Source organism: Saccoglossus kowalevskii, chromosome 4 (assembly GCF_978046115.1).
Source record: "Saccoglossus kowalevskii chromosome 4, keSacKowa6.1, whole genome shotgun sequence".
In the NCBI taxonomy this organism is placed as follows: Eukaryota; Metazoa; Hemichordata; class Enteropneusta; family Harrimaniidae; genus Saccoglossus; species Saccoglossus kowalevskii.
In genome coordinates, this window is record NC_140644.1 from 21283370 (window position 1) to 21345062 (window position 61693).

Genomic DNA, 61693 nt, shown 5'->3' on the forward strand with positions numbered 1-61693 from the left:
CATTGCTTTGGATCGTTGCAATAATTCAAAATTGATTTCCTTGCCACCGTCACCGAAACCGGTAAAGATGCGTTGTGAGTACGGGGGCATTGGTGCCACGGTCAGAGATATGACCATCTGACATACGTCGTAGCCAATATGCATTTGACTCTGCCATATCAGCCAATAACTTGTTGAAATAATTAGATAAACGTATCTGCTGTCAAAGCTCACGAAACTAAGCTCTCAGGACTACACCACAACTTGATGTACGTCGTCTGCATATTGGCAAACGACGCAGTGAATTTTGTGGCGCAAACTTGTACATGATCTGGTTTATATTTTATTTAATAAATATTTATTTCTGAATAATATTTGTTCAAAGATTGATTGATTGTTTATTACTTCTTTTTGCCTTTTTCGTGAATGAAATGCGCAAGTGAAATTTTAAATTAATAATTTTTAAACTCATAGTTGCTGTCGACATAGGAAGTAAAGTAAGCAAATAACACCGAATAAACGGCAAGGTAAAGACTATGTCTAATTATACGCGAGCGCCGGTTCGAGTCACGCACGCAGTACGTATTTACTATAATTAGACATAGTCTTTACCTTGCCGTTTATTCGGTGTTATTTGCTTACTTTACTTCCTATGTCGACAGCAACTATGAGTTTAAAAATTATTTCTCAGTACTTATTCACTGTTAAAATGCTGTACCATTACTTTCACCATCCTACTACAGCCAGATCTGAAGGCCTTTGCCGCATTCTGGCCATGCTGTGTGGCGCGTATCCCGTGGACGGGTTTCACGTTCTCTGCACGTAATAAGCTCGGTTATTAAGCATCCTTTTTTGGGGATGCCCGGTAGCCGAGGGGAAGACGTGTAGTGGCGTGTAGCTAGGCGATTAGGTGCCGTACGCGAGCGCCGGTTCGAGTCACGCACGCAATACGTATTTACTATAATTAGACATAGTCTTTACCTTGCCGTTTATTCGGTGTTATTTGCTTATTTTCTAACGTAACTGATTACGGAATATACTTAGGTTAATTATCATTACATTTCTGTTATTGGCGTTCGTTTTCTAACGTAACTGATTACGGAATATACTTAGGTTAATTATCATTACATTTCTGTTATTAGCGTTCGTTTTCTAACGTAACTGATTACGGAATATACTTAGGTTAATTATCATTACATTTCTGTTATTGGCGTTCGTTTTCTAACGTAACTGATTACGGAATATACTTAGGTTAATTATCATTACATTTCTGTTATTGGCGTTCGTTTTCTAACGTAACTGATTACGGAATATACTTAGGTTAATTATCATTACATTTCTGTTATTAGCGTTCGTTTTCTAACGTAACTGATTACGGAATATACTTAGGTTAATTACCATTACATTTCTGTTATTGGCGTTCGTTTTCTAACGTAACTGATTACGGAATATACTTAGGTTAATTATCATTACATTTCTGTTATTAGCGTTCGTTTTCTAACGTAACTGATTACGGAATATACTTAAGTTAATTATCATTAAATCTCCGTTATTAACTTTCATTTTCTAACGTAACTAATTACGGAATATACTTAGGTTAATTATCATTACATTTCTGTTATTAACGTTCGTTTTCTAACGTAACTGATTACGGAATATACTTCGGTTAATTATCATTACATTTCTGTTATTAACGTTCGTTTTCTAACGTAACTGATTACGGAATATACTTAGGTTAATTATCATTAAATCTCTGTTATTAACGTTCGTTTTCTAACGTAACTGATTACAGAATAATCTTAGGTTAATTATCATTAAATCTCCGTTATTAACGTTCATTTTCTAACGTAACTGATTACGGAATATACTTAGGTTAATTATCATTAAATCTCCGTTATTAACGTTCATTTTCTAACGTAACTGATTACGGAATATACTTAGGTTAATTATCATTACATTTCTGTTATTGGCGTTCGTTTTCTAACGTAATGTTCAAAGATAGACAGTAACGATAAAACATTGTTTAAATATGTCCAGCCACTTTAACCCTCATAACAGTTTACTTTTTGAACCAAAGCAACATTTAGCATATCTGTAACAAAGGTAAATTTGATTATCTTTTCCAAGCCGCAAATTGTTACATTTTAATAGTTTATACTGGTATCCTAATTCGATGAATACATGAAAGAAAAGGCCGACTATTTCCTGATTTGTCACCTTAGATTGTTCAAACATAAACAACCCAGGTGGAATAGACACAAGTAAAACATAAAAGACAAACAGAGAAGTATTGTAATTCATATATATTCATATTGTTGTGTTATTTCTGCATTTAGAAGTTTAGGATGGGAGAAAACATGTACCGAAATTGAATAACAGCGGATACCACATCCTTTCCCAGCATGCCTTGCAGATTATACATTTTCCCCGTTATTTGTACTGAAACAATCATTTTAATGTTTTTGTTTCACTACTGGGCGCTGAATTTAATCCCTACATAATACAGATATTTATGTTTACATAGGGTGTACAAGTAAGATATATCAGGGTTTGTTTCCTGCTGGATGCTGACTTGGAGGGGACTGAGTGATTAGAAAACAATGGCTATATTGTTTACCAGTACTGTCAATACTAATATAGGATATAATGTCCACACACGCCACCCACGTCGAAAGTAAAAAAATCTCACCATAGATCAATTGAAATGATTATCATTACATCTCCGTTATTAACGTTCATTTTCTAACGTAACTGATTACGGAATAATCTTAGGTTAATTATCATTAAATCTCTGTTATTAACGTTCGTTTTCTAACGTAACTGATTACAGAATAATCTTAGGTTAATTATCATTAAATCTCTGTTATTAACGTTCGTTTTCTAACGTAACTGATTACAGAATAATCTTAGGTTAATTATCATTAAATCTCCGTTATTAACGTTCGTTTTCTAAGGTAACTGATTACAGAATAATATTAGGTTAATTATCATTAAATCTCCGTTATTAACGTTCGTTTTCTAACGTAACTGATTACAGAATAATCTTTGGTTAATTATCATTAAATCTCTGCTATTAACGTTCGTTTTCTAACGTAACTGATTACAGAATAATCTTAGGTTAATTATCATTAAATCTCCGTTATTAACGTTCGTTTTCTAACGTAACTGATTACGGAATAATCTCAGGTTAATTATCATTAAATCTTCGTTATTAACGTTCGTTTTCTTAGATAACTGATTACGGAATAATCTCAGGTTAATTATCATTAAATCTTTGTTATTAACGTTCGTTTTCTAACGTAACTGATTACGGAATATACTTAGGTTAATTATCATTACATTTCTGTTATTAACGTTCGTTTTCTAACGTAACTGATTACGGAATATACTTAGGTTAATTATCATTACATTTCTGTTATTAACGTTCGTTTTTTAACGTAACTGATTACGGAATATACCTAGGTTAATTATCATTAAATCTCCGTTATTAACGTTCGTTTTCTAACGTAACTGATTACTGAATATACTTAGATTAATTATCATTACATTTGCGTTTTTAACGTTCGTTTTCTAACGTAACTGATTACGGATTGCTGTTTGATTGCTATTCTTGTGATATGAGGATTACATAATATAAAAATGAGTTTGTCACGTGCAACACTCCTATATATTGTTTGTTCTTGGTATGATGTGTACCGGCTTATTGCCGTTTCATTATGACCGCGCATCTTAAGTTTGTTAATGGACACTTATATTTGGTCACTCACGATTATAAATGAAATATAGTTGAAACTACCTCAATTAATTGAATTCGAAAATATTCCACAAAATCAAATATCGAACCTGAAACGGATCTCCGAATGCTAAATCGAGGCCATTTTTTTTCTTGGGAGGCAGCTATCCGGGGACAGTAGTCCTAGAACCGTACGGGTCATTTTTGTTTCGTCAACGGTGCGAAGTAGACCTAACCCGAGGTTCGTGGCAGTGTTTGCTAAGCAAACTACCGATTTTAGTTGTTTGAAATGTCAAATTTCATTGTGCTTTACTGTTCGTAAAAAAATGTCACAAAACTTTCATTCCTTATAAACATCAACAAACATTTCATGCGGTCCCAACGTTCATCACGCCAACTTTCCCTCAATTCAATGCATTATATTCCAGATTCGACCTCGAATACGGTTTAGTTTTGGATTTATTTTCCGCCAATTTCATTTGTCGTGATTCCCATAGTGTTATGTCAAAGTAGGTAATACAAATTTGCTTTTTATGATTACGACATCCAATTACTGGATTATTTTTGTTTAAATAGGTGGTTCATTATCTGTTAGAGTACTGGCAATATTTAATAATATAGTTGCAATGTGTTCATTGTAACAGACTATTTGACTTATTCAATACAAAACAAAGCAAGGCTATGTGTCTCACATTTATACACTTTATACAATTACTTAAGGCATGGATAAAAGGATGTGGTTCGGTGCTTCAAAATTACTCTAGGTCTCAGTGTATGTGTTTCAAAAGATTACTCATACACGGACTGTATTTAAATGTTTCCGCTGTCAGTTTTAGTTACAACATATAGATTCTCTCCTTAGAACGGAAGCATGTGCTTATGTCTTAAGCACAAGTAGTACGCGTCAATCTCTTGAAGGGGGACTAACCCTTATCGAAACTAACGGGAAGCGTGCGTCAACATGCGGTAATTAGGCGTCATTATGCAATTATCTCGTATGAGCGATCTTGATGTTTTGACAATTCGCGTTACATGCAGTAATTGAAACAATTGTTGACGTATTAAGGTGCCTGTGAAATACCCAACCACAGATTTTGCGTTTTGGATTTGTGTTCCACTGAAAAATACTGTTATTGATTTTTTGGTTGAAAATGATCATTCGTATCCGAGTAAATTTGAGATATTTCTAGTGTTGTAACCACACCCACCTATCTTGAAGCAGTCGACTGTTTCCGGCTTTCCGACTCTAGCCGAAGTAAAAGTGCGCCACCAAACGCCAAAATATGAGAGGAATTCATTTAACGATAATATCAACGATATATATTTTCGGTCGGCGTTTTATTTTGAAACGTTGTTTTTTTGGCGGAATAGTGTGAGAATTTACGCTTTTCCAAACGATCTATAGGTATAACATCAGTAGACGAAAGCCGTAATATCAATGAGAAAAAGTTTGGATGTACATTTTCCTTATACCGTCATATCGTAGATTCCTACGCGGAACAATTGAATAACGTTTTGTAGAGACCATATCGTTCGTGATATGTAAGAGGTAGCAATGACGTGACGCAAAATCCGATGCATCCGTCAAACAGGAATCACACAGCACTAACACGCAATTGCTTTTAATTACACTGTTTAAAGGTTTCTGAATTGTTTTGTGATTGGTGTTGACGTCTAACTTTTGTGATTTTTTCTTGCAATTTGATCTGCGTAATAAGTGGGGTGTCAATATTTTTAATGTGATGTCGTAATTATGATAATCGCGATATCTCTAATTGACATAGACGTAGAGATCGTGGAGAGTTTCATGGCAATTCAACCGACTTCATCGACCACAATACAAGTGACTGTGATTGTGCAGTATACAGCTGATCGCGGCGACCAGAAGGGATATATTTCGTATCTAACTCAACCCTGTACGGTAATATAATAACTTGATAATATGTGCTCCGTATGGTCCACTCAAATACACGAGTGGCAATTTACTCAAAAACGAGAATATTGAATAGGAAATGCGCCTATATACATTATCGGCAATGCACGCTGACCATTCCCCTTCATACGTCACAAGGGGTATTTCACTATGCAAATGAGAAGTTAATGCGGAGCCTCGTTTTAAAATACATAAAATAAAATTGGCGTAGGTTGGGCTTGAAACCCATTTTTTCACTTTTAACAAATTATTTTTACTTAATAATATACAAAATAATAATATTGATGTACCAATACAAGATTTTGGACAAGAAAATAGCAGCCATTTAACAGATACTTTATATACTTTAATGTGTGACGAGAATAAGTGTAATCAAGTCACACACTATGAATAATATGATAAAGAAATGTGGTTCAATACTTAACAGTTATTCTACGAAAACTAACTGAGTCAGCGTAAGTGTTTAACAAGATACACGAACTGTGTTGTTTCTGTTGTGTCTTTGATAAACCCTTCAACAAATCCACATTATTGTTAATTTAAATTCAGTAACAAGCAGCACTCCCTCTTGAATAACATTGGAACGGAAGATACACGAAGCCATGTCATATATATATATATATATATATATATATATATATATATATATATATATATATACCCACAGTACATATTCTGGCTGCGATGTTCAATATCATTCGGATAATCAGTTTTGGTTGATCCATGTATGTAGACAATGAATAATAAATTGGTTTATTCATTGAACCTATTATATTTACCTATATGATACATATGTTGTGAGTTGGAAATTGGTTGTATTTAATACATGGGCTCAGTGCCTATAGCTTATTTTTAACGTAAATCTTCTCATGCCATGTAATTCAAATGAATTTCCAAATGTTCTAGCCATGTTTTTTAAGGATTAGTATTTGAAAATAAAATAAATAAATTGTAGATATTCGGCGTATACATGATTAGGGTCTATGTATTGATTATGTGTAGTTGCATATTGCGTAATTACATGGCAGTCTGTGTGCATACACATATGAGGCGATCTTGTAAATGAACTTAATACAACTAAATAGACACATTTCATAACATCTGTGCAACAAAGAGGATTACACAACTTTAATGTGGACAATAATTATTTTCATACAGCAAAATCATATGCCTGTGACTTAGAATTCAGATATGTCACACTATTACAGGTAATCTAATTGTAATTACACATAATACTCTTCGAAAAGTTAAAGAATGTAAACTAAAGTTCATAGAATCGCAGTATATCAATCAACTGGAATCACAATTTTAAGAGAGTATGTGTTACGTACATTATCAATCGCTTTAATAGAATGATGTTTATTGGATTTTTAAGACGTTTTTTTCTTATGAACAGGAGCTACCTTTTCTAATTGACAACAAATGTGTTGTGTTTTGAGAACATAATTTCTATCAAAGTATTGAAATTCTAATGAGAACAATTGTGCTTCCTTTCTCAATAATTTCTTTCTTTATTGGTGATTATATGTTAATGATATACCCAACTGAACATTACCTGTCCTTTTTGCTTTATAGTTAGATTTGTGCCGCACAATTGACACTCAGGGTGAGCTTTCTATCACATTGGATGACAAGACATGATTTAGATTTTACATATGCAGACTTTAAACAAAAACATTGTAATCTCTCGTCCAACTATTAAACCAAAGGTTTTGTATAAAACAACGAGCTTTAACATTCAAGCAATATCTGGCAGCTACAATGAGCTTGTGGTTAAATACAATAACACTGTACACAGATTATCTAAGATGGCATCAATATTTCTGATGTGAACCTCAGCTTTCCGAGAAAAGGCATTTGATTATGAATTAGAACCATTTAAGGATGGTGCCACATGTGGACCAGAATGTGCTCACCCTTTTTTGAACCAGCTGACATCACTACATGTATTAGCCCATATATTTTTCTTTACTAGTTTGACTATGTAGTGTAGTTTTTTTTGTCAGTTAATGTTTGGATTGTTTTGTCAATCGATGCAATCGTTTGTTTTTGTTAACTATGAATCACTATTATACAGATGATCTTGGTTGGCATCAATGTTACTTGTCTGTGTAGAGCTTTATTTACTGAAACCTTTTGATTATATACGAGCAGGAATAGTGACAACCAATAATAACCCATCATAGAGAACTACTGCAAACCTGTATCAGCTAACAAGGAGGAATTCTGAAAAACTTGGGTCTAGGGCTTTCAGGGGGAAAAAAGTCCCCCGCCACAGATAACCTACCTGGGCCGAATAGTGCCAATTTGTCTGGTCCTAATAGGGATTAACAGTACACAAACTATAAATGGGATAGGGAAGAAATAGTACCACATTGAATTACCTATCAGCACTGCATAGTACCAACCTCTGATGACCTACCAGAATACTACCAACTTCAGATTCTATTGGAGAAGAATAGAGCACAATTTCTGATAACTCACCGTAAAAGACTAGTACTGAAGATTGATGACCTACCAGAGAGGAACAGTGCCACCATATGATGACCTACTAGGATGGAATAATGCCAGCCTCTTTTGACCTAACAGGTTGAAATAGTGCTAACATCTGATGACCTACCAGGATGCAATAGTGCTAACATCTGATGACCTACCAGGATGCAATAGTGATAACATCTGATGACCTATCAGGGTGCAATAGTGCTAGCATCTGATGACCTACCATGATGCAATAGTGCTAACATCTGATGACCTACCAGGATGCAATAGTGCTAACATCTGATGACCTACCAGGATGCAATAGTGATAACATCTGATGACCTACCAGGATGCAATAGTGCTAGCATCTGATGACCTACCAGGATGCAATAGTGCTAGCATCTGATGACCTACCAGGATGCAATAGTGCTAACATCTGATGACCTACCAGGATGCAATAGTGCTAGCATCTGATGACCTATCAGGGTGCAATAGTGCTAGCATCTGATGACCTACCAGGATGCAATAGTGCTAACATCTGATGACCTACCAGGATGCAATAGTGCTAACATCTGATGACCTATCAGGGTGCAATAGTGCTAGCATCTGATGACCTACCAGGATGCAATAGTGCTAACATCTGATGACCTACCAGGATGCAATAGTACTAACATCTGATGACCTATCAGGGTGCAATTGTGCTAGCATCTGATGACCTACCAGGATGCAATAGTGCTAACATCTGATGACCTACCAGGATGCAATAGTGCTAGCATCTGATGACCTATCAGGGTGCAATAGTGCTAGCATCTGATGACCTACCAGGATGCAATAGTGCTAACATCTGATGACCTATCAGGGTGCAATAGTGCTAACATCTGATGACCTACCAGGATGCAATAGTGCTAGCATCTGATGACCTATCAGGATGCAATAGTGCTAGCATCTGATGACCTATCAGGGTGCAATAGTGCTAGCATCTGATGACCTATCAGGGTGCAATAGTGCTAGCATCTGATGACCTATCAGGGTGGCATGAAATAGAGCTAACCTCTGATAGAACCATGGTGGAATATACGAACATATAACATGAAACATATATGAACATAAAAGTGAAATATGGTGTCCATTTGTCTGACCAAACAAAAGCAGGCAACATATGTAGACATATTACCTAGGAATGAAGTAATCTAAACAGGAACGTGCAGGGCTCTGCAGAATAACTGTGGAAAATGATCCTGAATGTAGAGGACCTTCTAACAGTTGCTAGTCTAATAGGAGATATTGATTTTACTAGTCTGCTCTTACTAGATCTTAATTTTATTCCCTTGTGCTATATTCGATTTTACTTCAGACTGATTGATGACAGCTATCACGTGTTCAAAAAAACTGTTTTTCCCGAAACATCAATTTCCATTGCTTTTTAGAATTCAATATATTGTTCACTCACTGATTATTTCCTTCACATTTGACTTTGACATTGTGCCATTGAAAAACTGAATTTAGATAAATATTGAATATAAATTATACAACGATTTAAAGGTCTAGTACATTTGGCGACATATATAAGAGATAAAGTTTAATTTAAGGTAGAGATGTAGTTTTGTGGACACTTGGCAGTGAAATTTTTTTGTTTTGCTTTTTATTATCCAAACAGTCTTGGCTATAGTCTGTTAGAATTTTGTAGAATTGTGAATAGTGGAACTCAAAAAACGATTTTAAAATATAGATAACAGGTGAAAAATTATCTCTTTTGAATGCTTAGCAAGATTTAGTGAGGCTGTACATAAATAATAAAAAAAAAACATGGCGAAAAAAAGAAATCTCCATAATATGCACTATATTTAACTTTTAACAAAACGTTAATACATTTAAATTTGGAACAGTTACAGCCATTTTAATTATGAGCAAACTTCTTACTGAGTGAATTGTTATGCAAATTAGCAATTATCTCAGCTTTTTTTAGTGCACATCCCAGAACTTTAAAAAAAATAGCTCCTAGACGCTTTGACCTTTTGTTTTGACATTTTCACAAATGATTGACAATGTGTTTATCTTCAAAACGCCGTCGGAGCATTGTTTTAGGTTGAACAGTGTTACAACAATCGTACAGACAACTAGCCTGGGTGTTAATTTATGCATAAACTTGAAGTAGTGAAATTTGAGCTGCTGCTCTGCACAATTGACAACTGGTAGACAGTTTTCACTTTCTTCATAGTAAACAGATGTACCCATAAACCAATTTTGACAGGAAACAGAAGCATGGTTTAGAACCTAATTTTTTTTATATCACTTTTGACCAAAAAGCACATTTTTGTGCATATTTCAAACTCCAGTGTCCATAAAAAAATACTAACAACATTTTAAAATTCATACAATAAGCTTTCCGAAAATATATAGTTTTGTGGTCAAGGGAGGTCATCTTAATTTCCTAATTAACTAATTAAAATACCTGTCAGGTAAACTACATCTCTACAAAAATGAATAATCTCATGTAAATAATGTTTATTATTTATCATGTTGTTTTCATGTCAGAGCAGGATGTTTATAGAGAAAGTAGGACACATTTCATACGTAGTAGTGATTGCGATTCAAGTGCTATTCTCCTCCCACAGCATATGCACTTAAAGAATAATCTTTTCTAGAGGCGATTACGCCTCAATATGTGCATATGAGCATTAGCGAATGTACATATGAAATGAACTAGTCAAAAACCGAGTTGTATACTAGATTCTGTGGTGGGTATTTTTAATATAGTATACTGTATCTTAAACATGATTGGATTACAATTTCTTTGGTTTTATGCTTCGGAGTTTTGTGATTAAGCGTCATCAATATAACATCAAATGGTCAGCCAAATTGTAATAAAATAACTAGGATTCAACACAGAACTTGCGAGAACTGTGTCTTTCACTGCTGGAAATTCAAAGACGCATATCAAAGCCAGTCAAACCTCATATAGATGTCACTATCATACACCTCAATTTAGTGAAGATCGATAATACCCAACAATAATTCACGGGGTTGTATTTCTGCCACAGCGCTGTTGAAACTAATTTTGTTTCTGAGCAATTGTTCAATACATTGCCGGTGTACACTGCAGGTAGAAGGAGACACTGGAGCGGATGTTTTGCAAGATATTTAGTTTGCTTTTATCAGACAAAAACCAACAGTTTGCTAAGATTATATTATTTCAAACGTCATCGCACAGAATTAGGTCTGTCGGCATTGCATATAGTTGGCGACATTAATTAGGGTTCGTAATGCACTATAGTCGGCAATGTATTTGTTGCTTACACAACATCACGTAATTCAACCCAATCGTTGATTGTATAACCTGCTTGCGGTTAATGGTGTTTACATTCTGTTCATATGAGTAGATTTAACAAGGTCATAGATCATGTCCTATGAGAGGAAACGATGTAGAAACGAAAGAAGTTAATTTCTTTAATAAACAAAATGAAAAAAAGTACAATTATTCAAATTGATTGCAAGAATCAACATGAATGCCGAGAAACAAATGTATGGTTTCACAAGCGCTTTTGAAGTATGATGTCAGTTGTTGTGAGCATCGGCGTGGCAAGCGTAAGAATACTCACAGCGTAGAACGCGCAGCGGCGATCCAGGATGGGACGTTTCAGTAGCGGCATCGCCGTACATACTTGCTTCATTTAAAGAATATTCCAAACATCAAAACAGAGTATCTTACTGAATATCCACTCGTAAAATTCGCATGGACGAAGTACCTCCAAAACCTTGAAAACAATTTTGTTATGCGCAGTAGTTTCAGTGACGTCACCCATGTGACATATCATGTATTATTCACTTGGCGGGCAATATACCATGTAGTATCCATTTTAATTCAATGCCATGTAACAAAGTCTCGGCCAATCACAGCATGGACAAAAACAGTGAGATGTGATCATTTTTTTACTGTTCAGTACTTCCCATGCAAATTACATGTCATTCAATGAGTAAAATGGAGAGCTGTAAAATTACAACGTGAGTACAGTTATATAAAAGTAAGGCAGTGAATAACGGACTAAGAATGTAACAATACAGGGTGAACCATAACCTCTAATCATCGACTGAACGCCAACGCCACCACCGGCAGTAATTAGTCGAATTACGGAGAATAAGTAACTATCATGAGAGCTTATTCACATCAATGAATATGAATTGTTGTGGTAGACAGTATTAATTACCTATAATGCCATATATAAAGATGTTGTACGACTAGGAAGTCATGATAACCATCACTGAGCGTCAATTCCTTTAAATTTACGCAGATGTTCTCTTCACGAATTCTTATTGCTACATATGTATTAGTAAATTTAACGTATTTGTTTAATACTAAAATGTCTGTCGAAATATATACACTTTGTTAGGAATATTAAACTTATTTAGTATTTTCATTCTTGAAAGATATATTTAAGTACTGTTAGAAATAAGTTTGAATAAACTGTGTAACCTGGTAAGACATTTATTTGTGACTTGCTAGGAGTATTATTACACAGGGATAAGAGGCATCGCACTTTATTCCTATAGCATCACATCACACGAGCAAAGACACGTACTCATAGCGTAATTACCCTGTGTCAGCATCGACCCACACAGGAGAAATTTATAGTGAAATGCGACATATAAGCGTATCCCATGGAAACTCTTGTAAGTGTACCGTTAACGATCTATATGTGCCGGCGATCGATTATAATTTTACTTCACTTATGATATACCGAACTTAAAACGACTTTTTATTGATTTTTCTATATGCACGATTCGCATTGTACCACTAATATGTGAGCAAACGTAATTTATAGCATTTGAAGAGAACGCAAAACATCACAATTATCTCAGAGATGCAAAATTAGATTGACGTGTTAACAGCAATTGCTTTAATATTCATAACCTGTGGCAAATTACAGTCCGTAGAAAAACTATGTAGATGTCAAACTGCATACAAGCTTCTCTTAAACAGTAAGGAAAGGAATTAGCGTGTACAATACAGTGTCATGTAAGTAAGATTGAGTTCTCTGTTTTTAAGTTTTAACATGTTGAACCTGATAACAATGACTGTAGAAATACAACTGCCAGCAGCAATGTCAAAGGAAGTCTGGTACTCGTCAAGTATCCACACTGTAAATACAAGTGTTTTAAAATATGACACAATGTTGTCCCGAATTAAAAATCACTTTAAATGTTTTATAATTAAACACATTAAGTGTTTTTTTCTTAAAATACAACAATTTTACTGTCTTGTGGTAAAACAATTACTGTGTTTATAAGCTTGTCCCTACTTTAAAAACATTCAAAGTGTTTATAATCTGCATAATTACGAACAGTGTATATGAACACACTTGCAGTTAGTGTTTTTATTGCAACATTTCAGGGATGTATTTGCACATAACACATTATGTAAAGTGTTTCCAATAAAAGCACGTATTGAAAAGTTTTTCCATCAGAAACTTGTATTAAAAAGTGCATTTTCAAAGATTATTCTATTAGACACATATTTTTAAAGTGTTTCCATCAGAAACACGCATTGAAAACTGCTTATTATCAGAAGACACACTCATTGAAAAGTGCGTTTACACAAAACACAATCTGACAATATTGACAAGTGCTTGTAACAGAGACACATTTTCGTCATTATCATTTTGAAAAGTGTTTATAGGTAAAATATATAAAATGTCGCGGTTCATGATCTAACACTATTCTACAGTAATCATACAATACGATAAACAGATCACACAATCAATTAAGTATTTATTTATTTCTAAATATAAACATCCATATACCATATAATCTCTTCCCATGTGGTATTGTTGTCTCGAATGCAGTATCTCCGGGCACATAACATTCCTAGGAAAAACAAAAAAATGGTGGAACAGAGAAAAATTCTCTCTGGGAATAAATTTACCTTATTGCAATCCCATAATCACTCATTCCTAAATTGAAAATACCTAACCTAATATTTACCAGAACATAAAAATTAATTCCCAATATTAACAAAATCATCTTATCCACTCCGATCTTTTCTTGTGAAATCTGATCGGCATAATAATATTATCAAAATCCTAATGACAAACAAATAAATAATGTTTAATTAATTATTATTATGATTTCAAGCCACATTTGATTCAGAAATATCTGATGTAAAATATTATTGTTGTTATAAAGTGACGTACACGAAATGTGAAAACGAAAATATGACCACACACCCATTGAACTGCATTTGCTCTTAAATTCTACCTAATATTTCTATGATATGAATCGGTAACTGGGGTATGTAGGAAGTTATGCAGTATAGCATTCTCTGGTCCAGTAAATTCATAAAAATTTGACGTTAATCAGTTATCGTTACACAAGTTACCAGTTGAACACACAGCAAATAATATAGTTCATCGTGAGCACCGTCGTTTACGAACGGTATCTCAAAATGTTTGCAAAGAAGTAATAACGCATTTTAATGATAGCTCCCACAAATATTAATAACTAGAAAATACAGGTGTTTTATAATATATTACACATGTTTTTCAATTCAATTTCAATTAAAACGTTTTAATAAAAAAAACATGAAAGTGCTCCGAGGATTTACAGTGCAGTGATTCCAGATCGACCTGATAAAATTAATTGGACATCATAAATAATATCGACGTCATAGCTAATTTGTCTTGTTAAATATTGTCATTCAAAAAGTTCTATGGCAAGTATCATCAGCTGGTGGACAAGTATCATGTTTCTATGAAACAGATGGTAATATAAGCGCTGGATGTCAATTGTCTTGCACGAGGATGACCTAAATATTCACGATTGTGACTCAGAGAAATATATGGCGGGTTCCACATGTGGAGCAGGATATGCTCACTCTTTTCGAAACACCTGACATCACCTCTTGGCTTGTGCCTTGAGGTCCATGTATCTCTCTCACCGATTTGACAGTGTGTTGTTTGTTTTGTTTGTGTGTCCCCTGTGTGTTCTCGGATTTGTAAATATTGCCTTTTGACATTGATTGTTTGGATTATAGTTGGGTATTGTTGCTTGGATTAAGACACCTACTTCATGATGCGTTCTCGTAATAGTTACACATTTTTTATATCGCGGTATTATATTGTACATTGTTATATCACGCAGCACATTCAATATATTGCGTTGATTATTCGTTATATCGTGTTCTATGTTTGATATAATGTGTGATAAGTTCGAAATACTGTGCTGTGAATGTGTTATATTATGCTATGTAGGTGTAATCTGTAACGTTTAGTGAAACATTCGTTATACGCATCTGATTTGCTTTCGATATATCTTGTTCTACGCTTGCTATATTCTGTGATACGATCGTTATGTGTCGTTCATTCGATGTTTCGTACTGTGCATTCGTTATATCATGTCATGTATGCGTTATATTACGCTGTTCGTTCTTTCGTTATATCGTGTGTTAAATTTAATGATACATTCGTTATATCTTTAATTATATGCTCTCATTATATCTTGTGCTAAGTTTCATTTGGTATATTGTACGTTCGTTATGTTGCGCGGTACATTAAATTGAACATACGTTGTATGTTGCGCGTTCGTTATTATTGCTTTATGCTTTCATTATAATGTGTTGTTCATGTATTATATTTGTTACATTAGTTATACCGTATTGTGAATTCGTTGTACTGAGTGGTGCACTCGTTATTATATCGCGTGGTATGTTCGTTATACTGTGTGTATATTATCTGTTACATTCGTTATATCCTGTTATGAATTCGTTATATCTTCTGCTATTGATTGTACATTTATTATACCGAAAGGTACATTCGCTGTATCGTGTCGTGCATTCGTGGAACGTGCAAATAAATACTATAATTAACCAGAGACCTGACAGAGACATCATATATATCAGAGATATCTTTGCAATTATTTTTCGACATTTTTCCGGGAAGTACAGGGACAAGGTGGGCTCGGCTTGACGACTCGGTGCAATGTGGGTCAGTGTTGCCACGTGTCACTGCATTCAGAAGGGCACACATATGACATAATCTGCGAGCTTGAGCAAGAATTCTTTTGGAAACACGACGATGTTTCTAGAGGACAACAAGTTATGTGTATTGATAAATGTGGAGCTCAATACGAAAACATTGATTTGTTGTTATAATTGGTGGCCACACACTGTCAAATTATAATCGATATTTTTCACTGTGAACGATTATAGTTTCAAACGTAGCGAAATGAAAACGCGTGGATGTCGCAGTATATAATCTTAAGTATGCGTAAAATTAAGATAATAGCCCTATTGTGTTAATAACCCTATTAGTGTTACACTATTGCTTTAGCAGCAATATTCTGTGGTAGTCAATCTACATCACATAATGATTCCAGTATCATTGTTTGACGTTACTTTTTTCACCCTCGAACAAAAGATATCAATGGCACACACAGAGTACACATCCAGTCATAAGGTAATTTTTCTGCAAATTTGACAGTGCTAGTTGCTTTGCATTTGTTATAACTAACTAACAAAACTAATTTTCTAAAACGCGGTGTTTCATTTGTTTTCGCTTGACGTCTTATATAGAATGTTATATACTGGTACATTCTAACTGTCTCGGACGATTCCATTCATTAATGGGGATATATTCTCATGCATTTGTGTTCGCGAATTGAACACATGTATCCCAAACACTTTCACTAGATTAGGATCATGTTTGAGTCAGTAAATGGAAAAAATGATACGTTGCTCAAAATACAGCAAATATTCGCTATTTCAAAACAATGAGCGCGTGTCCTGGAGTACACACACGGTGAATTGCAGAGAGGTTCCACCCTTAGCTTCCTTCATACTGGTTTACTTACACGTGTTCAGTTTCGTGTAGTTTTGTCGAAGCCACACACGATATCCCCGGTATTGGTCGTAAATTTACGCTAAGATTTAACAAGATCATCCTGATCGTAGAATACCTGTTTTTAAAATAATATACACCTTGCATCACATGCACTTCCGGTTATGAAGATTTGATCTATGATTTATGGAAGAACTGTACATATATTATTCCCTCATTCAGCCGATGTCTTATTTGCTTGAATGTTTGACTCAATGAGTGTTGTTTGTCTTGTTTCTCACTTACAATTGAGGAAATCACAACGTTACAACGTGAGAGCTCGTACCGATTCGATGCATCGAACCAATGTAAAACTATAACTGTGCAGCATGTACACACTTTCTAGTTATACGTTGTCGCCTTGGGAACTCTGACTCACAGTTGCTAGGGTTGTCAATCAATCAATTTAGACTGTATTGCGTATATAACAATATATATTTATTCATCGCTGACAGAGTTACCTAATTTGTTCAAATAAAGATTGAGGACAAAATGTTAAAGAAGTTGCTGAAATAATGCTTGTCCACATCGTCGTTTTATGAATTCAGGTTTCATGACACAAACGCCCTTAAGTGGGGGTAATATATGGCCAACGTTCTGTCATTCAAACCATCAATGAATATACATTTTGTGGGATTTCGGTTCTGCCTGAGGCCATCGTTGAATGTTGCTCAGTTTCAGCTATGTTGAAAGGTTTTCTGTCCCAGTCTACAAGTGTACTATCATGATACAAATGCCACAAAACTTTTACAGTCGTTACGACAATGATTCTTCGAACGATATTGTTTTGTTAAAAGTTGATTTACACGCTGTAGGAAATAACAAACTTGCAGGTAAAACTATGACATTTGTTCTGTGTCAAATTAAAACAACAATTATAATGCTGTAGCGACGCCATTGCCATTGCCGTTGCAGAATTAGACAACCAAGCAGACAATCTTCAGTTCATTCTCTTTCGTCGTCCGTTACTAGACGGATTGTTTGTAACAATGCTTTACTCCGTTTTCTTTACAAACGTGATGCAAGGTAGACGAAGCTTAATAAATTTATCTGCACAACTGAATGTACAAGACATATCAGTGTACGCAATATTGATATATCCACATGTTTTTAAAAACATTCACGGTCACTTCGGCGTGGATTCAAATCGGATATATATAGCTATTGTTATGTTTTAAATATTCACAGTCAGCTCGACGTAGATTTAATTCGTCATCATTAAATGAATTTAAATCTGATATATCCTCGTATTTTTAAAACTTTCGACGGTCAAACCGACGTGGATTTTAATAGATCGATTGACAATATCCACACATTTTTTTTAACACAAGAATGGTTTACATCGGATATATTCACTCATTTGTAAAAATTATCCCGACGTTTTCCAAAACATTTCAGAGAAAATCTAAATGACTGGCAAAAACGTTCTCAGTTAAAGTGTTTATGTGAAACATTGTACTCACAATGGCACCCTATTTTTGCCAATTGTTCAGCTCACCAAACTTTATTAAACAAATCATGTTTTATCTTTGTCATGCACACCCTGATTTCCATTTTTGACCGTTCTCTTACTTGCCGAATACACGAACCTTATTGAATCTACTTTTGTTTTGCGTCGATACTCCTAAGTTACGAATATGTTCCACCATTAGAAATTAATCAATAAATATTTGAGATTGAAAAATATTTCAAAATTGGAAAATAATTCTAGTGTACTAGTATTAGTAGTCGATTGTTTCTAACCGAATATACTTTTCAGTTCCAACGTTCCTGAGATTCTAAAACAATATCCGCTATATAATTTTTAATCAAAGTAATAGGGGGCTTTGCATCACGACACAATGCATTCAGTATATAATGTCAATGTTAAAATGTTTCACGGCCGGGAGTTGCAGATTATAGAAGGATAACAGTAGTGAAATAGCACACTATTTATATTCTAATATAGGATAATAACACTGCAATATATGTACTATTTTAATATGAAGTTCATCAGTTCAATGTTTTAAATTCAACTTACTTATGCCAGAATACTACTCATGTGTTTTCGACAAGTGCGCATATTTTTGCGCATATAGCGATAACAACATTTTGTGTCATAATCCGTCAATAATTAAACGTTTAGGTATTAGTATGTGGACTTTTTTTATTTCACTGTCGATTTTTTTTAAACAGATATTACGCATGAAACGACAATTTAGCAGCGGTTACCACATACTTCAATGACAACACAACTCGTCAATAAAATCCTACTAAAAATAATATCATCTTTTAAAAACTTTTCGACATAAGTGCATTTTCAGACAGCGTATAGCATTTTTCACCTTACGTCACAGACAAAAGTTCGAGATATATGCTTACCATATAAAACAATGTCCCAATATTTTTTTCTGTTTTCTCCTCGTGACACAACGCGCAATATATGGATAATCCAAATGTATGTTTTACTCTCGAGTAGCAATACACTACATGTATTGTTTTTACATAATTTAAACAATAATGAACGACCGGCCAACCCATAATGGGCGAAAGTTCACTTTGTGCGACATATATGTACGAGGCGTGAGTCGAGTAAATATATGGAGCACAAAGTGTGCTTAATGAGTCCATTATGGGTTGGTGGGGAGTTCATCATTGTTATTATTTTGCAGCGTTGTCAATACCAGTGGATTTGCTGCCACTAAAAAGCGGACAACTTTGAGAAAATCCACAGTGAACGGAACAGTTTCACAGTTACTGGCCCGTGAATCTGCATAATTTAAAGTGCCTTTCTGGGAATCATTTTCAAAATCTCATATTATGACAAACTAAAAAAGAAACTAGTTTTAAACATTCACATCATTTATATTGATCGCCCGAGCGAGCGGCACAACGTGACTAGTGTTCACCGCGGCCTTGCATCATATCGTTACCCAATCCCATGAGCGTTTTAAACCATCAAGGTAAATGTTATTGTTAACTGTCAAAATCCAGTTGTGGTCTGTGTAATACCAAATTTCAAATTCTACGGGAGGCCGGTGATTTGACGAGTACTTTAAAGCCAAACAAAACTTGCAGGCGTATCGAGCGAGCGAACATGCCTGGAAAGGTAGTGGATGTTAGTTATCCTAGGATAACAGGTATATACATATACCTGAGAACAGGGATACCGTGTCATTTGTTTGCAAACTGTGACATTTACCGAGAAGTCGTCGCTGAGCAAATACAAGTCGCCGATCTCGTTTCGCAAATAATGTTGTACTACTCAAAAAACAACAAATTCATCTGTAGACATACTCCCACTAAGTTTATCGCATTTGCTCTGTAAATCACCCCGGTTTAGCCTTAGTTCATTGACAGGATCGGGCGACCAAAACAGCGACACCAGTCCCGGAATCTAGAAGCGCGCCTTTTTCTAGATGGAACGCAGCGACCGCGCGCTTTGGCGTACAGAGTTTACAGCGATGCCCTCACAAATTGTGCTATAAAATTATCAGTAATTTTTCAATGCGATTTCATTTTTCTCGCAATCGAGCGAATTTGACTGCACGCTACGGACGACCCATAATGCCGCTTCAAATCTTACAGTTACGTCATCACAAATGATCAGTTTTTGTTTTGTACTCCCATTGAAACAATTTGAGATGACATCAGGATGAAATATTACTCCTATAATTAATCAGAAACATGGCGGAATCTAATGATATGAATGTGTTGAAAACAGCGATGTCATTGGAAAGGATTTGTCAGGCATTATGTCGCAAGGCATTGCGATGAATCGATTGCACTCATCACCATTTATTACGGCACATACGTGGCGCACTCACGAGAGACACATACCGCGAGTTTGGGTCAACCGGAATGCATTTGGAAACACGGACAAAGTTTCTAATATTGAAAAATGTATACTTAATACAAAAATGTGTTGCGATTTCACGCGTAGAGCGGTTAATAAAATATAGTACCGGTGGCAATCAGAAGTATCATCACAATCAATTGTTTTTACACAATTCATAACTTTGAGAACACACCAAAATAACGAGAATATTATATATTACAATAAATGATTCGTTGCGTAGTCACGATGTTACGATTTACGGCGTTATATAATCCCATTGTTACTGTAATTGTAGCTGTGAATATTTGTAGCATGCGGACGCAATGGTATTTTACTTTGAAAACTGCGTACCGACGATCCAGCGTGTTATTACGTAGTCACTATGGTATAGTGAATAAGAAAGACTCTTAATCTAATTAATTAATTAATTAATGTTATTATTACGCTTAATGTATATAGTTTACTGAATGTAAAATGTGAGTGTAATATGATCGAAATTTCACAAATATTTAGAATTATTGATCTTGGTCCCAGTGAAACATTTCTGATATTAATCGCTACATTCCATTCATTTTCGATCTTTTATATGTGTATGTATAATAACGAAAACGACAAATGTTGTCATGGAAACAGTGACTTAGGGAAAGTCGTTACAGGTATTTGAACTTGAATTTACAGGAATTTGAACGCATAGTTCCGTTTTGTCGTCAAAGTGCGAGTTTTATTTCAGTGTGATCCACTAAAGTTTGTTTTTATTTGGAAATAATTGTTTTCATTCAAATCAGTGCAAGATATTATAATACAAGTCCTCCGATGTTTTACGTCAACAATGCAACGTGACACAGCAAATATTTTCGATCCGCCGTAATTTTGTGAAATCATCGCTCATGGAGACAGTATTATTTCGTGACTTTAATAAAGAAAAACGCTGACACGTATTTTGACTTCTGACCCAAATTTTGCTAGTATCAATTTGTTCCGTTTTGTCTGCAAAGCACGAGTTTTTATTTCAGTGCGATCCACTATAATTCTTTTTGGGAAATAATCGTTTACATAAAAATCAGTGTTAGCTATAACGTAAGTCGTCCGGTGTTTACAGCAGCAAAGCAACGTGATACAGCACATATTTACGGGCAGCAATTTTGTGAAATCGACGCTATAAAAAATAAGCAAACGCGACGCGACGCGACGCGACGCTAAGAAATAGGTCAGCAGAAACCTTACTACGATGTCCTTTAAAATGTACAAACGTACGAATTAAAGAATGGGGTTTCAATTTGGCTGCTCGCGAAAAGGAAGCCCCGCACTGAATTGTCAGCTCCTGAATATTCTTGCATAAATTTGCATAATGCGCGGAGCTCCCCGGACGACAAAACAGCTCCTCGAAGCTCCACGGATACCAGGCCGGAAATCGCTGGTTTGATTTTGAACACCTATCTTACTTGGGACGAGTTGTGTTCTATATGAACCGGGAGATAACCATCGAGCAACACGATTATATCGGTCGGTCCGATCGTGTACGCTGATTACTTGAATTTCGCACGGTATTTCAAAATTTATTAACATCGTATACAGTCATTTATTGCACCTTTTTATTTCATCGTGGTAACGTTATTACTCGTTGTGTGTCGTTTCATTAAATTGCTCATTTAACCGGAAATGTGTTGCGCACGACATGTGTGAACATTACGGCTTCTGAAATGCCAAAGAATCGCCCGTAGTAAGTTGATAACTACAAAAATCTGAAATGTGACAGGAATTTTGGAGGGGACTATTCAATATATTTCCATACGAATCATTGGAAGTGTGATGAAACAGCTACTTGTGAATGAAAGACATTCTGGATGTCATTGGAAACTTAAGTAGGATAGCTCTACGCAATGCAACCTTTTACAAAATGTTTTTTTTTTTATTCGGTATAATAATAATACAAATAATGACCCCAGCCTCGGTCGATATACAAATTTATTTATTATTTTGTTGGCGTTTGTGGTTATCTTTCATTTCGTCTGAAACAGTGCATATGCCAACCCAGTGTCCCGATATGCAAGATGTCTCTGAAACCAAGGACAAAGGTTATATTGATACTTAGTGAACAGTCTAACTGTCAGTCGTTTAACTGAACGAATAATAACTGTCGCGTGCGGGACAAACAATAAGTATTGTGTACTAATTATCCTTGATAGCACATTCAATGAGTGGCACAGATTACAGCATTACGCCATATTACCGTGATATTGCACTCCTTGCCAGACTGGTCTAATGTGGGACGTCGGCCGCATGAATGCCCAATTGTCGAAGTTTAAAGATGTAACGTCAGTCCGCGGCCGAGAATATGACGATATTATTCACAAAAATAAACGAATCGCCAAGTTGAATCGTTTATAGCAACGCATTTTCCATATATATGTATAATATAAAGTATACTTCAGGTTACTGAGTTTATCATAGGAACAAATTAAATTCCAAGTAAACGCGACTCGGGAAAGAGGGGGCGTAATGTCAGCGAAATTACGTCTTCTGTGATTCGGAACGTTTGATAGCAACAGTCTTCAACGATTCGATTGCCTAATGTGAATATTCCAGAAATTGTTCGCAAATTAAACGTATTTTCACGTATGCATGAGTGCCTGCATGTTTGTATGCGTAAGTTGTGAAAATTGGCAATGTTTTCACATTGTACGCCGACGTTACTCATGTGTCCCAGGCTTAGCTATGTTACCATAAAGTCCAAATGATGGCTCTGGCGGTATCGATATAGATATGAAGATACCTGGCATATCTGGTTGGCATCGTCGATGCGCGGCGCCTTGTTGAAGTTTTATTTTAAGCCGTATGTAATCCGCAATTTTAACCAAACATTGGCATCATCGTCTGGATATAGAACCCGTTATTCGTGTCGCGCTTCCTCGCGATGCAGTTTTACATGAAAAAGGTTATTCACAGTTAATACTAGAGTTAATGTGCTCGAAGCAATCTTGATATATCTTCAACACGTCCACTCTTGTATTATCCGCGAATACACTTTCAGCATTATGCAAAACATTATTATGGAAACAAGGCAGCTTAAAATAATCCAAACTTTGTTTTATATAGAGCAAAATTAGGATATACAAAATTAGCAATGTATTATCTACATGTACCATGCCATTTGTGATTAGGATGTATTTTACATGTACAGCGACCTTGCTGCCATACAGTTAATTGCTTCTTGTCCAATTTCTTTACGGCATGTAACGACTGTGAGTTAAGTGGTATTGACTTTTAGTAATTCTGACGTACTTAACCGTTCTGTATGTCTGCGTTTTGTCATGTCAGGATGCAGCATGTTGTGGTCATTACTCGTAGTAATATCAGTTAGTGTACTTCCTCTCAGATGATGAGTGCTATTTAATTTCGTTCTAATGTTGTAAACTGGCTTAAACAAACTCTTTGAATGTTTGTATTGATTTCATGTGACAACTCCATGTACAGCCCTGTCACGTGATGACGTCGATGTCTATATATAGTTCTACGTATTATTACGTTGTCTGTTAGTCATATTTGCACTGTAGAGGCAGAGGATCAAAATGTGGTTGGCCGTAGACAATATTTATCAGTCCATGGTAAATGTACTTGTTGCAGTTTGGACACAATTGAAGACGGGAAAAATGAAAAATGTTTTTATAACCACTGAAATGAGTGATACACTTTCATTTTGCACGAATTTGTATTGTATCTATTTCATAATATTTTCATTACGTGTTCATTTGTTGCTGAAGTAATGTACACATTTTTACCGACACCTTACTGGATGAGAATAAATTCATAAATATTATTATTTTATTGTCAATAGTCGGACAATCCAATTGCATCCATGGGTTTGATGAAATTCTTACACTTATTTTTACATCCGAATTTACTCTCAGACCCAGACTAGTTACAGACTAATCACACAAGTCAGAACAAACATCAAACGATATCACACAGTTTACACACACTAATTGAATCTGCAAATCTAAACTCTTCAGAAATCGTTATTCTCCATACACATTACTAGGTTATTCACTATCTACAGTTGTTTCCTTACTGTCGTTACTTTTACTCATCAAGGATGCACATTATAATTGAATGCAATGTGATGGCATTTCATTAATCCATCTTGTATCTTTCATTAGTAATGAAGATCTACCAGGCCTTCGAATTCATCACGCTGACGGCAGCGCTCGGTTCACGTGTAGTACATAATGTCGCTGTGAATCATCTTCAACTAGGGACACAGAGTCGATGTCACCACGAGTAACACGCATTTTACTCGAGTCAGTCAGCACTTAATTAATGCGGAATTAATGCTCGATGATCGGAGTGATGCTGAATTTTAGTTCGGACGGTTATTTATAAACCTATCACAACGCCATGTTATGTGTTTTTTAAATACCTAAAATCATTGTCTGCACTCAATACTGTCCATCTCTATTCAATCTCAACATATCACAACAAAACCGTTAGAATAATGATATTTCCAACTTTGTTTTATTCACGATTGTAAAATTGTATTTTCAGCGCATTTGCCGTGGTCTAATCGAGCTTGTCGTGTACATATTATGTACCTGAAATTAATATATTCTCCCTAGATTTTAATGATGATATGTTATGTTGGTGTTATATATTAAGGTCTTCAGATTCAAGAGAAGCAGCGGATAGTTGTCTTGCATGAGCATCTGGTAAGACTATTGGTACTAAATATCTGTCTGTAATTCACTAAAATGTATTTTGAAACGGACACTTCCCAATCCATTTCAAATTTTCTACAAATATTCTGGAACCTATTTGCAGGCAAAATCGCTAAATGGCCTGGAACATTACTTTCAGACAGAATTGTTGCAGCCTCAATAGATCCACTGTACACATTTTGCAGCTGTAAAGAACCTTACAAGCTACATCCAGCCTGTTGATAAACCCTTCTTCCTTGAGCTTAAAGCATTGTTTCTAAATTGTTTTTGAGCAAAACCTTTGCAAGTGTACATCATTTATAATCACTGTGTCACATTCTAAAAGGGCAGGGAGTGTAGTTTAACAATTGTATGTTCCACTGTTCTTGGATAAATCAATTTATGGGATTAATTTAGCATATTTATTTTGATAATTCGTGAGTTGATAAATTAGGTTATTCAAAGCAAAATCATTTGCGTATGAAGACAATAAACTTCATGCATATAATTACATGTGTGGTTTACAGTAGCTATGATTCCCTTGTTTTTATTTATGTAATAACCTTTACCAAAGAGAAATATTTTTATGATATATGTTTAAAATTTAAAATACATTTTACACTACAAAAACATATTTAAAATATATCAGTAAAAAAAATAATTAAAACGTTTAATACATGCAGGAAGACCAAAAACTCAAAATAGCCGACACATGGTAAGCTACTATATACATAAAAGTCTAAAACAGTTTGAGGATTTATATTGACATTCTAGTCATACAATGAATAGGTCATGTGATGTTTTAAATCATTAAGGTTGATTGTTACTTTCTAGCATTATGCTCGTTATCTGACAGTTCATTTTATTTTTCTCAGATTGTTATCCTGTTTCTTTTGTTCTATAAAACAACTCACTTCCCACACGTATCTGATAATTCACATGTAATGTGCTGAACAACCATAGCTCCTAGTACATTTGACAATGTTCTCAATTGACAATAATGGAAGCAAATTGCTTTCATTTCAATCATTCCCCATTCTTTACTTTGAAAACAGACCATGAAATAACAGTCACTGTGTTCGTGACTAATGCAAAAGCTCAATGACCATTGCCACTGTTACTGTAACTCTGGAAAGGAGTGATCTGTTTAGGTTCTGTCTGATGATCCTCTTTCTCATTGTATGTGCGAATTGTTGAAAGTCCATAATCAGATGGATTAGATGAATCTTGCATTTTAAGCATGATAGGCTATGCTTATATAAGTTGTGTATCACTGAGTTTATCAACGAGCTGCCAACTCATAAAGCGTACCGTTCAACGGCGGAATTTCCCCTTCCTGGAAACACCACTGAAAGTGAACATAGTATATGTCGAGTTATTTAGACAATACACACTGTCACACCGTGCCATTAATTCTATCATGTGCAAGGTATGTAGTATAGCTGTATAACAGAACAGAGACAAGTGTCGCTGTGTGGTTTCTTGGGGAATTGAAACACAACTCAGCGAAAATGAAAAAAAAAAACGTGTTTGTATTCACCAATAAACTACAGGATTTCAACAGATCGTAGCTGTTACACACCACATGTTGCTCTCATTGTTATGACAGCTGGCTCGCGTGGCGTTATTGCGAGTTATCTATGACCCGGATTGTCCATTTTTGCGTTGATTTGGCAATGTTTTAACGTATGAGATTACTTAATGGCTGTGTAGGCATTACTGGTTCATTTATTTAAGTCAAAAATGATACGTCTAAGTTTGTATAATTCCACATAACTAACCTCGCAATATGTAATTAATAACATCTGAAACTGATAGTCATTGGGAGTTGGATGGTATGACCTATTTCATACTCATGGTAGGTAGTATTACAGAATTACCATGTAATGCCACACTAAGCCGGAATGTGTGCATGTGCAAATGTAATCACGTTGGAGATACAATTATAGAGTAATGATTTCTTATTTCCTTGAAACTACAGTCGAACTATTCATTGAACATGCATTAAATTCTCATTTGTAACCATGACTATTTCTTGATTGTTCTCGCAAAATAACACAAAATGTCACATGTTTGTACAATGTTTCAATTTAATGTACGACGTCTTAATGTCATTTCTTAGTTGCCATTTTAAATCAACATAGGGGGGGGGGCAATGCCAATCTGTACCAGAATTATTTAAAGGGTGGTGGTCGTTGCGCAGCGCGTGTTCAGAATCACTATAAATAAGTAATGCATGTTACACGCGCTGTGAACGTCGCTATGAGCCCCACACTGAACAGGAAGCGGCGCGACGACCACCACCCTTAATAAATCATGGCGGAATTGATTCCTAATAATTTAATTGCACACCTCTACAATTCGCTACAAAGTGCCATCTTCGGACTCAACTGATCGATCCTATTGTTATGCACATGCGTATCCGAAAGGGTAAATAAGAACCAAAACGTAACTCGTATGGTGGGTATAATTTTTGTGATAAATGCTTGAAATTTGGTCGTTAGGAGCATAAACCTGAAGGGCTAGGTCCCTATTATTATTTGTATTATGTTCTTTTCTTTCTACCTCTGTGAACTTTTGCTCGTCGAAGCATTTGCGAATATGGCTCAAGTTAGAAGCCTGAAATTGGTGCACCTGACTTCAAAATGGCGATTGGTCCAATGGTTATCTTGTTTTGAAATTTTGTATTGCTTCTCACTCAGTTCGTTTTAGTTCAAACTACTGAAGATCATCAAACTAGTTGCCCAATGTCATTCTCTATGCACATACTATATTTTGACTCATTTAACGCACTTAATCCTCCACACTCACCAACAGCATATAGAACAACACAAGGTTGGGATTTAAACTATCCTAGGGGTGACTTTATTCAACTCTTCCCCCTACCCTAATGGTAGGAATGAATACTCCCAAACCCAATTCAGGAGTAGTAGGAAGGTAGTAGTTTTGTACACTGTAACATAGAGTTTACCTTAAAAGGTAGAGGTACTTCAGGTAAGCATCGCTTTTCCAGTCACCCATTAGTTTAACAGTATCGCTTGGAATGCCACATTCTATGGCACAGGAAGCTCCTCCTCGTCGCAGACTATGAGAAGAGTACTCATTGGTAGGCACATTGAGGTTATGCAAAAAGTGTTTTAATTTTGAGTTAAACTGTGTTGGCAGCAAAGGTCGAAATGTATTGCTACCTGTCGGAATGACAAAGGCTGGGCCTGTTACAGGTGCCCATCGAGACTGTTGAAATGCTTTCAGTACTGCAGTGACAGGGCAGAGATATGGTATATATGGTAGAGGTACCTCTAAGGTTCTATCCCTAGTTTGGATGGTTTTAGTCCATGAAATTGTAATCGTAATGCCCCACTGGCTAATATTAAATGATTGACGTGTTAAATGTTTCTCTGGATCAAATTTGCCAATTGTAGGAGCCATAATATTAGACTTGCGTAATAGGCCAAAGAAACCAACGAGGCATACTGCCCAAAAAACTGTATCCTAAGTTTAATTGGTTACGAATACCAAGCAACAAAGTGGGTGTGAAAGGAAGCTTCCTATTTACATGGGTATCTATTGTTTTAGCAGTGTCTTTCAACAACACTGTTATAAACCAGTTCTCTTGTAAAGGGTTTGCAAACCCATATTCTGCATGCAAAATGCGAATGATATTTAGGTACTGTTTTATTGATGAATACTTAAGGCGGCGGTGGATACCCCAGCATAACACAAACTGTTATGTATGATTTCCAATGTGTGGTGTATGATCGTTTGGTACTAGCTGCATATGCATTCCCCCTGTACATGCTGATCTCCGTGTCAAGCTGTTCCTCTAGCTTTTCAATTTTATGATCTGTGAATGGAGAGCAATGTGGAATTAGACATATGATAGGGGAATGTTTGTAATGTAACAGCTGGCTGTATGTTTGCATTTGGGTGTAAGAGAGCATGTAAGCGCGAGAGTTGGCCTGGTTGATGTAGCTGTGAAATGGCATCTCCTATATTGTTTTGTTTGCCTGGCACATGGACTGCCATTATTCTGAAATTGTAACTGGTTGAAATCCAGAACAACGACCGTAGTGCAGCCATTACTATGGGATGTTTGCAGCTACCCTTTCTTATAATAGCCTTGGCTAACATACTGTCTGTGTGTAGAATTACACTGTGGTTAGCCCAGAAGGGGGCCCATCGTAAGACCGCTAACAAGATAGATAGTGTTTCTTTATAGTTGATGTGCAAGTTCTCAGCAGCTGGCCACTCAGACCAGCGATAATATAAACAATCATTTCTAAAGAAGGCCCCAGCTGCATACTTGCAAGCATCTGTATGTATATCAGTGATAGGGTTGTCCTTCAGAAATTTAGCAGTGCCGTTAAACACTGGCAAAAAGTGAATCCACCATTCTAGGTCTGCACAAAAATCATGATTTAAAATAACTTTATGTGTTGGTTGTTTTAGCAAGTTGATGCTGTCCAGGATTCGGCGGAGGAAAGTTCTACCTCCCTGTATTACCTGGCAAGCCCAATTTAGTTTACCTGCTAGTGATTGTAGCTGGCGACGGGATGCACATGCTTAAGTGCGGTATCAGGGGGTAATTTCTTCTCCACGGGGTTCTCCACACTTGCCAGGGGGGAATCTCGTCTCGTCTCTCTATCGCGTCCCCTTGAGGTACGGGATCGGGGAAGTCACTTAAGCTTTACAGTCAAATAAGACACACACAACGAAATACATTTCAACTCTCGTCTTAGTCGGTCAATCGAGCACTCTATAAGACACAGCGCCCTGGGGAAAAAAATCCACAAGACTATCGCAAGGCTGACCCAAGACTCTTTTAGACTGCGTCAAGGTTCGCCCCAAGTCTCTCCAGGACTGCGTCTGTTCTCTGTGTGCTAGCCAAGACCAACAAAAAACAACTTTATTCATTTTCAAAACATTAACCAATTACAAAGCAGTAAAAAGACTCTAGGGCGTAACTTTCAATCATAAAGCCAATCACACTAAGTACTGAAGACGTCATATCTTTTGATTAATCGTTCACTACATTAATAACTACGGATACCAACTGTCAGAATTAGTAGTCTGAATAGCGACGGTTATCTCGTAATTAGTTCCAAATCACTGAGCCAAGTTCCGTCCAAAACTTCAAATAGGCCTAAACGATGACAGACATAACACAGCAATTCGCTAATAATCAGCTAATTAAGTCAGTCAACAGATACGCAAAAACAAATTCATGACAGCAGAATGATATAAGCAAATCATGCAGTTCGTGCTTTTTATTCTCTGGTAGGGATAACGTAAGGTTATAGCTATCTATTTGTATTCCTAGAAATACAATTTTGCGGCAAGGACCTTCAACTTTATGCCATGCAATAGCAAACCCAAGTTTGTGTAATAGTGTCAAAAGTGTGTTGAGTGCAAGCCTGTAGTCATGATACGTGTCTGCTACAATTATAAAATCATCTAAATATACTACAAGGCCCTCAACACCCTTGCTTTGCATCATTCTCCGAACTGATTGCGTAATGCGGTGGAATATCATAGGAGCACACTTTGCTCCAAAAGATAATCTGGTATCATACAGGTAAGTAGGTTTTGTGCTGCCTGAGAAAGCCCATTTTATACCTGTTGCTTCAAAATTAGATGGATGTATGCACACAGATTGGTATGCAGATTTTAAGTCTACTTTGGCCATGTATGAACCAGGTTGAATGAGTTTCACCGCATCATGCAAGGACTGGTAGGAAAATGATGGGCTATCAGCATAGTCATTGACTGCTGTACCTTTGGGCTGGCTGTAGTCGTGAATAAGTCTAACTTCAAACTTTTTAGGCTTTGGGATAGCACCCAAAGCACTTATATTTTTAGGTTTCTTAGTGGTTGCAACATAACGACCCTCCCTCACTTCTGTAAGTATCTCTTTTTTCCCCACCTCACACTTGCTAGAATGACATGTAATTATTACACTCCACAGACTTCAAAGTCTGGTCTTTATTAATTATGCTAAATCCATTTGTTACTCAATCCAGAATAAAAAGCTTATCAGGGTCATTATCAACTATTTCTTGAACCCAGGCATCATAAATCAAGGCCGAGGCGTGGAGTGGTGGTTGAAGTACACTTACATCTGGGAAGGACTGTCGTTTTTTGTAGAATCATTTGTTTGTGCCACGTGTGATACCTTGGGGTGTGGCTTATGACAAATAAGACATGTAAGCGAATATGTGCACCTTGTGCCAAATTTGCAATCTCCCTTATTATATCCTAAACATAATGGCCTGCCAGTTTTGTCATAGCGATCTGCTAGTTTCGAAACCTTTTATAGTATAAGCCAGATATTCTTTGATTCGAGCCATATTATAACCATTGGTTGATATTAATTCAAATAAAATCCTTGAATTTGCAGCAGACCACTGTTGTGGTGTTACAGAGGCAAGTTTTGGTTTTGCAGGGCCAGAATCCAGAACTAATTTAGTTTCTCCCTCCCCAAAAGACAGCACTTGCTGTTCAACTTTGGCTGAGATGGAAGTGGACAAGTAACCAGTAATATCATAATATTCCAAACCTCTAGTAGACTGTGGCTTTAAATAAACCAAGGATCTAAGTCCATGCGACCTGGCGTACTCGCATGTGTTTGAGCTCCGTTTATGTCCTTTGCCTTTAGCAGTTTGTCTAGTCCTTGAACACCTTCCCAGTCATTAACCGTCGCTGATTGAATCGGGGATTGTCCGTGAGTAAGTCCCTGTGCTTGTTTAATAGCAGTGAACAACGGCGAATTCATAACATCTCGTTGACTTGGAATGACCTGCTATCCGCTATGTTGACCTCCAACTGTACTCTGGGTTGTACCATTTGTCAATGGGGATTGTGGCTTTTCTTTCGTGATGTGCAAGATTGACCAAGTGAAAGAATTTCATCGCAGAAATGTCCCCTTGTTGAGTGAGACGAAGTGATTCCATAGTGATGAATCCATGTAACGCCAAGCTATTTAGCGTATCAGATGTTATGCCTTCGTTTTCAGTCAATAGCTGCACTTCGACATCCGTTAGATTCAAAATCCCGTACTGGTCTTCTTGCGATGACGATCGGCGATCTTTGGATTCGGACGTCATCGTTACTCTAGTCACTAGCTTCGTGGTTGTCAATAAAATATGTACCACAAAAAAAACAAAAGCACAAACAGTTCAATCTTGTTTGAATGTCTAATATTCGTGCACGCTGTGTTTGGTCTGGAGGTAAGCGATCAAACTGTCGAGCTCTTTCGCCGGAATCATCGCCTCTGGTGGGATATTAAATGCTTTTTCTTACAATATCGTGTATTGTAAGCGAGGATATCCCTGTTGAAATCTCGTTTTAGACATAGATTATCAAGCAGCAGGCAGAGATGTAGCCTCTCAAACGAAATTTGCAAAACTGACCAGTGAATCCAAATATACGCGGTATCATTCTGATTGGTTAGTCTGTGATAAATACTATCCCTGCTACTGGCTCCTGCCATCCATAGCCCATCCTACTATGATATGATTGATTAAAACGGCAAAGGATTCCCTAAGTACCTAAGCTCATAAAATGGAGCTATACCTTAGACTAGCTGTTCTTGAGTAGAAGTCTATGGTGAATTGTGGGTAACTTGTTTTTAAGAATTTTGAGAATTGTAGCCACCCACAGTTTTGAAACTTGTATCGGTACGTGAATTGGTGTTTGCATGGACTACAACAATATGCTCTCATCATTTATTTGCCAAAATCTTTGGCCGCCGTCTTGGATTTAGCCAAAACAGGAAGTTTATATCCTTTCTGAGGGTATACGGAGGCTGAATTATTTCGACTTATACTACGTCGAATATGCTTGAAAATTCAATCATCTAAGTGGTCACAGCTTATTACGAGAAAAATACAATAAAGTTGAATGGCCACATAGTTTGGCCGTGAACTATGATTTTAGATAAACATTACCAAACTTTTATGGGCATTTGTCTCATTGGTGCTTTAACAGATCAACTTGATCTTTTGAATATATCATGTCTGGCTATAGTTTAGAGAACGATATTATGATTTTGATCAGTCAAATGGTTTGTCCGCCATCTGTGATTTTTGAAAAAAAATACCAAAAATGTGGGGCATTTGTTTCCCACGAGTGCTTCAACTGATCAATTTGTAAATATCATGATGTATGGCCATACATTCTTACGATATGATATAATGTTTACTAGTCACGTGGTTTGTCCGCCAAATTGTGCAATTATACGAGGTGTATTGGTGTGATTGATCTGAAATTTTACAAGTGTTATTCACTCTGGAGAAGCATTCTTTCCTTGGAATATCACATCGTTAAGCCATGTTATTCAGCCCAATATGGGTTGGGGTCAACTGACCTGATCATTACTATGCATAAGCACATGGTTCATTACACAATCAGAAAATCCCAGTCACCGATCTAGTTAAATACGTGGAAGCAACTGCATTTTGACTTCATCGTACTGATCATTTAAACTACTCCAATGGTACCCACGTGATATTATTAAGTATGAAATAGAAGTATAATAGCTTGGGTCCCGCTGACGCCGCTTCGGGCTTTAATTCATTATGTTTTTGCTATATAGCGATACTTTCGCGCATTCCACAATATGTGTTTTGAGAATTTATCCGTTTCTAATCCACACAACCTCATCGTGGCAACCGCCATTACCCTCTTGCCGATTTACTGATAATTATAGAACGGTCACGAGACTGCAAATTTAGCGAGTTTTAGATGATTTTTATGTGCAGACCCGTTGTGAGTTGTTTGTTGTCACGGTGTCACATAACTCTGTTGTTTGTGGAAATCGCATCTGATTCATGTACATATCATAGTAAATTACATGTTGCATTCAACCACATATTACCAGCCTAGCACGTTCAGTAGAGTAACCATGCATTCATACAGCTCGTCGATTCTGATGAAATCGTTGGTCCGAATCCAGGGTGTTGCTGCTCAAAAATGTCCCATTTTTAAATAGAACATTGAACTTTCCTTGTACGTAAGTCATGTGTGAACAAACTCGTCCTGGAAAGGTTCTTTCCTAGTAACGTAAGTTGTCGAGGATTAGTAAATGGGAACTGTTTGGAACAAAGAAAGAGTGCCGTGATTCCTAGTAAACGGGCATTTTTGAGAAACAAAAATAATAAAAAGGTATACTTAACAAAATCACTTCGTTACCATGGTTAACGGGCAGTTTGAACAATAGGGAGAAGCCAAAAAATAGTATTACTGTAACAACCGCTGAAAGAACTGACCCACAGTTTAGTAATAATGTTGCTAATTTGTCAATATTGACGATTTTAAAAACAAATTATTAATTATTTTTAATCACAGACGATAAAGTGACACCGTGATTGTCAACGAAGGCGACAATTGGAAATGATAAATTTGAATTATCTCTTTTGTTATTTCAGCAAAATGTTGAGACGCGGTTTGGGAATGAACCTCTGGCAAGAAACAAGCACATTGAAATTTGAACGAAACGAGGGCCTCGGGCCGAATGAAATTAAATATATGAACGATTGCACGAGTACATTATCTAGCAAATACATTGGGTTCGTACGAACCCCCTAAAATCTGGGGATTCGAATAATATTTTTGTCTTATTTATTTTTTTAACCTAGGGTTTGTATCAACCAAACGATGCTTTAGGACTAAGCGGGAAACCTATTTATCAAATGCGAAGCTAACCATTTTCTCATTGGTGCTGTCAATAAAACAATAGCAAATAATTACTCATTCATAAAGGAATACACGTAATTAATGATGTTGAATGAGAGTGTAATCACTTTTGAATTCAAATTATTGAAATGAAGTGAGTGGCATTCAGACTACAGTACTGTGAGATGTCGGCAGATTGATTGAAATAAGTAACGTACATATTTTTCATGCGAGGTGTGGCCCTGTGAGCATGTGACATGTTGTCACACAGGTTTACCCACAGTAGTGAAACAAATGGATGTTAAGCGATTGAAGTATTAGAAACGGAACCTCGCGTTGAAGACACATACAGAGAGGGCGCGCTTATACATAGCTGGTGTGTCGTTTTGAGAAAACGCGAAGTAACACGATATTTTCCACGGATACTATTCAATATACCTGCGGGTCCTTAGAGAGAGTTGAAAGCGTATCGTATTTTGTTACCACAAGCTACATGGATTTGTTGTTATCGGCGGAAAGTAAGCTTCTATTGAAAATAAGTACTTAATCGAATATTAAGAGTACCCACCAGATCGCATAATTTTACGACGAACAAGGATGTTTAGGCCGCGCTTGTATTTTATAGCACAGAAAACTAACCGCTTGGTGACGATGCTTTCCTGGTGGTGAGAGACAACACAGAAACGGAAGTGTGATTCCCGTTCTCTTCACTTCCTTTTGCTATTGCTGGTGGTGGGTGAGCAGATGTCGGACAAACACTAGTGAGCGAACGCGGCGTTGAGCATCTGCCATACATGTAAGGTACCCGAAACAAGCAGCAGTGACGATGATACCCTCTGACTTCCTAGGTGATTTGTTGGATTTTTCAAATGGATCGATTAACTGGAGTGATCCAAAGATATGGGAATACTTTGATGGTTTGGCAACTGACAAAGAAGAACCGTACTACGGATACATCAACTACCTGCCGGATATACACGTCGCAGTTAAAATACTTCTTGTTGTTACGCTCGTGATCATAATCGTAGTATGTGGTTTTGGCAACAGTTTGCTATGTTTGACGATACTACGACAGAAGCGTCTACGCAGCGTGACAAACTTATTCATCGCCAGTCTTGCGGTATCCGACGCTATGGTAGCTATCCTAGGCGCACCGTTTAGCTTGTACTACTACTTGTACCAGAAATGGATTTTCGGTGATGTCATGTGCTCACTAGTGGGCACGGTTAAGATAGTCTCACTGAATGTCTCTGTCAATACGCTCTTGGTCATAGCTTTGGAAAGGTTAGTTAATTACTGTTCATTTCACTTAATTTATGGTTTATAATTATTATTTTTTGTACATTTCGCAGAGAATGTTACAATCTATATTCGGCCCGTGTTTACGAATTCAATATATGTAACCTAATATTTCTCTACCGGGGGAAATACAATTTTCCCACATGACTGGTTTCTTCAGAATGGCCACGTGTGTCGGAATAGTCATGTTAGTTTGTATCATTAATCATTACAACACTACATTGACATATTTTTGGCTATGATATGAATTAACATGAACAAACTTGATCACGACATCTCAACGTGTCAGTTGGGAGATTCAGTTTTGATAGCGCCCGCTCCCATAAATATGAAAGGGGATAACTTTAACCCTTAATGAAAAATGAGACAACACATCCAGATGAAACGTACACGCGGGGGAAATTAGACAAACCTCTACTTAATGGGTGAACTCTATAAAACATGATACCGATACATTTTGACAATTCGACTTCCTGTTTATGAGTAATTGAAGCGCTATACCTTGCAATGTATGGTCTTCCAGCCGTTAAAACCTACCCTGCAGTCTGTGGTAAATAGTCACTGCAAAAAGTGCTCGTTATTCACCCAACTGTAAAGCAGTAAACTTGAAACCTTATCCACGAGATACAATCTTTGAGACGTGTAAAAATGTAATGTAAAACTATATAATAGTCAATTGACCGGTCTCGTTCACTGACAGTTAATTGATATAGCAAAAGGAATTACGCTTGTGTGTTGGTGAGTAAAAAAAAAAAAACTAGTAACCATGAAATGTTGATTTACGTCTCCTTTACCCGAACTAGTAGCATTGTCATAATCATGTATCGTTTACACTGTCTCAATAAATTAGCAACAAAATACGATGTATCCACAGATGTGCGAATATAAGCATGTATACAGTCGCCTGGAAACCTTGAGGTCAATAGTACATTCAGTTTACCCAATAAACTGCTGAACAGTTAATTGATCTCTGGATTTAATGTGGAGATAACAATTGAATTTATTTTCATTTGATCAACTGATAAGATTTTCAATAATATTATTACAAATCACAAATATACAATATGTTAATATGTTGGCCCCATATTATTGCAAGTGAAATCAGATGGATTATCTTCCGTCTAACCAAAATTGCACAATGAGATTATAAATGAATTTTTTGGTTAAACACGTTCTTGCAGCCACTATTGGCACTTACACGGTCCGTTGCTCCATATGAAACACTTGTTCAGCTAGATTGTATTTACCGGTGATGTGATTGTTTTGGGGACTGGAAATCGTGTTAATTATAATCTCAAAGTTTTGTAATACAAATACTATCGGTGCCAGTCATGTATTACTAATGTTTTTTGTACGTACAACACTGTTATGTTCTTAACCTAACGAAGCGTGTACGCATCGACTGAAAAAAAAAAACGTTCTTCATTTTCTTGTTGCCGGAATCAGCAATGAGACAGGTAGTCTTTTCATTACAACCCCGATCAGCGGCGATGCATTGGAAGCAAAGAGCTAACATTCTGTTTTCATTCTGAAGCATATACTCCCGAGTAAATTAATTAAATCAGTTACTATACTAAATACGGCAATGCAGGACATTACTAAATATTTGCCAGCATAGTTTTACAGCACAGAATTATAGCATCTATATTAATTATTATTACTATTAATATTATGATTATTAATATTGCAAGTGCTGGGATTAATAATTTATCAATAAAACGCAAAAAGCGTGGAGATAGTAGTGATCCATGGCAACACAAAAGCTCCCCGAGGAAGTCCGTATTACGTGACTGTACTGGCGGGTTGCTACGTAAAGGAAATTCGTGAAAAAATATAGTTTGAGAAATGTGGTGCTTATGTCAAGTAGTTATCGGATCGTGCCAATTCATAGCAACTAGAAACAACCATGCCTACATATTTTGGTACACCAAAGAATCCATTAATATTAAAAAAATATATTTCCAGAGATATTGCTAGAAAAGATGATATCTAGTCCTCCAATCTTAGAGTTACCCAGTTTCATTACGGTAGATTTCAAATGTGATGAATAATTAACAGTTATTGTCCTATGCCGTTGTTTCAAATCAACATAATTCAATTTCATCAATCCGCGAATGACATGAATACAGGCCGGAAACCTTCTGCGTGTTTTTTCAAACAACACATATGAATCTCGTTGGCGTTTATTATATACATCAAGGTCATGTCCAGCGATGCTGTACTGTTCATGGTGCTTTATATACTCTGTGGAACGCCGTATTTTATGACTGAACTGGAAGATTTCATGTTACCACTTTGACAGGCTTTTAGGTTGTGCCAGTTATATATACCGAACCGAAAATGAAGTCTGAAGTGATTCCTTTTTTTCCCAGCTACACCTTCATACATTCTACTTTCTATTTCATTTCTGGTGACTCTCATGCAGGGAGAAACATGGCTTCACCTTAAAATGTGTCAATATGCTCAAAAAGATAAGAAAATGCAAATACTTAGAAAGTAAACAAAATAGAAGAAAGTAAACGAATTTAAGTGCAGGTAAACATATATTTGCACAGATCTCACAGCAATAGACACTAAACGGTGACACACGAAAGTGCCGTTCCGTCAACGCGCCGTTGTCAGATTAATATTTACATTTTTTTCATTTTATGATATTATGTGAAATTATTTTCTATGAGAGGTGCCGTAAATGTTTTAAAACACTGTCGGGTGTTGTTAATGACGAACAAATAAAGTTACAAGATGCCAACCCAACTGTCGCGATAATTGCTCATTCTTTTTATCTTTGGGTTTTATTGTTCCTGCCGTTAAATTATTACAGATTACACAGTAACCTGGTGAACAATCACAGTGCAATGTGAGCCAATGTCTATTTCCTACCCCGGTGGTGCTCTTGCGTCCACGCTTCTTGTACAACTTGGCAATGTTGTTGATTTTGCGCGGAGAAGTTGACGCCACTTCGAAGTTTGTTGATTAAATCCAAGTACCTGGCTGGCGCCGGCAGTATTACAGTCCTAGTATGGGTGTTTGTACATATGAAATATATTTTGTGAATATCGATCGACCGATAGTTTGATTTTGTTTAAAGTTAGTTATCAGTTGTTAGGTTGGTCACGGGGCTGAATAGGTTTCTGCAGGTTGATTGATATTACCATAACACATTTGACGCAAATTGAATTTCCTTTTGATGTACAGTACGCGACTAATATTGTAGAAATATTATTCCATTGACAGTTCAATTTGTTTCTTATCAGGTCGTATGCGTTAGGCAATTACAATGCTCGGGGGGTTTCACTATAATGACATAAATGCAGATATTTCATATGATTCACGTACTCTTTGATATCAGTATAATGCCATCGAATACACCGTCCCACAATGTTATCAGTAGTATTATAACTAGTGCTGCAGGCTGTAATCATTTATATTTGTCATGAGCATGTGCATTTCAAAACCGAACCGAAATATAATTAACCAAACAAGCAAAGGTCACCTGGATTGATGATGTGCATGCTTTGGAAATGTAACAAATAAGGTAGTGATGTTTTTTGCGTCACGTAGATCTACTTGTCTCGACGCCACCACAGATATGCAATGGGAAAAACAAATGTTTTAGAAATGAAATAATTTTATCAAATGACATACTTTCAGTGATTTGCACAAAAAAGATACGATAATTTCTCTTGGATGTTAAAACTATTCATTAATTTGCGGAATGTATCGATTAGACTTTGGTTGACTACGACCGATTCGTATCTGGGAAAACACAAGAAAATTTACAGCAAGATGATATCTATATCATGGGTCCTATTTTGCCACAGGCATTATTTTGACGCGTCAGTCTTGCTGGACAAACATACGCTTACGATGCCGTTGTGGGTATAACGCTATCGCGGATAATAGAGAAAGATGTGAATCGTGTTTACAATTGAATTTCCGTCTCGAGCGAGTAGCATGTGACGTCATTGTCTCTCCGTGAATCTTAGACTGCACCTTCTCTAAGGATGATAAAAGGTTGTACAGCTGAAAATGAATCATCGTCAAAATCATACATCTGCTCAAATGGTGTATAGTCGGAAATGATTGAAATAAGTGACAAAACTATCTGCTAATTAATGTAATGATAATGAACAAAAATATATATTGTATCATTCGTTTTTTAAATATTAAAATACGCATAATGATAGCTTTATTTTTTAATATCCTTAATCTAGTCCTATTATTTTCTAGTCTGGTTGTCTGACAAAAAAAAATACCGCCCACAACTTTCTTCAATGCACACGGTGACATGCAGTATTCACACCTAATTAATATACACCCCTTGGAAATTGTTTAAACTGCACCGCGGTCAATCTAATTCGTGATACTCGATTTTGTGCAGTGCCGCATTACAATTAGTGCTGATGACTGACTGAGCTAAATTACATTGTAATACCCAGTGTAGTATCAGGGGGAAAATCTCTTTCTCTCGGGTTCTCCACACTTTCAGGGGGGAAACTCGTCTCGTCTCTCTATCTCGTCCCCTTGAGGTACGGGATCGGGAAAGTCACTTTAACTTTACAGTCAAATAAGGCACACACAACGAAATACGTTTCAGCTCTCGTCTTAGTCGGTCAATCGAGCACTCTATAAGACACAGCGCCCTGGGGAAAAAATCCCCAAGACTCTCGCAAGGCTGACCCAAGACTCGCCCAAGACTGGACTGCGTCAAGGCTCGCCCCTGGACTCTCTCGGACTCACGACTGCCCAGGACTGCACTCGACTGCGTCTGTCGTGGAGTATTCGCCAAGACCAACTCAAACTCTCTTTATTCATTTTCAAAACTCTGACCAATTACAATGCAGTAAAAAGACTCTAGGGCGTAACCTTCAATCATAAAGCCAATCACACTAAGTACTGAATACGTCATATCTTTTGATTAATCGTTCACTACATTAATATCTATGGAATACCAACTGTCAGAATAGCGACGGTATCTTGTAATTAGTTCCAAATCACTGAGCCAAGTTCCGTCCAAAACTTCAAATAGGCCTACACGATGACAGACATAACACAGCAATTCGCTAATAATCAGTTAATTAAGTCGGTCAACAGATACGCAAAAACAAATTCATGACACATCCCTTCACCCAAACTGAGATATGCCTCTTGGCATAACACGTTCACAAATCAAAGATACCGTCAGCCACTCATCGTCATACGGGTTAAATACAATACTAATAAAAGGAATAAATCAAAAAGAGTAAAACACACTAATTAAGTACAATGATTATAAAGTCTAAATACAATGGTTATAAAGTCACAAATATCAACGGTTATAAATCAAAAACAAGGGAAAGGCTACCAAACGACTCACTTTTCTCAAAACGGTCCGCCGAGGGTAACCCTTCGCTGCACTGTCTCCATTACTAAGGTTACAAACTCTATATCAAAAGGTCAAAAAAAACTAAGGCGTGGCGGTGTAACCAAGCGATCAGCCAATCGCTGCAGTCGACAGCATGATCACGTGATTACCAGGGATGCGTCTCTCGGTTAAAGCATTGCAAAGCGGCAACTAATAAACAATGAATAAAAAAAAGCTATTAATCAAACTCCTGTCATATACGCTTATAAACTTCAACTGAACTTACAAGTCGTTAATCTAAACAAAAGTCATACGGCGTGGAAACAGAATGCTAAGACAAAGCTATCATAACACATTACTTCTCTGGCAATAAAGACGGGGAAAAGACTAAAACGATAAACACTACTAAGTTACATATAATCCTGTCAATCATGTACAAAAGCTTGCGTTATCAAACAATACATATATAAGCGCACCAAACTCCCATCCCAAAAAGACATTAAAAAACGTTACAAAGGCGCTCTCAACTCAAAAAAGCGTCAGAAGTATTCCGGAAACAACACATAAACAAAAACAACTCTTAAAACGTCGATATCTCTGTACATCGACAAATCTCAAAACTCTGAAAAAACTCATTGGGGCATCACTCTCCCCCTCATAATCCGTACTCATAAACTCATTAAAACACTATAAACTTCATAAGACTCAAAACACTGTGTTGCAAATACTTGTCCACTGAAACGCGCTTAAATCGTTATAAAGGACCTCGAACGTCACTAAATATCATCTCAAAACAAAGATCTGGGCGCTTACATAACATACAATTCGATATCACAAAAAAAACGGTAAAAACGATAGGAAAAGCAAGCAATACATTACATTACTGAGCAATAGGGTTAGGGTTGTGGAAAAGAGTTCAACGTCCTTGAGTTACACAGTGTCAGTTACAGTGTCCAACGAGCGGTTCTCTAAGCAATACAAAGATAGCTAAAGTCAAAGTCTATAAGCGTCTCTTCTCTTGTCGTCGCGTTAGTCCGGGTCGTTCTTTCATCTTCTTGTCTTTAATGTCGCTCAATTCTTAATTATACAGTCCTATCCGGTACTCATCCTTCATAAGGGGTTCAGAGGTCTTCATCTCTTCAGCGTTGTACATCGGTGCCATACTGTTAACGGTGTTAGTCGTCAAGCGCGGTTTCGTCTCTGCCATGGAGCAGTTAGTTCGGTTCGCAAGAAAGACACATCTTCGTCATTTCACTTTTCTTCACAGGATGTCAATGTGTGTTAAACACCTGCCCGGGTTCATCCAAAACGTATCAGGGGGAAAATCTCTTTCTCTCGGGTTCTCCACACTTTCAGGGGGGAAACTCGTCTCGTCTCTCTATCTCGTCCCCTTGAGGTACGGGATCGGGAAAGTCACTTTAACTTTACAGTCAAATAAGGCACACACAACGAAATACGTTTCAGCTCTCGTCTTAGTCGGTCAATCGAGCACTCTATAAGACACAGCGCCCTGGGGAAAAAATCCCCAAGACTCTCGCAAGGCTGACCCAAGACTCGCCCAAGACTGGACTGCGTCAAGGCTCGCCCCTGGACTCTCTCGGACTCACGACTGCCCAGGACTGCACTCGACTGCGTCTGTCGTGGAGTATTCGCCAAGACCAACTCAAACTCTCTTTATTCATTTTCAAAACTCTGACCAATTACAATGCAGTAAAAAGACTCTAGGGCGTAACCTTCAATCATAAAGCCAATCACACTAAGTACTGAATACGTCATATCTTTTGATTAATCGTTCACTACATTAATATCTATGGAATACCAACTGTCAGAATAGCGACGGTATCTTGTAATTAGTTCCAAATCACTGAGCCAAGTTCCGTCCAAAACTTCAAATAGGCCTACACGATGACAGACATAACACAGCAATTCGCTAATAATCAGTTAATTAAGTCGGTCAACAGATACGCAAAAACAAATTCATGACAGTAGCAATGAACATCTTATGCGTACCAATAGTGGAAGGCGTGTCCACAATCAATGTCTCGTATTATGCAACGTTACGTTGAATGATTCTGTGCCACAATCGACATTTATTCATAAGTTACATATGTATGTATTTATTATGATTTAACTGATTTAACTTAATGCCTAATAACACCATATAAAGATACAGTGAAAAATCAATAACGTATCTAAGATATTAGACAAGAAATCGCTCCTAAATGCCCGTTTTCAATGTCGGATCAACCAATCGGCAGAATGATAATATAATGTCAACAGGCGTTTTGATTAAATGAATGAGTTGTATGATCGGTTTATTTAATCGTTTTCGTCGGATGTTTGTGTTGATCTCTTCCACTGGAGCTCTAATAATTAGTTTAAGCACGCATTCTTAGGAACGCTGATGCACGATCTCTATGATTGCTGTACAAAGGTTGGCCTGAATTATTTGGAAATGTCGTCATGGTTACAGTTTCTGATGCTATGGTATTGTATGTTCATTAGCATACTCATGGTGTTTTCAATGTTAAAATGGTGGTTGTTGTGAGTCTTTCCGCTGCAGAAGTTTGTGTAAATGAACATAAATGTCACAGATATGTGATATGCATTTTTCAGAAAATGGTTTTCAATTGTATTAAAAATTGAAATCCATTAAATTTAGTAACGTCTTTCAAGGTATTCATTGGACGAGAGCATATTAATATTTTGTGAAATAGTGTTTATTACCATCTGTCACCTCGTGTTTCGATCTCCGCATTGGACCACTTTTGACGTGACATGCCCATGTCGTCTGCAATTGAATATTCCCGCTTGTTTTCACACTAGTGATGCGTCATGCAGGGACACCGGTAGAATGGTAATACTTAATACACTTGTACATTTCTCATTTACTATTTCCAACGTCAAAATTCAAATAGTAATTTCTATAGTAAAGGTAATATTCCAGTCTAATGTTTTGTCAGCAGCATGTCAATGTTAACCACTTTTTTTGTGAAAATATGACCCATACATAACCTAAATATCTCATTTTCGTTTATCGTGTTAGTCGCGATTTTTACTGATATATCCTATGCGAGACTTTTCTGCACAAGAAACGCATGAATATTACTGGGGTATCCATAGTATACCCTTTTACTAATATTCACCCAAACGGAGGTGAATATAAAACACCAACTACCAGCAAGATGTTGTCATGACTATTGTCTCTCTGATGTGACAATTATTCACTGCAGCTAAAATGAATGACTATCCCGCCAGTGTGACAAATCATCATATACACATATGAGAGATAATAATTGTTTTATCATCTCGAATAAACTCGAAAACATACTGCATAGTTTTTTTTTGTTTTGTTTTTTTGCAAACGTACTTTAATTTATGTAGAGTTTCTAAAACAAGCACGGTCTTGCAAAAGTGTTGGGAAAATAAATAACCTCGGCTTTATTTATATTATACTAAAGTATTAAAACTTCTGTGTTTAGGTCTTCTCACTCATAAGCTTAATAGTACCGCATATGAAAATTAAAAAAAAAATTTGGTTTATAACACGATCTGAATCCTACTTCAAGTCAATTAATTTTCCTTCGTGTTCAGTGCTGAGCTTCTTTGCTAAATACAACAGCAAATATTCTATTTTATTTTATTTTATTTTATTTTATTTTATTTTATTTTATTTTATTTTATTTTATTTTATTTTATTTTATTTTATTTTATTTTATTTTATTTTATTTTATTTTATTTTATTTTATTTTATTTTATTTTATTTTATTGAATTCATCAACTCCAGTTATAGTTATATAGTGAATTAGTTTCTCTTATGTCACGAAATGATTTAATGCTACAATTAAACCTAATTATGTCCCTTTTTTGTATTTCAATTCATAACACGCCCAATTAAACATCGAAAGATATAAACCTTAAGGTATATGTCGTGAAGTAGTTCACTAAGTAATGAAAGTATATTGTCTGAAACGTCTATTTATGTTGAATAATATCAAGCCTGCGATTACCATATTCCATAATCTGAATGTTCTTCGTAAGAAATGATATCTATATTATGATATCTATATTTAATAATAGTCAACATCGTATAATTATCAGATATTGAGTGATCTGAACAATATTTGCTTCTGTCATCATCTCCCTGTGCAACATACACAGAATTGATACATGATATTTAGATATAACGATATACTCTCACATGAACAGGTAGATTGAGCCAGAGCAGCACAATCAGGTATCATTCTTGTCAACAAGGAGATTATAATTTCATCACACAGTGAATAATGAAGCAGTGAATCTAGTGTTGGTGTACCATATTTTTAAATACATGTTTCTGTAAACGAGCTTGCAAAGGAGCATATTCTCAAAAAATGTTTTAGTTCTCATGCTAGCGAATTATGGTTTTGTGTTGACGTACTATATTAGCCAACTTTGTTCGCCAATAGCAGAACGTTAACTTTGCCAAAACTAAAATAAAGTGCAACTGTGTCAAAAGCTTAAAAGGCATACACGAACAACATTTTATTTTGGCAGATTTTCTCTTCTCAACCTATGTCAGTTACTGCTCTTCTGTGAATCAGCGATTAAATTCTTGTGTTACTTGAATTTGTTGTTCCGTTTTATTGGATGGATGAGTACACCAGTATCATCAGGCATCCCGGTATTGCGTCATTACTCCTCCATGACCTATCACTATATGGATACTCCTGCTTTAGTAATGATAAACTTCTGATTATGTGTGTAACCTCAGTGGACGATATCCGATTAATATACTGCAAATTAGATCAATTTCCCACTATATTTTGTTCATGTGCTATGTTACCCATCCCGCAACATTGGCGTGACAGCCATATTTTATATTAATGTTTACACGTCATAATATTTGAAATAAAATAGCGTTGAACATCCTGCTCACCCATTTCCAGGCAGACCTTCACAAATGCCGAAGGCCTGAGAATTGGTAAAGCCAAGGCACAGTTTGAAACACAATCTGAGTCAGAAATACATCACGGATTCAGTGTATTTGATGTGTCAGCTATTCTTTTGGTAGTTCATCAAGTAGAACTTCTAGAGATGACAGATTACTTCAGATGCTACATTGATAGAAAACTATATGTTTGTGATGTATATCCTATCTTTGATCAATATACAAACTTAAGCACACATAATATACCAGATTGCTGGTTGAACTGCAGAGACAAGAACGGTAAATCTCTTGAGTCTGCACACACTTCTTCCTCCACACAAGGTCATTACAACAGATTTTTAGTAAAAACAGTTGATTTTCGTATATTCTGCATAGATTAATCAATAATAAGATCTTTGGCAAGGTTATAAACACATAACAACGAGGTTGTTATTACTGACGGTAGAATTACCAAGATAGGTCATAGGACATATGTATCATCTGATACATCGCTATTTCGAGCCACATCTTAGAAACCATATATTAATGGAAACCCATAAGGTAATTGATGCACAAGCCTGCTATAATCTTGTATGTTATTTTGATATTTAGAATGTTATTAGTTTCGAAGGTTATCAAGTGTCATTACATGTTGATCTCCATGCATTCTGACCTGTTATAACAACACAGGTCACAAAAAGCTTTTATGGACATACCTAACAACAAGTAAGTCAGAGGCAAGACAGAAATCAAAGGTGAACAATGTTGAAAAACATACATCAAAACCAAAGCTTGATTCACTAAAGTGTTGAGTATGTGTACATTTAGAAGTTCGGAAGTATTTAAACATTACCATTAAATCCATTAAATTAATTGGTTGTGTAATTAAATTTCCAAAGTACTGTTGAAAATACTAATACATGATGGCAGAGAGCTTGCTCCTACATACATGTTGATTCGCATCGAAGAGATGACGTGCAAATACAAAGCTAACAATTATGCTGTGGCTATCACCTGTTAAAATAAGATGGCAGTCAATACGGGATATGTGTTGCAGAGATGGGTGGTGAGCTATTCCTTGATAGATTAACATGATCATCAATATAATTTATTTTTTTGAAATTTACAAATTACACTGTATGTATTTTCTGATTAATTTGTATCAATTACCCGAATGGTTCATCAATTCATTTGTCTTTGTCATGTATTTTATGCAAAATATTCATTATTTGATAATTATACAGTGCTGACCATTAATATAATTTATGTTAATAGTTACGATATTTACATAAACTATTGTTCAGCTGATTCCACTTTGTAGATAAGGGGCATATTACCGTTCCAGCTAAGCAATTATGACGGCCATTTTATATCCATAAAAATACTGAATCATGCAGGCATTCGACATAGAAGTAACAGCAGAACCTTCCAGTATTTAAAAAAATACTGCTTTCATCTTTAACTTTAAAGTCTCGAAGAGAAATCAATAGTATATTAATATCTTGAGTTTATATAAATAATGAATCTTCAAATAATTGTTGCATGTTATATCGCTAACAATTGTTAGTTGGAGGCGGGGATTCTAACATTAGATGTTGCTGGCGACGCGGCTGGAAACTCGTACATGTGATAAATAGGATATCAACATAATGATCGTGTATACAAAAAAAATTTAACTCGTATAGTGATGTTCATAATTTTTTTGCCAAATGCTCGGAAGATATTAGACAGTCACTCTACGAATATCCTCGACATAATGCTTCTTTTTTACAACATCAGAGAAAAATATAACATAATCAGACACTATATTGAATTATTCTGCTCTAAACTCAAAATCAAATGCGCATTAATAGAAGGTTATAACAAATAATATGGCGAAGTAAGCTGTTTTTAGTGTGTTTGTGGACAAGGTCCGGGCGCGGTCGTGGTTATTCTATATTGGATGTACTATATATTCTGTTTTACCAGCGATATGTATTATCACAAATTCACAAACTAATTACCATAATTGTTGTAGCATGCCTGCATCACCACCATAATATATTGAATCAAACGCCGAAAATCATCAAATTACGAAACCCTGGAAATTATACAACTTGCATGGCGGCATGTTTTCAGTAGATTTTTTTTCGCGGTGATTTCTTGTTGCTAAATAATGTGTTTGTTGTGTTCGGCACACATTCTGGGTCATTGCTCAGTTACATTCCATCAGTGCGTAGCGTCATTAGCTATACAATCCCTAGTGCGGCGTCGAGTACCTAAACTACGTGAACGAGACTTAATCAGATAACTGTACGCTCAGTTTATTATGTGGCGTTAAGTGTTAGGAGACAATTTTTATAGCTGACAACTCTTAAGTAGATCCTCTCATTATAATTTTATTCAAAAAATACCTCGACAACAATGGTCGTATTGAAAATAGTCTTCACTACTCAACAGAAAGAGCGCTACGCAGCGCTGATCATTGATTTTTGTAAAGCGTTAGTCTTGTTTTAATTATGCATAAGACATGCAAGGCTTGATTTTCTGTTATCGTTAACGGCAGATAAACTGCACTCTTTATGTGTCATTAAACAAAAATCCTATAGGCAGAGAGAATGGTTTAGTGATCCTGAATAAAATGCAAACAAATGCATGGTGATATAAACGATATACAGTACATTGAAGTAGTTCATGTAGTTTAGTTTCTTCAAGTTTTTAATATCCTAAATATTGAAGTTAGTTAAAAGATATTGGGCGTCTGACTCGACTGGTTAGTTTATTTTTTATTCACAATCGTGTATTCGTTCATTTATTTTGATCGGTTACATGCGTAACGTTCGGAATCGAAGATATCGATTTCAATGAACAAACTGGAATGTTAAATATAAATGTCAAGGTTTAATTGCATGATTTGTTATAATGCGGCAATTCATGAAAAACTCCGTTAGAAACTCTGAAAATGGCTCAGGAAACGCTGATAAGTTGGAATAAATGATTTGTTTCCGTTTTACAGACTGCGATTGTGAATGTACCATTGCCTAAACAATGCGCTCGTATAATAATCTGACCTATTATTAATCAGTGAACCTCGCGGATAAATACGACAATTTGACTAACTACCCAAATCCAGTGAACGTACAGAATAAAGTAAGTACCCAAAATGACGTATTTCTCAGGTACTCAAACAATGAACCCCCGTAAAGCACACTTCAATATATCCCTCATTTGGCACATTTCTTTTTCTCCTTTTATGGGTCAAACTCTGAAATCTTCGCCTTGGAGATATATGTATTTTAAATCTTGTTATCCATGCCATGCACATGGACGACTTAATCCATTGCGCTGAACCGTATGTATTAACTTTATTCCAGTGATGTTTTGTAAACACGCCGCGACTCGAGGGTAGTATTAGTCACAAAGAGTACTAATTGAAATGAATATTTTATGGTTATAACCAAGTTTTAAATCAAATCATGAAGTTACATGGTATCTCATTGAAACGATTTACCTCCATTTCAGCGGATTACCTAGCTACAATTTAGATATTGATAGATAAACACTCACATAGGATCAGTTACATTTCATTTGTGTAATGAGTACAAATTGTGACACAGTTGTAATAATAATTCAACATGTATTTTTCAGGTTGTATATGCTTTTATATAACATATATGTTAGATACAACCTCGTGCCTATAAAAGTATTTAATTCTGAGATGTCACATTACTATGCTATAAGTGCTACAGCGCTTTGAAAATCCAATATTAAGCATTTCAATACAATGTATTAAAAAACATTATGTATAATGTTTTAATCAATATACAAGTTTTAAGAATATAATCCTATTTACCATAGCCAGATTTGTCGTTAATTATTATTATCATATAAGGTTATTACGTCGATACCTCAAACTATGCACGAAGACAGTACAGCGGCAGTGTCGACCGACGCGCAGCGGAGGTCGATGCAACAGCGTACTGTCTGAGTGCATACTTTGAGGTATCTTCGTAATAACCTTATTATTATACATCTTTTCCTTCTAAAGATACATCACGGGAATGCCGAAATCCAAAAAGTTTAGAAAAGAATCAGCAAACTTCTTTGTATGGAGTCCGGTCAAACCCATGGTGGCAGCCATGTTTGTTTTTATTATTAGAGAACGCTTAAACGCGCGTAATCATTCCATACTTGGAATTCGTATTTCCTAATATGGTAGAATGAAACTACATTGTATTACTACAAGCTATATGGCTAAACCCTTATCTAATATTCGTTACAAGGACAATCTGCCTAGTGAGTTCTATTCAGAATTAGGGCGGTGTCGTGACAATATTTTAGGTCATTAATGTAAACTAAACCTTACGTTGAAAAAAAACAAACATTTTTTATTATAGCCTATAGTGATGTATCGAGTTGAGTTTCATACAGTGGTATTGTCTGAATCCTTGGGACATATGTTGAATGGCTTCATTAATCATGTCGGCATAAAAAAAAATTCTCGAAAGTAGAAAACTGAAAAGTCATCATTTTTTTTCCAAATTCATACAATGACCTGCAGCATTTGCAATACAAGATTCGTGTGCTTCATTGATGTTATAATTTAATGAAATCGTAGTAGCAGTAGCTTGAATATTCCGTTAATGTTTTTATGATTCTGTATTACAAATTTTGTTACTTGGTATCGACCAAAATAAAAATAATTGCACAACCGGCTATACGAAATATCTATTTTTGTTATTTGTGGCACAAACGTGACGCATTCACTGAACTTGATGCTATGTAGCATTAAATCGAATATGGTAATTTTAGGTGTAAAATGGCTCTGGGCTAAGTTAATACGACAGCAGCTGTTTGCATTGAGCAGCATTGAGTATGTGTAAGACAGGTAATGTAGACGGATGGATGTATGTTCATGTGATGCTGTGTTAGTGCAGGTAGGTGAGAACATTGTAGTTTAAACTTCAATATGGCTAGGTATACGTATAGACTGAACCGGTTTATATTCATATATTTGTTTACAAACAAAGAATGTAATCTAATAATTCGAATCTCGTAGTTTCATCTCAGGTAGTTAATCGATATTGTGGTGGTACAGAGCTTTTTTTCATAAAGCAGTTTGCCGAAATACCATTACATGGAAATCACTAGATTGTGTTGCGTTTCGTACCCGCTTTATTGTTGTATGTGAGTTATAACGATGGTTGCGTACAACAGGCCACTATATATAAAAAAAAAACACGAATACGCCAATTGCATCTAGACTCACCAACGGACGAACAAGCAATTCGATTTAACGTGTGTTGACGTTATGTAGCTTGACAAGTGTGAATTTGTATTGGACTGCCAAGATGCGTGGCATACATGGACATACCCGGAAGCGTTTAATTTGTCTCCACTTCAGACAGCTTCTGCTATTGACGTTAGTGACAAGTTCGTTAACTCCATGAACTTAAAACATTGTCCTTTCGATCATACATTGTGTAACTATATTATTTCATGCACATCGACTGCCTTTAAGATTTGAAAATATGTATTTACTCTCATTGGATTCATTCTCATATTAAAAAAGTTCGTTTTCCACAATAATTATCAGAACCGACTCGTCGTATAAGGAAATATTCTTATTTCCGGCCTGAACTATTGTTGTTATTACAACAAGTAGGCTATCTTAAATCTAGACCACAGTGTGTGATGATATTGTGGTTGTATTTAGATGCATGGCGTTCTAAGAATTGGTAATCAAACTAATATGTATACACATCAATACATACATTGAAATGATCGCCCAGGTTCATCCACACCACAGTACACATGTGAAGATATTTTATTCGAGACTGATCCACATTTTACTCAATGTTATCATAATCTTCATTCAGCAAGGTTATTCGAGCCGTTCGCTTCTAGTTGCAGGCGCTATCATTTCAACTTACTTTCCATGCGAACGAGCACACATATATTACAACATGGAACATGGGCTTCGATCTCAAGATCATGGCAAGCGCCTCGCGGCTGCAGGCAGATGCTACCCACAAAGCCACTCTCACTGACCAATAAATTAGTTTGAAATGGCGCATAGCGAATATCGCCCACAGTGACTAGATCGTAAGAGCGGCATGTAAGAAGTTATTCGTCATGAAGAAATAGCGTCGCGTAAAAAAAGGAATAAATGTAAAACTCGTGTAACGCATAACAAACTTGTAGTATACAACTGTATAAGATATGACGAGTCAGAGGTTAACATTATCACAGTCTCAAATATTTCTAAAAGAAAAATAAATGTTAAAAATAGTATTGGATTGTCACACATTCTATGCGAATATGCATATTTTAATATCTTAGGTAACTCGACATGGATGGATATCGATCATATTATCATTCAGTCTGCTTTGAGCTTGATGCACCAAATGCCTAATGCTATTGGTGGATTTGATAGATACAAGTGACAGCAAATTCATCAACTGTTTTTTTGGAGAACGAGTGATGGGGTGGAGTTAGAATGCAGTTACGTTAAATAACGATCTTCTTAACAATCAGTTGTCAACAATGACAACCCGAAAAAAAAGCATTGTTTACCAACCAGTTGTCGGCAGCAGCGGTCAATATTAATAAAATTATAAACTGATAAAAGGCAGCACTGTAAGATCTTTTTGTAGAGTTTAAAATGACAACATTCAGAACATTCTCTATTCGAGCAGTTATAATGGTTCACTTGTATGGCGGACGTGTTTGTCCCCGAGGTAAGTCGTAACTAGCTAGCTCGCTCTGACCAAGAATATACTAGGCTGTAGTTGTGTGTACAATTATATTGTATACGTTTTTTTTATGACGTCGGAGATTCAAATTGCCCGTGTTCAACTTGTCATTGTAAGTGCGCATTCACTACACGATATATCAAGATTGTCCTTTTTGGGTCAGTACGTTGTGGCGTGATTCGTATCGCGTCTGCTTAAACTGACGAGGCGCATTTTCCGAGTTTGAGTTTCGTGATTTATGCTAATATGCCCGTATATGTGTCTGTTATTTCGATTGTATGTGATGTTGGTAGGTGTATACAAGCTATAGGTGAGGAAATGACATTTTAGCAGTCGCAATGTCTGTATATAATGCGTGCTTAGAAACAAAAATAGCCTACTAGAGCCTCTCAAAGCCAAATAAAATGAAATAAAACATGTTGCTGGTTAAATGAATAATTCAATCCAACCTACATACATTTACAATATACAAGAAGTCATACAAATACCTTGATGGAATAAAAAGATGTACTGAATATCGTTATATGACGTCTTACATATACTGTGCCAAATTCAGCGCTAAGAACTATGCAGTGTGAAGACTACGGACAGACTTGAACACACGTGTTGAGTTGGATATATTGTTGTATAATAATCACCAGGTTATGTACGATACCTTGGTTAGTTTATTGATTTGTTTGAGGTAACCTACCGGGAAAGCTTCCGAACAATCATCAGATCATACCGTCAACAAGATCGTTGCTTATCGCTAGATTAAAACTATTTATATAAGTCACAACTCGGTTAAAGTAATATCCAATGTCCTGCGTCCATTTCAACGATAATCAGAACAATATGAATCAAAATGCTCGTGACTTTGCGCAACAGTAGAAACTGCGCGGGCGCAGAAGCTTATATTACTAAAGCTAATATTGAAAGATATGCGCGAATGTAATAAGCTGATAGAACTATGATTTATTGTGTAATTGATAGTATGAACTGCGTTCAACCCAACAAATCATTATTGTAATAACAACTTGATCATATATATTGTACATTAAAAAGACCGTTCACCAGTCATTGAATTACCATGGCGTGTACATCCCCTGTCAACTACAAAGTATTCCGCGAACCTACGACAATACCACACGTGTATGAGTGTTATAACCTCTAGTTCTTCCACGTGAAATGCATTATATCACTTCTTGTTAATAATGTAACAATATATTTTATGTTTTTCTTGTGCGAAATGCATTACTTTATTTATACATATAATACGATATTCAACATAAAAATATTACTTTTGAAAACTAACACTTACATATTACATGATTAAGTTGGAATTTCCTTAAAAACTCGCTCACGCGTCTTTCAAGGTCTAATTATACGCAATTTACATATACAATAATGTCTTGGAACATTCTAGTAAAAATACACGAGTATTTGCACGTAAGTACACACACTCAATGTTATGAGTAAATACTGAAAACTCCGTAGTACATTGTAGTGACATGCACGCATGTACTAATTGTATTAACAATTATATTCCAGCCATGAGAATTATTTTAGCTCGACATTGGCAGTCATTTATCGGAGCTGCAAAACTTGTTTGTAGCTCCCACAGACGACATAATCCTAGATATCGGTCGTACTACTCAGATGTACTACTCAGCAATGAAACGATGACAAATTCGGATCGGAAGTCCGAACTGCAGGGGGTTATATTGATAACCAGATTAGAGAAAATATACTATTGTATGAGCGTATTGCCATTGTGTATATTATATGTGATAATATGGTGTAAAAAGGTAAAGGAATATAACCACAATTACACCTTTTATCAGAAGAAGAATACCTTAAAGGTATACTGTAAAATACAGTATTTTAGCTGGAATCCATTTTCGCTGAAATGACATTTTGGGTTTTTTGTATGGAATTTATTTTCACTGATTTTTGACGAGTTGAATGTAAAATATAGGAAAAGGGTATATTCACTGAATTTTATTTTCACTGAATCATTCCTTCAGTAATACAGAATATCGTATATAAAACGTATGTCACTGCTCTATTGCTCACTAGTCGAATTGCTTTGTTTTTGAACCCAATAACGGTAGTGATCAAACCACATATCGTAATGCCAACCATATAATGCATTTATCGTGTTATAAAAATGAAATTTACCTGTATATCTCATAAATACCAGAGCGTTATATGAGAACAAATGTATATGTACAAAGTCATTTTAACACATCGTTACACTCGTTCTCTGTTTACAACATGTTGTCCAGAGTACACATTGCTGTTTAAGTTTAGCAATTTAGTGATTGCGAAATAACAAACAATTAAATACAAAATTGAAATCAAGCTGAACGGCGTTTTGTCTCATGCCTCCGCCATTGTATCACTGTACCTCGATCAACAGGAATTCGTCAAAACATAATAACCGAATTTATAAAAGAACACATGTTTAGTACCTGCTTGAACATGTTGATAACATATGTAATTGTTTAATTTCAGATACTACGTGATTCACAACCCAATGAAACCACGGCTAACAAAGAGAAAAGTGTTAATAATTGCTGCGCTGACGTGGGTTGTCTCTTTCATTGTCTCTATACCAACTCCAATGAATACGATAACATCCAGAGGATTCGACAAGGACGGCAACGAAATTATATATTGCGCAGAGTATTGGTCAAATCGTACGGCATCGCGCTCATATATGCTGTTTCTGAGTATTTTCGAATACGTGATACCTATGGTCGCCATGATTGTTGCATACTCCAAGATTGTACGCAAGGTGTGGTTCCGGGGTACACCGGGTAATGCCACGCATCGTCAGCGAGACAGTGTGATAGAAAGTAGGAAGAAAACCATTCGCATGTTGATGATTGTGGTAACGTCGTTTGGCTTATCTTGGGGCCCTTATTACGCATACAACATCAGTGTTCACTTTCACGAAGATGAATGGTTTGAAAACGATTACAACATGACTGGGTTCTATGTTGTGGAGGTGATAGCTATGAGTAACTGCGTCATGAACAGTGTTGTGTTTTTTCTTATGAATGAAAATTTCAGAAGAGAATGCCTGAACTTGTTAGCCAAAGTGCATTGCATCAAAGTAACATTTCAGATAACGACAACAACTAATATAAGCCTCACAAGGAATGGAACACGCACCACGGTTCGTGTAGTGGCACCACCGGAAACTAATGTATGAAAGACGAAAACAGTGAAACATTTTAAAATTGAATATAAAATATCACTTGTGGTGTAGTGGTTGGAGCATTCAAATCAAATTGAATTCGAATCCCTGGATTTCTCCCTTACCTTGTGTCGGTTCGCCGCAGACTCAATGGGAAGGGTAAACCGATTTACAGTCAATTCTACCTAAACCATTTTGTACTAAGTTACTTGTAACCACATGCCATAAAGTTCACCTCGTCCCGAGTCACTTCCTACCACATGGTCAAGTTAGACTGAGTCACAAAAAGTCACATTGCACCACATGGTCTCTTCGTACCACTCATGTGCAATGTTGTTTGTACGGTCTTACCGATTACTAACACTTACTAAACACGCCCACAGACGTTTATATTAGCTTTTCGTTACCTGAATATGTTTTAATAACTTAATCATTGTTTACATTTATTTATTTAATTATTTAACTTAAACCCGAGTTGTTTGTTTTTCTGGCAAGACGTTTAGTCGGTTGTTAGGTTGATTACTCTTGATATTGTTGGCTGCTGTACCTTGCGGGAAAAAAATATTCGTTACATATAATACTGACTTTTGTACCGATGAAACAAATTATTAGGCAATGAACTTAGTGTTGCCAATATTTGACGTGTTTGAACTATCTGATAAAACACAAAATAGCCGTTGTTTTAACTGATTTAGCGCAACGACCATTGAATGTTTTTAACTGTAGCGTGTTATCAGATGGCAAAGATGTGTTCTGGCGTCGCCTCTATGGAGAATCAGTTACGTTAGGTTATCTCTTCGGTATGTAACGTAGGTGAAGAAACACATTTAAGGTAGAGATGCAGTTTATTTGTGAATTTCAATCAAAAATAGTTTTTTATATAGATGTTTATCTAAAGAACATTCTGTGAAAATTTAACCAATGTATTCTTATTGGAACACCGTTAAAATTGCTGTTTATTTTCTGGTTAAAAATAAAAAAAAACACTCACACGTGGCAATGTTTATGTCCAATTGCCTAATTTGGATGAGCAATCAAATAATTGATTGACAATATGCAAATCGAGATTGTACGGGTCATAGTTCATTCAATTCACGCGCATGTGCAATTATTCTCAAATCAGTTCTCGCTCGCTAGCAAACCAAACATTATATTTCCTCAGCGTTTTTTCCTAATGTTTATCATTACATTATGCGTGGTGTGAAAAGAAAGAGAGGTAGAAAGAAGATTCAGATGATTTTTATGTCGGAAGAGGCAAAAGCTACACTAAAGGCATCAGCCCGCCGAACGAAAAACAAAATCGATGTGAGCGTACAAACGTGACTTTCCCTGAAGTCGTGAATCCGAGTTTCTGATTGACTGAGAAATATTATTTTTAAATAATTGTTCTCAAAAAATAAACTGAGCATGTGAAGAATAATTTAACATTGTTTACAGTGATAACAGCTCATTGTCGAAACGAAGCTTACCCGTTTACGCTAGTTACAATAAACATCAGACTCTTGAATAGGCGTCAATGACTACGGTAAAACTTAGACTCTATTTTAGGCATCAGGAATGATTGAACTGTCCGAAAATGACGCCAAAATACACCTTAAAAGTCCCATTTCATTTTTTTCTAAATCCCATCCCGAATTTACGGCAGAATCTGGTCCCTCAAATAAGGGACACGTGAGCTTTGATTCTAACCGGATATATTGCACTGGGTCGGGGAGATACAAACTTTCGTGTATCTTTTGTCCAATGGGTACTTCGATCATTCGCAAGTTTTACTAGGTGGTGCGAGACAGCTTTGTATGCAACCGGGCGAACTCCGTTTAATTCAGTGAAGCAAACAACTGACAATGCTAAAATAAATTGCAGAGGTACGCTAAAATTAATTGAAAACAAGCAAATAATTTCAATGAAAAATAAATCACAGAGAAAGGTAACTTGATACATTATAACAACTCTTTTGACGCGCTGACCGCTTCTCCGCGTCTGATGTTTTGTTTTCCTTGTCATAATACTTACTGATTGATGATTTTTTTTTGATTTTTGAGTTTTTTAGCCTGCAACTCGGCCACGACCTTTTCTTTTTCCGTGAAAATGGGGAAGTTTACGCCAATTTGACGTTTTTTTTAAACTAACGAAGCACACTGTTTAGCACTCCTATTTTTTTCATTTGCTGATTTATATTCAGAAAAATTTGACCGCTCGAAAATGCACCTTAATTTTGTAATTTTAAACCATGTCAGATTTCCAACACAAATTATTTAAAAACTGGTCGAAATTTTAAAACTTTTACGTTAGGAGCTGGAGCTCTCTTCTTGCAGGCGACCGTCGCCGGTAGTACAACATCATGTTTTGTACTTGCGTACGTACCGTGCGCTGATTATCTGCGACTGTCTTAGAAAATCCCTGAATAAAGCGTTACCAAAATCCGAAAAAATAAAAAATTGCCTCCTTAAAAAACGAACAGAATTCAAATATTTCTTTTAACAAATATGTTGCAGTGGGAAAATGGCATTGGAAACGCTGAACAAAACTTCTGTGTCTCGCGTTTCGATTCTAGGATTACGCGATTTTTCATTATTGTGCGTTCGCTTCCTGGAGTTGGTTCTCAATACTACATAAAAATCATCGAGGATAAATAATTTAATATCCAACTTTGTACTCTTCACGGTAAACCACAGGCTCTGAAATACTCGTAGATGTTTTATTGAAAATACATTGAAGAGAAGCCACGATGTTTTGATCGTGATAAAGGGTCACCTTCCTAGAACCGCCCCTGTTTAATATTTCATGAGATGACGTCATATTTACTGGGCATTGCCACGTGTTTTTGCCGACCCCATCAAAACACTGGTATGAATGACGTGTTTCTGATTTATATATTCAAGAGCAGTTGTGCTGGTCCAACGATTTTACGTAAAATGTCTATGTCTGTACGTTAACTTTCAATTTCAATAATCTAGAAAGTATGACAAAGCAGTAATTCCCGGTTTAACGTGCAAATATGCAAATTAGCCTTTTTCTCGTCTTTTATTTTTGGTGAATTTTTGGGTTTCAAATTAAAATAGATGATAGACGCTTTGACCATTTGCCTCGAAATTTTCACACATTATTGACAAGGTGTTCCCCCTTCAAAATGCGTCCGGACAGTTTATTACGGCGAGTGGAACAAAAATAACAAGTTCGCACTTGACATGGATATATAAATTATGCAAAAATAGAAAAGAGTGAACTTTGAGGTCATGCTGTGCGACTTTGAAAGCCTTTAGAGAGATGAGTGGACGCATTTGAATTAGTAGTATACCAAGGTATCCAGTGATGTAATTTTACCCACAAACGGACTTGAAGTTTTTAAGCTAATTTTTTTTAAACCACTTTTGCCCAAAAAAGCATATTTTTGACCCAAAATCAAAAACGCATTCTGGATATTTAAAATAAAGACAAGTTTTACAAAGTTTGTATAATAAGCTTTCAGAAAATATGTAACATGTTGGATATATAATACTATTTTCATTGTCTAATTACTCAATTAAAAAGCAAGCCAAATATACTGCATCTCTACCTTAAGTAAATACACTAACCAATCAAAGCACCAGTCCAAGATGGCGCTGTGATCCTGTTTTAATAGTGTGAAATTAGGCTTATATATCACCAGCATGGAAAGGTATTGATTGACCATAATTAAATGAATGATTGGTTGATGTTTTCAAGGGACTTGTGTTTTGAATTAATTAGTGTAACTGTTTTGTATTGGCCTATTATTATTCATCGAGATTTGTTTTCCGAATTCGAAGTACGACTTTTACTGTAAATAAGTATATGAAATATTTAGTGTTATTGTTGTAATCTTCCGAAAATCAATAACCCCTTGAATACCATCAGCTACCTTATTTGAAATTCAATCAACAAATTACTAATATATGTAATAGTATAACATAACAAATGCTCTTCGTGTTTCGAAATCCGTTCCAGCTTTTGATTCGTCAACATAAATTTGCATAAAGGTTTTGTAAGTGATTAACACGAGGTGGGAATGCTTTCATTCACTACTAATAATTTCCTCTTGACAAAATATAGGTGTTTGCATATGCATATGTAGTTTATACATGTGATTCATCAGGTTTTACAAATATCATATGCCTCAGTACTAATTGTCCTCATGGTTTTCGTTAAATGTGATCAATGTCGAATAGGAATTGGTGTTAGAAATTGAAAACAATGTTTTTTACTTTGCACTTGCATTCTACGAATAGTGCAATAGACACCAGCTTTGTGGAAATGCGCACTATTCACAACACCTACTCTCAGCAATGTACATTGAATGTTTATATATACTTTAAAATAAACTGTAAGAATAAAATTGATTATATTCCGTGTTTGAGTGATGTATGCCTTACACGACAGGAGAACATAACAATTACATTATAACCAGAATATCCAGGTTGCATGATAATTATTATTCTAACGTGGCTGGGCTATTTGGAACAAATTAAATTACCGGTAGCTAACCAGTTTCCATATGAAATACTAAAAGGAATATAATCTGACTAGTTAAATAGAACGGTAAATGTGGTTAATGGTTATACAGCTAATGGTGATTTTTAAGAGACCAAAAGTCTTATAGTGCGCAGACCACGAACACCAGTTTTCTATCTATTGCCCAAGATTCATAAGGTGAACAATCCTGGTAGACCCAATGATTCGGCGTGAAGTTACGTCACAGCCTACATATATTCGGGATACAAGTGATGCGCTTAGTAAACTAGAGTTATTTTGTTTCATTCCGGATAAACATAGATTTTTATTTTCTATGTGTGTAAAATCACTGTATACATCTATTCCGCACATTGATGGGCTATTGGATATACAACATTATTTTTAAAAAGGGGCAGTTAAGGATCCTCCACGTGTGTGTTGGCACGTCTAGCGGAATTAGTTTTGAACGGTAACTGTTTTTCTTTGTGATTTGTGATTCTATTTTATAGTTGTGCGTGTTTTTACATTCTTATGTTCTACCTATACGTTTAACATTTACTTCTATCGATAAAGAGCCATTGCT

At 36.0% G+C, this 61693-nt stretch overlaps 2 protein-coding genes across 2 annotated transcripts; one reads left to right on the plus strand and one right to left on the minus strand.

The window, feature by feature from the left end:
- Window positions 1-28465: 28465 nt before the first annotated feature.
- Window positions 28466-28927, minus strand: LOC146747184 (uncharacterized). The gene has a single exon (XM_085498308.1). It carries the CDS (start codon window positions 28925-28927, stop codon window positions 28466-28468), a length of 462 nt encoding a protein of 153 aa, XP_085354434.1.
- Window positions 28928-35996: 7069 nt separating this feature from the next.
- Window positions 35997-56655, plus strand: LOC100378082 (prokineticin receptor 2-like). Its single transcript, XM_002737897.2, has 2 exons — window positions 35997-36454; window positions 55953-56655. The coding sequence occupies exons 1-2, from the start codon at window positions 35997-35999 to the stop codon at window positions 56653-56655; spliced, it is 1161 nt and encodes a 386-aa protein (XP_002737943.2).
- Window positions 56656-61693: the final 5038 nt, after the last annotated feature.

Coding starts and splice junctions, on each gene's coding strand:
- LOC100378082 (XM_002737897.2), top strand. CDS start 35,997: ATGATACCCTCTGACTTCCTAGGTGATTTGTTGGATTTTTCAAATGGA. Junction 36,455..55,952: donor TTGGTCATAGCTTTGGAAAG/GTTAGTTAATTA, acceptor GTTTAATTTCAG/ATACTACGTGATTCACAACC.
- LOC146747184 (XM_085498308.1), bottom strand. CDS start 28,927: ATGGCTCCTACAATTGGCAAATTTGATCCAGAGAAACATTTAACACGT.